This window comes from Chiloscyllium plagiosum, unplaced genomic scaffold (assembly GCF_037043375.1).
Source record: "Chiloscyllium plagiosum isolate Xiang-an unplaced genomic scaffold, Cpla_swu_hap1 HiC_scaffold_16, whole genome shotgun sequence".
Classification (NCBI taxonomy): domain Eukaryota; kingdom Metazoa; phylum Chordata; class Chondrichthyes; order Orectolobiformes; family Hemiscylliidae; genus Chiloscyllium; species Chiloscyllium plagiosum.
Window position 1 is genome coordinate 63,304,203 of NW_028270154.1, and position 72,089 is coordinate 63,376,291.

At 39.7% G+C, this 72,089-nt stretch overlaps 1 protein-coding gene across 3 annotated transcripts; it reads left to right on the forward strand.

Moving 5' to 3' along the window:
- Positions 1-3,356: 3,356 nt before the first annotated feature.
- Positions 3,357-32,906, forward strand: bnip1b (BCL2 interacting protein 1b). 3 transcript variants are annotated; one of them, XM_043703849.2, is made up of 8 exons: positions 3,574-3,769; positions 7,499-7,591; positions 8,917-9,008; positions 18,630-18,734; positions 19,155-19,273; positions 22,277-22,364; positions 23,471-23,508; positions 31,864-32,906. In XM_043703849.2, exons 1-7 carry the CDS (start codon positions 3,602-3,604, stop codon positions 23,493-23,495), a joined length of 690 nt encoding a protein of 229 aa, XP_043559784.2. In that variant the 5' UTR covers positions 3,574-3,601; the 3' UTR covers positions 23,496-23,508; positions 31,864-32,906. The 3 variants fall into 3 exon arrangements, with proteins under 3 accessions (XP_043559787.2, XP_043559784.2, XP_043559786.2); XM_043703852.2 differs by lacking the exons at positions 3,574-3,769; positions 23,471-23,508; positions 31,864-32,906 and adding an exon at positions 3,357-3,471 and having other exon boundaries at positions 22,277-23,306; XM_043703851.2 differs by lacking the exons at positions 23,471-23,508; positions 31,864-32,906 and having other exon boundaries at positions 3,585-3,769; positions 22,277-23,306.
- The last annotated feature ends 39,183 nt before the right edge of the window (positions 32,907-72,089 follow it).

Below are 72,089 nucleotides of genomic sequence, written 5' to 3' on the forward strand. Positions count from 1 at the left end.
GTGGAAATAGGCCACTTGGTCCATCAAGTCCACACTATTCCTCTGAAGAATATCCCACCCATCCCTTACCCTATTCCTGTCACCCTACATTTCCCAAGGCTAATCCACCAAGCCTGCACCTCCCTGGACACAATGTGCAATTTAGCATGGCAAATCCACCTAACCTGCACATCTGTGGACTGTGGGAGGATTCCAGAGCACCTGGAGGAAACCCACACAAACATGGCAAGAATGTGCAAACTCCACACAGATAGTCACTCAAGGGTGGAATCGAACTTGGGTCCCTGGCGCCATGAGTCAACAGTGCTAGCCACTGTTCTACTCCTTGAACACTTGAATAACGTATGAAAGAAATCTGAGCATTTCATAATAACCAGTATTTAAGTATTTTTGTGTACATTTGCTGTACCGTAATTTATTTGCAAATGAGTAACATTTGGACAAAAAAAAGTCCCTTTGTCTCAGTTGGTATTATAAAAATGAAACAATGAAGAACAATCTATGGCTGTCAAGGTCAAATAGACTTAGTTCATTTGTTCTTTGCTTTATTATTATTATACTAATAAAGGTTCACTTCAGAACACAGTGCAGGGACCCTGTTTAAAAAAAAGAGTACAGTATTTAATTGCAACTCAGTATTTTGACAGTATTAAATGTTGAGTTCTGTATTGAACATTATAAAATGTAGGGTTTTTATGTGAAAGTTAACAAATAATGGCATCATTTTTTTTTCAAGTGTTTTCCATACCAAACTTGTTTGCAAGGATTATAGTTAAGACATATCATCAGGTTTCTTTTTTCAAAAACTTTACAATTCATTCCCTTATTTGTGGACAATTAAATAATCAGGCAGAATTAGAGAGTTTTGCTGTGGTGGTTCCATATAGTTTCTTTGGTAAAATAATCCATTTTCAAATGAATTATTAATTACAAACCCCAACCCCATCTCACTGATAATACTAAATAAACACTGTTTGCAAACAGTATTTTAATAATGCTTTTTAAAAAACAGGTCTTGACTTGAAGATATTTTTGGGACAGGTATTTCTCAGGATGTTTATCTTTAGTGTAACATTTGACAATACCATCAATAGTTTATAATACTTCACAGGAGCACCAATTTTTTTTATTTTCTTAGGGGAAAGTGGGTGGAAAATGGAATGTGGTCCCATTCAAACACAGTAAAAATCCCATGTAACTTTTGTATAAAGCAATGATGCTGAAGAGATTAATGTTCATATAACTGTAATGGGGCCTCCATTAGCATGTAGCAGTGGTGTGGAAGGAGAGTTTCAGTGATCGATTGCATCCTTCCTGAAGGATGGAGCATCTTTGTCAGAAAAGAGATTACATGCAGACAGGGAGAGACAGGCAAAGGATTATTTCCATACAAATACCTTGTTTTCCTAGTTTAACTCTAAAATCCCCTTATGTTTGTAAAGACCTGATGCCTGTGGAATAAAGAGTCTGTGCTTCATCCACATGCTTAAATCTTACATTATATTTCTAGCATTGTCAGCAGGATTCCACAGAACAAGCATCAGGCTGATGAGGTTGAAAAGTGCCTGGTCAGGTTGGAGATGATGGCAGAGGATTTGAAAATGGCAACGTTTATGAGGGAAGTCAAAGCTGTTCTGGTATCTGAAATCCAGGCACAGGCTCCTCCTGCTCAAATATTCTACTTGACAATGAATAGAAAAATTGACAGATTTGGAGGAAGACTAGAAACATCTGATAATTCATTGAATGAAGACTGGACTGAGGGAGCACAGCTGATTATGGCAATGCAGGAGCCTCAATAAGAACAAGCAGGTGGTGTTCATGATCAAACATATGGAAAGCCTAGTGGGAAATATTAGGAATATGACCAGGGATTCAAATAAGTCCACAGCAGACCTTTGAGGTACTGAGAATGGTTTTTGGGATAGCACGAGACTGACATAGCTACAGCCATGGTTTTATGAGTGCAAGCAAGCTGAATCAGAAGACACTGTTTCCATATCCCTGGAGCTGAAAATGTTTTTTAGTCACGTCATCCTCCTGAATCTCTTACTCAAATTAATCAGGGACAGGCAGTATAGGACTGCCTATGGGTTGTAGCCAGATTGATATTCCGGTGGCAGTAGAGACATTGAGAACATTCATGGTTTTAAGTTGAATGTGTTCAAAGATATTTGGGTGACTTTGGAAAGATGCTATAAACAGAAAATTAAGGTTGGCAGATGTAGCTCAGCAGTCTTTAAGCATGCTCCATGCACTCAAGGTGTATCAGGCTTTAATAAATGTTAACAGCAGGGAATCGTTTTTTTACCCATCTGTGCAGTGACTGCTTTTGAACTTTCATGCCAGTGTCTCCAACTTGTCAACATGGGGCCTTGCTACAACATGATGGGTCACATGGAAAACTCTCACTTGATATAACATTGGGAGCTTTACTGTGGGAGAAAAGGGTAGTCTACCCATTCCCGTAGCCAACTTCAGTGACTAGGGACACAAACATGCAACTGTCAAGGACAATGGACTGATGGAGGAGATATTTCTCAACTCATTTCAAAGATGGACATTGGTGAGTTGGAGGACACCCAGAGAAGGCAACTTGTTTCTACTCTTGCAGTGTATGGGACAAATTTCAATAAAGGTGATGATGACATAGAGTATTGTAACTAAAGATGATGGTCCAGTGAAGATTCCCTCCCATTGGAACCCATTTCATCATCTGAGACTTCCCGCAGAAGCCTTTGGAGAAAGATCTCATCCAAGAGTTATCAAGACTGTTGGCCATAGGCCCATAAACCATGTGAGAAAGAAAGCTGGAAAACTTCCAGAGCTAAATTGTGGATCCCCTTACATGACTCACTCAGTCACACCCTCCTTCCCTGACTATGGATCAAATTTGATGTAATTAAGCTAAGGGATGTGACTGCCTTTTGAATACAGATATGTCCAAGACAAAAAAAAATGAGGGTTAGTCAAACCACCACCGCAAGGAATCTTCACCCAGTACCACATGCTGGTAGAGGTAGCAAATACAATTAGGTACCAGGACTGGTCATACATCCAAATCTCAGTAACAATAGCCCAAATTTGATTCACTTATTGTGATAGAGCAACAACACTAGAATGCTGTCCAAAGGACATTTCGATGCTAGTTTGACAGTTTTGTGGGTTTCTTTGATTGACAGTGCACCATTCTAAGACACAATAGACTTTTATTAACATTTGCAAATTAATTCACCACATAGATAGGTTTTGAACAGTGGGAGGCAATCTTGGGTGTCTGTTAGGTGGTATAAAATCAGATTTATTAAGGCCTGTTTGTTCTGGTCTGTCCCTCATTACCCACACACAATCCGACCAGGTCTTATTCTTCAAACACTTCCATGAAATCTCACTAAAATATTTTGACTGGACCTCCAAAATTCTATGGGCCGTTGTCTGGGAGAAGAGATGCTAATCACTCAATCTTCACTCGTAAGTACGAGGATGAGTACAACCCCTTTTATATTTAACAATAAATAATAAAAGCGCTACAAGCATTGCTATCAAGCTGCAGAAACAGAGATTGGAAGTGTAACGTTTTAGTGTTTACAGCAGCAGGGTGATGTTGCCTTTTGGCTGCTGGTCTGTTTTGGGAGAAATGCGTTCCGCCCAGGCGGCTCTGGGCCTCCGTAGCCGCTGGGGAAAGATGGTGGTGGTTCCGGATGTTCACGTCAGAATCTGCGCGCAAGAAATCATCAAATATGATCTGGAAATAAAGGCGTTGGTCCAGGTAAAGCTGTCAATGCTTCACTCGTTGTGGCAATACAGAAAAATAGCAGTTAATCCAGAATGATTTGGACCGAACTGTGCGCGTGTGCCGGCAGATTGTGTTCGGACATTGGACCCGGAGTGTGGATTCAAACTGTAAACTATTGTAGATCTGTGTTTTTATAGCAGCTTCCCCATTAAAGGTCCAGTAATTGTGAACAATAAGTATCTGCTTCTGGTTTTTTTTTCATGGGATGTCGGCGACGTGGTCAAAACCAGCATTTGTTGCCCCCCTCCCCCCATCCTCCCGTTCCACCCCACCAACCTCCACATAAACCGCATCATCCCTCAACATTTCCACCACCTACAAATGGACCCCACCACCAGGGTTATATTTCCCTCCCCACCCCTATCCGCTTTCCACAAAGACCGTTCCCTCTGTGACTACCTGATCAGGACCATGCCCCCCAACAACCCACCCTCCTCTCCCCTCCTGGCACCTTCCCCTACCACTGCAAGAAAATGCAAACCCTGCGCCCAAATCTTCCTCCCTCACCTCCATCCAAGGCCCCAAAAGAGCCTTCCACATCAATCAGAGTTTCACCTGCACTTCCACAAATGTCATTTATTGCATCCATTGCTCCCGATGCGGTCTCCTTTACATTGGGGAGACTGGACACCTTCTCGCAGAGCACACCCGCACCAATCAACCCCACCGCCCTGTGGCCCAACATTTCAACTCCCCCTCCCACTCTGCCGAGGACATGCAGGTCCTGGGCCTCCTCCACCGCCGCTCCCTCACCACCCAACGCCTGGAGGAAGAAAGCCTCACTTCTGCCTGGGAACACTTCAACCCCTGGTCATCAATGTGGACTTCACCAGTTTCCTCATTTCCCTTCCCCCAACCTTACTCCAGTTCCAATCTTCCAGCTCAGCGCCATCCTCATGACTTTCCTACCTGCCAATCTTCCTTCCTACCAATCCACTCCACCCTCGTATCCAACCTATCACCCTTATCCCCACCTCCATCCACCTATTGCACTCTTAGCTACCTTCTCCCCAGCCCCACTCCCCTCCCATTTATCTCTCCACCCCTGAGACTCCCAGCCTCATTCCTGATCGAAACGTTGATTTTCCTGCTCCTCGGATGCTGCCTGACCAATGCTTTTCCAGCACCACTCTAATCTTGACTCTGATCTCCAGCATCTGCAGTCCTCACTTTCGCCTGCTGGATTAGTGAACCAGAATACCTTTTACAATAATTGATAACTTCACTGCAACACTGTGAGGTCAACTTTCAATTTTATCAATTGTATTAAATTTCACCAGTTGACCACTGCACCACACTCTCTTGATTGTGTAGGCGTGTGCACTTTTCATCCACATACATCAAGGGGATTTTTTTAATGCCAGCCTCTGAATCACTCTGGGCAGAATGAATGAGTTTTGGTGATGATAACAAAATAACGTAAATCATGTCAGAGTAACATTTACATTTTCATGGCACCTTTTCGTCCTGCATTTTTGTGCAGATGATGTTTTTAAACCATGGTTTGTTTCCAGAACTTCTATGTTGTCTTGCTTTTATCGGCTCTTGTCAATGTTTTTTAACCATGGAATAAATTTTGGTTTAAACCAAATATTGAGTGTGATCACTTATTTGGTCCTTAAGCAGACTTTTGGAAATGAAAATCCTGCAATCATTGAAAAAAAATTGGATGTTACCATTAGTGGACCTTCAGGCTGTTCTAGATGACGAAATAATAAAGAATAACCTGCTCCATCCAGAAGTAACAGAAATGGCTCTTAAGTTATATTTAAAATTTGCTAGTGATTTGCTGTGTGTATAAGTTCACGCAACAGATGAAGTTCAGAAGTGATGATTCAATATTTTAAGGTGTTCACTTTTTAGATTTGTTAGGAAGTTTATCTTTAAACAGATGAGTAGGAATTTCTGAATGTGATGTGCATTTTCTCAGTTTCCTTATAAATGAACAGCATTTTCATTTTACCAGTGAAATGGAGGAGCTCACTCTTCAGTTTTGGATAGAAGCAGGTTATCTGAACCACAATTTCTGTAGAAACAAATGCAAGTATGATTGTAAATGCAGGTAGAAATACAGATCTGTGTCTATCAACCCTCTGACTGACTTGAGAGCTTTCTTGCTGCTGATGGAAATCAGCATTTGGAAGTGCTCGGTGTAAGAACAGAACACACAAAGGACTTATAACTAGAAAAGGTTACCCTAGTCTGTCTTTGGCTATTATGAGACTTTCTGCCATTTTCTGGTCTGTGTGGATAAAACAGTGGCTCCTAAAGCTCCCTTTCATTCAGCTGCCTTGTAAATAAAACATTTGGAAAACAAAGCAGAATTCCATGACTGCTTCTTTCCTCTCTCTCACGTGTATGCCTGTGATTCCCAATGCAGCAATTCATCTGGAGGATGTTCTCCAAATCATTTAAGGCGGTTAACATTCAGGAATATGTTCTTAATGGCAGTAGACTATAATCTGTGGAGAAACAAAAGGGGTTTGGTGTCCATGTACACATTATCAATTATTGGAATGTTCACCTCCATCTCAAGGGGGACTGGAATATAAAAGTGAAGAAGAGATATTTCATTGTATAGAGTATGGGACCAACTCCAACTGAGGTTCTGCAGTCAGTGTTGGGTTCTGCTGTTTTACCTCCGTAAAGCTATATTTATCTAAGATTGCAATAGGTTGCAAATTCACTGAAATTATAGCAGAGCTTAAGGGGTTAAGTTACAAAGATGGATTTCATAAACAAGACGTTTATGAGGTTTGAAGACCGGTGGGTTGAGATCTGTAAAACACTAAAATAAATTGATAGATTAGAAGCTGTTTACTGTGGTGGGGAATTATAAAAGAATGAAGTTAGGAATCATTTTTCATAAAGAATGTGGTGTAAATCTGTAGTTCTTTGACTGCAGCTGCTCTGTAAATTGAAAATCTCAAGATTTGGGTGTACTTTTTTTTATCTTAGGTAAACAGTATGAATCAGCGGTAGGTGAGGAGTTGAAGTTGAGGTTAGTCATGATCTAGCACATTTTCTTATGCTCGTGTCCTAAAGGATAAAAGCAATGGTGAAAAATGATAATACATTGCAAGTGAAACTGCCAGTGGTATTCTCATGATAACATGCAATCTCAGTTCCGTCCTGCCCACTTGCATTACTTAAGTTATTGTGCCACACTTAAATGGAAGTCAAAACAGTTTTTTTTAAATAAAGTAGTGTAACTTTTCATTTTTGTGTTGGCTTTAAACCAAATAATGTTTCTCAGCATTCAGATTTTCTGTCCAAATTAATTTTCAATTTTACCAATCAAAGCATATTTCGAGTTTTAATGCTAAGCTGACTACAGACAGTTGAAAATTCTTCATTCTCTTGTTAAATTGTAACTTAACTCTAAAACCTTTATTGTAATATTGAATGATAAAGCAGATTAGTAATATATTGCATTTGTTAAATTAGAGGTTTCTATTATCATATCTGAATAGTTAAACATCCTTATGTAACAAATGTTGATCAAACTGCTTTGAATTTACAGTATTTTATTAGTTTTGATTTATTTTCCATATGCTTTCAATTACTTCTCAATAGACTGTAAAACAATTATGACTTCATTTTGATCCATCAGTGGTAAAGAATCCCTCATATCTGTGCAATGTTAAACCAGTAAAACAGTTAGAAGATTTGAATAGTGAGTACCTGTTGATTTCCCTTCAGGATATCAGAGAAAGTCCTGGACCCTTGAGCTTACTCACAGAATTAAATGCTAAAGTGAAAGTCATGTTTCAGCAACTCCGGCTTCGAATACAGGTGAGTGAGGACTTGAATGGCTTTCTAGTAGATATTTTTACTTAAACGTTCAATGAGAAATGTTAACAATGTAAAACAAAGAACTGTAGATGTTGGAGATGTGAAACAAAAACAGAAATTGCTGGCAAAACTCAGCAGGTCAGGCAGCATCTTTGGGAAGAAAGCAGAGTTACCGTTGAGTCAAGTGACTCTTCATCACATGCTGCTAAAAACCCACCAAATTCAAAATGATAACTCTGATTTCTTCCCACAGGTACAGCCAGACCTGCTGAGTTTTACCAGCAATTCCTGCATTAATTGAAGAAACATGACTATATCATCATTTGAAACAGGCACATAATTAAACTGAGAAATTGTGCTCAATACCTTTGCTCAACAATCATTGATCACTTTTAGTTCGAAGCACATATTGATTTTTTTGGTAAGATCCTGTACCTGTGCGATTTTGGAATCTTTTTAGTTCTGTGTAAGTGACAATTAGCCTTTCTGATATATATCACTAATTGTCTATTCCTATATCGGTTCTAACAGCTAAAAATGAAAACTACAAAATTCTTGGCTTGTTTCCTCGGATTCTATCCATTAATGTCTTTCAGTCTCTTTTGAAAGTATTGTCTGCAACTTCCTAGGATCTCATCCATGTGGCCATTCCTGAGTGAGTTTCTGCAGGAAGTATTGGCTGACAGTTCAACTCTTAAGAATGTTTAACTTAAACTCAATTCTATTCTTGATGTCTGTAACAACAGCAGCAATTTGAGTTTGGAAAATACCTTTAATTACCTCGGATACATAACCAAAGTACATAATAAACATGAGCGTGAATAGTTGAATTTGAGGGGCAGAATTGAAGGCAGAGACATTGATGAAGTTTTCAAAATTGGAAAGAGGTAATGTTTGCATTGACTATAAATACCTCTTTGGGTTCAGTGGTGTCATTTGCTTTCTTCAGTGACCTGTGTGCCTACCTTTAATGGAAATTGGCACCCACTCTTCTGTATGTATTTGTGCAGTAAGAGGACCCAGGAGTGTGATAATGACATTGCCTGTTGAAATGGATTGAAAATTCATGCTCCATACATGAGTGCACCTTCAATCTCCGAGGATGAACAAAGTTAGCACTAGGTAAGGCATCATTTGGTTTGAAGCTCATTGGGCCTCCCCATTTAGTGTCTGTAAAGTGGATAGTAGAGGAAAGAGTTATAGAGGAAATTATTGCACTCTATTAATGTAGAGTTGGATGTTCTGGCTTCTGATGAGTCATTGTTGGGCTTTAAGTGGGTTCATTCATGTACGAACGCTAACATAATTTCCTGATATTTTTGAAGGACCTAGAACAGATGGCAAAGGAACAAGATAGAGAATCTGATAAACAAGCTCTACTGGCTGAAGTAGAGAATCATCGCAAGCAAATGTTAAGGTAAATGATATTTTTTGGTAAGTCTGAAACTCTTGGGATAATTATAGTTTCAAACTTTACAACAGTTTCTCTTCCACAAAATCCTTTACAATCCCAATGACGATCCATTATAAGCAAAGTAGGAAACTAAAATTATTTGAAACTGTATTGCAACTAAAAAGGAAACAAGTCCGAAAGGATTTATTATTTGGTTTAATTGATCCCTGAAAAGTTCAAGCACATACATTTAAACACGTATCAAAAAAATCTGTCATAGAGTCTTGAGATGTACAGCATGGAAACAGACCCTTCGGTCCAACCCGTCCATGCCGACCAGATATCCCAACCCAATCTAGTCCCACCTGCCAGCACCTGGCCCATATCCCTCCAAACCCTCCCTATTCATATACCCATCCAAATGCCTTTTAAATGTTGCAGTTGTATCAGCCTCCACCACTTCCTCTGGCAGCTCATTCCATACACGTACCACCTTCTGTGTGAAAAGGTTGCCCCGTAGGTCTCTTTTATATCTTTCCCCTCTCACCCTAAGTCTATGCCCTCCAGTTCTGGACTCCCCGTCCCCAGGGAGAAGACTTTGTCCATTTACCCTATCCATGCCCCTCATCATTTTGTGAACCTCTATAAGGTCACCCCTCAGCCTCCGACGCTTCAGGGAAAACAGTCCCAGCCTTTTCAGCCTCTCCCTATAGCTCAAATCCTCCAACCCTGGCAACATCCTTGTAACTCTTTTCTGAACCCTTTCAAGTTTCACAACATTTTTCCGATAGGAAGGAGACCAGAATTGCACGCAATATTCCAACAGTGGCCTAACCAATGTCCTGTACACCGCAACATGACCTCCCAACTCCTGTACTCAATACTTTGACCAATAAAGGAAAGCATACCAAACGTCTTCTTCACTATCCTATCTATCTGCAACTCCACTTTCAAGGAGCTATGAACCTGCACTCCAAGGTCTCTTTGTTCAGCAACACTTCCTAGGACCTTACCATTAAGTTTATAAGTCCTGCTAAGATTTGCTTTCCCAAAATGCAGCACCTCGCATTTATCTGAATTAAACTCCATCTGCCACTTCTCAGTCCATTGGCCCATCTGGTCAAGATCCTGTTGTAATCCGAGGTAACCCTCTTCGCTGTCCACTGTACCTCCAATTCTGGTGTAATCTGCAAACTTACTAACTGTACCTCTTATGCTTGCATCCAAATCATTTATGTAAATGATAAAAAGTAGAGGACCTAATACCGATGCTTGTGGCATTCCACTGGTCACAGGCCTCCAATCTGAAAAGCAACCCTCCACCACCATCCTCTGTCTTCTACCTTTGAGCCTGTTCTGTATCCAAATGGCGAGTTCTCCCTGTATTTCATGTGCTCTAACCTTGCTAATCAGTCTCCCATGGGGAACCTTGTCGAACGCCTTACTGAAGTCCATATAGATCACATCTACAGCTCTGCCCTCATCAATCCTCTTCCTCTAAAAGCTCAATGAAGTTTGTGAGACAACTGTTGTGCAATTCACAAAATGTTCAATATTAAATAACTTTTTTACAAAGTAATATTCCCTTTATAATGAAGAAAGAATATTGGATTGGATCCAAAATGAATTGTATTTTGACACGAAACTACCTAGATTCTGACATAAATTACTTCTAAAGATCAGCAAATAAAGATGGGCATTTTGACAAGCCTGAAACAGATGTGAAGCATAAAGCTAGATGTGTGTTCCTGAATTCTTATTGTTCTGCCTCCTGTAATGTAGTTCTTTCGTATGTTGTATTGCATTGTGTTGGCCTACTTTTTTTTAAAACAAGTACACCCAAGTTATCGTTAGAGTATTTTTTTAAGCAAGTGAGTAGGACATAGAAAGGACAAACCAGAGATAGGTGTTAGGAGAATTCTTAAATAGCCAACACCTCTCTTCATTCAGTACTCCCTCAGTTTCACCACACTGAGGCATTCCATGATAGACCACAATTTATGTTCATATAGTTAATATAAAGCATTACCATTTGGATTTTTATTTGTTACAGCACTTCTAAGAAAGGGATTCTTCTTTTATTACCAATATCTGCCATTCCCAAATCTTAGAAACTCCCTCAAAATTCTTTTTGAAACTGTTTCTTTTTGGGAGAATCATTGTTACAAAATTTGAGCTTTATAAAATTATGTTTTGGAATTACATATTTTAAATTGAGTAAATGATTGGGCTCATGTGACCTGTTTTAAAGTCTGACAAATGGTTAGTCTGGCTGGTTTGATTGTTAGAAATCAATGGAAAGCCCAGATTATTTTGGTTGGAAAAAATGCACAGTATTGAATGCAATAGGAGCTGCCTCTGTGTTAAAAATGAGTAAGGTTTGAGTCTCCCAAAGTCTCAGAAAAATGTTGATGCACTTGGTTGTAAATCGTTGTACCATAAACTGACCATTTACTTCTGAGATGGTAGAGATTTATGTTGTTGAGGATAACTAATTAGGATTTATACGTGGATACAGAATTAACATGTTTCACGTTACAATAGGGAAATGGGGCAACAGAAGCCATCTCTGAAATCAAATTACAAGCTTCCTTACAGATAAATGAATTCCAAACAGCAGTTTTTCCTGTGGTTAGAGAAGTGAAAAGCTGCCTGGCTTTGCAAACTACAGCAGGAGGGAAATGGTTTTCATTCAAATACATTCGCCCTGCAACTTTTTAAAAAGTCTGAAAAATTCTGGCATAACTAGGGAAAAGAATAATCAGAATTGGCTTTATTGCTGGTGGTGGATGTAAGATCATCTATGAAAGCTGCGGAAAATGCCTGGAGATAATTGCGGGAACTGATTTAAAGCTGGGAGCAACTGTGGGATGTTTTGATAGAAATAAGTTGCCTATAAAAATATTATTTAGTTAAAAATGTTTTTTTATCATTTGTTGAAGTAAAAATGTTAAAACTTTAAATTTTGTAATGTCATTCAGTTGGAAACTAGAAGTTTGATCCTCTTTTGAAAGGCAACAATCTTGATGGAGATTGTGACAAAGTTTAGGTTCCAAATTGCTTTAGGTGTGTCTGTTTTTTTTGTGCAAAGTAGTTTAAAAAATATGTTCTTGCTTGCACCAAGCAAAACCTGACTTTAAAGAAAATAAGCTTACATTCCAAGGAATTGAATTAATCTGATTAAAACACAGATAACTGACAGTTCTAATTCATGGCTGTTGTATAATGTTAATCTTAGTGATGCTTGGTGGCTCCAAATATGAGCACTTTTTATGCAAGGCTGTCCAACTGACATGATCACGATCAGATTCTTTCTGTTATTTAAATAATCAAATACATCTTCTTCAAGATATGTGTTGCAAAATCTTAATAATCTATTAAACCATTTTATATAACCATAAAGATTTGAGACAAAGCAAAATAAAATTATTCTGTTCATTAGCATCAGTTACAAATCCACAGAAACAATATATATACACAAAGAAAGGGGATGAAATCTAGTATATTCTGGAACATAAAGTTAGTCAATCATTATTAACCAATATGTAAAGAATGCACTGAGTTTTAAAAGTCTTCATCAAGGATATCCAAATTATGGCTTGAGGTTTAGATCTAGATCATGAGCTTTGACACCCAGTCCAAAAACGTACAGCACTACTGCTTTACACTCCTTTCTCTTGTCGTCAGTGCCTGATTCCAGTTTTCTAGACACCAGACCACACTCCTTACCTGTCTGTGCTCTGCTAGTTTGTACCCCAAATGCTTCTCAGTGTGACTGAACGATAGTAAACTGTGTGCAGGAATTCCTTCCTGTTGTGAGTTATTTGGTGTAGTAATAGAAAATAGAACATTATAGTGCAATACAGGCCCTTTGGCCCTCTATGTTGCACCAACCTGTGAAACCAGTCTGAAGCCCATCTAATCTACACTATTGCATTTTCATCCATACATCTATCCAATGAGCATTTAAATGCCTTTAAAGTTGGCAGGTCTCCTACTGTTCCAAGCAGGCTGTTCTGCGCCCCTACAACTCTGAGTGAAGAAACTACCTCTGACATCTGTCCTATATCTATCACCCCTCAATTTAAAGCTATGTCCCCTCGTGCTAACCATCACCATTCGAGGAAAAAGGCTCTCACTGTCCACCCTATCTAACCCTTTGATTATCTTTTATATGTCTCAATTAAGTCACCTCTCAACCTTCTTCTCTGTAACGAAAACAGCCTCAAATCGCTCAGCCTTTCCTCATAAGACCTTCCCTCCATACTAGGCAACATCTGAGTAAATCTCTTCATGAACCCTTTCCAAATGAATCCTTTCTATAAGGACGAGAACTGGACGCAATACTCCAAGTGTGACTGCACCAGAGTTTTATATAGCTGCAGCATGACCTCATGACTCTGAAACTTAATCCCACTACTAATAAAAGCTAATACACCATATGCCTTCTTAACAACCCTATCAACCTGGGTGGCAATTTTCAGGGATCTATGTACCTGGACACCAATATCTTGCTGTTCATCTACACTACCAAGAATCTTACCATTAGCCCAGTATTCTTTATTCCTGTTGCTCTTTCCAAAGTGAATCATTTCACACTTTTCCACATTAAACTCCATTTGCCACCTCTCAGCCAGCTCTTCTTTCACCTAGCCAATTTCTGATCCAAGCTGCTAAATCACCTTCAATCCCATGCCTCTGTATTTTGTGCAATAGCCTATATGGGGAACCTTATCAAATACCTTACTGAAATCCACTATGCCACATCAACCGCTTTATCCTCATCTACCTGTTTGGTCCCCTTCTCAAAGTATTCTAAGGTTTGTGAGGCACAATCTACCTCTCACAAAACCGTGTTGACTATCCTTAATCAACTTATTCCTCTCTTGATGATTATAAATCCTATCTCTTGTAACCTTTTCCAACATTTTACCCATAACCGAAATAAGGCTCACTGGTCTATAATTACCAGGATTGTCTCTACTCCCCTTCTTGAACAAGGGGACAACATTCGCTATCCTCCAGTCTTCTGGCATTGTTCCTGTAGGCAATGACAACATAGAGATCAAAGCCAAAGGTTTTGCCGTCTCCTCCCTGCCTTCCCGGAGATTCCTAGGATAAATCCCATCTGGCCCTGGGGACTTATCCAATTTCACACTTTCCAGAATTGCTAACACCTCCTCCTTGTGCACCTCACTCCCTTCTAGTCTAGTAGCCTATATCTCACTATTCTCCTCAACAACATTGTCTTTTTTCAGTGTGAATTCTAACTAAAAATATTCATTTAGTGCTTCCCCTATCTCCTCTGACTCCACGCACAACTTCCCACTACTGTCCTTGATTGGCCCTAATCTTACTCTACTCATTCTTTTATTCCTAATATACCTATAGAAAGCCTTAGGGTTTTCCTTGATCATATCTGCCAATGACTTCTCATGTCCCCTTCTAGCTCTTCTTAGCTCACTCTTTAGGTCTTTCCTGGCTAACTTGTAACTTTCAAGCGCCCGAATTGAGCATTTACATCTCATACTAATATAAGCTTTCTTTTTCCTCTTGACAAGAGCTTCAACTTCTTTAGTAAACCACGGCTCCCTCACTCAACAATGTTCTTCTTCCTGACATATACTTAATTGGCAAGGACACGCAGTAGCTGTTCCTTTAATAAGCTCCACATTTAAATTGTGCCACCCCCTGCAGTTTCCTTCCCCATCCTATGCATCCGAAATCATGCCTAATCTCATCCTAATTGCCTTTCCCCCAGCTATAACTCTTGCACTGCAGTATATACCTATCCCTTTCCATCAGTAAAGTAAACATAATCGAATTGTGGTCACTGTCACCAAAGTGCTCACCTACCTCCAAGTCTAACACTTGGCCGAGTTCATTACTCAGTACCAAATCCACTGTGGCCTCGCCCCTTTTTGGCCTGTCTATGTACTGTGCCAGGAAACCCTCTTGTTCACATAGGACAAAAACAGGCCCATCTAAAGTACTCGAACTATAGTATTCCCAGTCAATATATGGAAAGTTAAAGGCCCCCGTAACAACTACTCTGTCACTCTCGCTTCTATCAAGAGTCATCTTTGCTATGCTTACCTCTATATCTCTGGAACTATTCGGAAGCCTATAGAAAACTCCCAACAGGGTGACCTCTCCTTTCCTGTTTCTAATCTCAGCCCATACTACCTCACTAGACGAGTCCTCAAACATCCTTTCTGCCACCATAATACCATAATGGTTGATGATGCCAAGAAGAGGAGAACTCTCAAACGTTGCTTTGGGTATAATTTATCGGATTGAAATTGGAGTAAGTATTAATGTAAAACTGCAAATAAGGCAGAAGAAAATTCAAGCATCAAGTTAAGAGAGAGAGAAAGCAAGAGAACTGCAGTTTGAAGTGACCACGAGAAGAATAGAATCCTGAATGAAAAGGAAGAGGCAAAAAAAATCACCTTTACCTAAGATGAATAAGAAAGAGAGTAGCTACCTGAACTGGAGCAGAGGTAAAAGGTGCCGATGCATAAAAGGTTATGAAGAAGGTAACCCTAAATAGGTTACCGGTTGTGGTAGGAGCATTAATACATAGCAATTAATGGGCAATGAGTGCTATCCTACCCAGTGATGGCAACATTCTAAAAACAACTCAAAGAGAAAAAGTTCATCAGGTATCAACAGCTTTGATTATTTGTTAATAGAACACATTTTCATGTAATCATGTGTTTGGAAAAGCAGACTTTGACATTTAGGAAAAAGGTGTAGACCATTTAGACTTTTGATCCTGACTTGCCATTCAGTGAGATCGTAGCTGACCTGTAACCTAACCTCTTATGGCCTTCTTTGCCCGTACATTCCTTAATGCCATTCGTTAACAAAAAAAAGTCTCAAACTTATAAGCTATTGTCATGGTCCTATGGATAAATGCCACAAATCCCTTTTTTTTTGCTCCATTTAACCCTTATAATGTTCACTGTCTGCTAAGGCAGTTCTCTCACTCTACAATTTTTCCAATCTTTATTGTAGATTATTTGCAGCATGCATGTTTTGCCCAAAGGCAGATCTTTGGTTCATAAAAGTAGAATCCCTACAGTGTGGAAACGGGTAATCAGCCAACTGAGTCCATGTCGATCCTCCAAAGCACATCCCACCCTGCCCTACCCCTGTAACACTGCATTTTCCATGGCTAATCCACCTGGACATTATGGGCAATTTAACTTGGCTAATTCACCTAAACTGTGGAAGGAAACCGGAGCACCCAGAGGAAGCCCACACAGACATAGGGAGAATGTACAAACTCCACACAGTCACCTGAGGGTGGAATCGAACCCGGTCCCTGGCGCTATGAGGCAGCAGTGCTAACCACTGAGTCACCATGCCGCCCCATGTTCCATGTTCTCCGTCATTTGCCATCTTTTAATTTACCAATAGCTTTCCTTAATTTTGAAGGCATTGAACATTGTTATTTTCTTCAATCCTGCTTCTCTCTTTCCTTAAAATATACCATTCATTTCATCTCTTATTAATATTTCCTTCTAAAATGTGCCCTAACAGTTTCTCTGCCTTTTCATAAGTATGTTCAACAATTTCCTTTGTTTATTCTTTCGCCTCAGCACTTCAACAGATCTTTTGCATCCTCTTCCAAATCTGTGTTTCAAAGCTACCTTTCCATAATTGTTGTTATAATTCTCTTCTAACTACCCTCATCTTAACATCAGATTGTGTCTTCAGAGCAATCTTTGATCATGGCTTCTGCATAGTCATTAAAGAGAACTGATGATGAACATCTTGTCAGACACCTCTTCAAATTTCACATAGTTTTGACTCTATATTAGCTGCTATCACTTTTCCTGTTTGTCCTATATACACATTCCTTATGAGTGGTCTATGTTCGCAGTCTACTGCTCTATCCTTCAGCATCTTAATCCAGTCAATCAGATGATATGCCTTTTCAAAAGCTACCATATATATAAATCTTGTCAAACTCTGAACTGTGTTCACCAATTAATCTTATGCCACTTGCTTCTCTTGTTCATCATCCTCCCGAGAAAACCTTAATAGGCTTTACAACCTGTTACATTTAGTTATCACTCCCAACCATCTGAGCCATACCTCAGTAATGACTAATGACTTGCAATCCAAGTTGAATTTGAAATTTGCAAGATCTGTTCCTTCTACTTCATCCTAGTCTATCCTTTCGCTCCAGTGTTGCACTTAGGCATTTCCTACTTCTTGCCTGCTGTAATTAGTTTACACTGCTTAAATTTTTACTGTAAAGTCTGTTTCATTTGTAGAGTTCCTTTCTGTCCCAGTGTTGTTGCCAGTGTTTAATGAAATGAAACTCGTCATCCCACACCTCTTTCAGCCTTGTGTTCGCCTCCCTAATTATTACCAAAGTACTAATTTGCACATGGAGAAAGTGAGGACTGCCAATCAGAGTCAAGAGTATGGTGCTGGAAAAGCACAGCAGGTTGGCAGCATTCGAGGAGCAAGAGAATTGATGTTTCGGGCATAAGCCCTTCGTCAGGAATGAGGTTTGTGGGTCGGGCTGAGAGATAAATGGGAGGGGGCTTGGGTTGGGGGGAGGTAGCTGGGAAAGTGATAGGTGTATGAAGGTGAGGGAGAAGGCGATAAGTCAGAGGGGGGAGTGATGGACGAGTCCGGAGGGCGATACGGAGTTGGAGGCTTGGGACTGGGAGAATGTAGGAGGAGGGGAAATGACGAGACTGTTGAAATCCACACTTATTCAGTGTGGTTGCAGGGTCCCAAGGTCGAATATAAGGCATTCCACCTCCAGGCATTGGGTGCTAACGGTTTGGCGGTGGAGGAGGCCCAGGACCTTCATGTCCTTTCCAGATGGGAGGGGGAGTTGAAGTGTTCAACCACGGGGCAGTGGGGTTGGTGGGTGCGTGTGTCCCAGAGATGTTCTCTGAAATGATCTGCAAGAAGGCGTCCTGTCTCCCCGATGTAGAGGAGAGACTGTTGCAGTAGATGACATTGGTAGAGGCACAGGTGAATTTCTGATGGATGTGGAAGGATCCATTGGGGTCTTGGATGGAGGTGAGGGGATGGGCGCAGGTTTTTGCACATGATTCATAATAATCCAGAACTTAGTAGTCCCTTCCTCTGATTTCTCTTCACAGATGCTTCTAGAATTGCTGAGCTTTACCAACAATTTTGTTTAGGATGTCTTGTTTACTCTTTCCTATTTTGTTTATCCCAACAAGGATCCTAACACTGGATCTCTGCCCCTGAGCTACGGTCTGCAAAACTCCATATACTGCAGTTTAACTCCATATACTGCCAGTTCCTATGCCTGTACCTACACTTTTGCTTGCAAGAGATACTCTTTCTCCCCCCCCCCCCCCCCCAATCAACTTGCACTATAACGCTGGACAAAAAAAGTTAAAACACTTACTGTCTCAAACGTTTTTGAACTATGGGCATTGAAGTACAAAACTAAATGTTCTTTCCTTTCTGCATTTAATTCTCACTCTTATCAAATTCCCAATATTTATACCTTGTATATAATGCATTCTGCTTACAACGTGTGACCATTTTGCACGACATGCCTAACATCAGCTGGAGATATTACTTTGAGAAGAAGGTGCATTACCTTACAACATACTGAAGTTTTGTGTTTCTTTAAAGCAACCAAACAGCTTGGCGAAAAGCAAACCTAGCCTGCAAGCTTGCTATAGACAATCATGAAAAAGATGAATTGCTGCACAGTGGTGATTCTTCAATTCGGCACCGGTAAGTTGTGAGTTTTTTTTAAAGTCCATATTATTATTTTGTCTTACAATAGTCTACATATTCACGCTCAGAATTCCTTGCATTTGTTTGTGAAAGGAATTATCTTGATCTGGCACAGTGATAGCTAAAGAAAATTATTGGTATCTTTTGAACAAAATCAATTTAAAATTGCCAGTGATTTTTATTTTTGTATGGATTTTTGATACATTTGTATCTTTTGGATGTTCTCTGAAACAAGCAGAGACATCCTGTGAGTGTTGCTTTCTGTTCTATGACAGTTTATATAGTCCATGAGAAAGTGTAACCAAGCTATTTTTGTTGAGGATACTTTTGCATTTTCATTGAAATGAAACCAAATAACAAAGTACGACAACAGAAAAAATACTGCTGCTGAAATGGTCTAAGTTATTTTGGTTTTAGAAAGATGACGAAGGAAGGCTTGGTGCAGACTGCAAGCAGCATTACAGAGAGTTTGATGAGTATCAGTAGGATGATGTCACAACAAGTGCAACAGAGTGAAGAATCAGTGCAGACACTAGGTAAGGTTGAAAATATTGTGTGGATATCTGATATTCTCCATGTTAACTTATTATAAGGCACAAATGAGGAGTACTTCCGATAGATTATATAAGGTTCTTGCTAGCATCATTATGTGCAGATATAAAATTAAACTCTTTCTTCAGGATGCATAGAATTTGCATGACTGTCTACTATATTAAGGAGATCACCATATATGTGTGTATATATACACTTTGTTCATATGAGACAAGATAATTAATTATGTTTATCATTTGAAATTCTTAGATCTATTTTGTCCAAAGTGACATCTCTCATGGTGAAGTTACATTGAATTTGTTTCTTTAAAGCCTTCATTTTTTTTTAAACTTATGTTCTGTGTTAAAGGGAAAAAAAATCAAGCATGTAGATGTTGAAGGAATGCACACACAGCAAACCAAAGTTTTAACCTGTGTCTCACTGCAATCCTTTCCAGAGACTCAAGTTCACAGAAATTATACACTTACTTCAAATCTTAAGTTTCTATTCAATTGATGTCTTCCAGTTTCTTTTCTGTGGACTGCAGAAGCTATTTTATGATTAGTTTCTGAGGCAGTAACTTTTCACAATTCTCATTCCCTAAATTGTCTCAGTTCTAATAATAAAATTACTTCTATACAAGCTCTCCTGGCTGGGAAACTGCACAGATGATGAAATACTTGCTGTGGTGACTGGACACCTGAATTGACCAACACTGTTATTTTTTTCTGAGCTGAACTGAAGAAGTTATTCTTTGTTCTGAAGTAAAAACAAAACTAATGACTTTGTTCTGTTTAATTTGTTTGATATAAATTCATTAGTATAAACATCTTACCCATTAATATTGCAAGAGTTATCTCAAGCTCTTGATTGTCATCATGTGTTTTTTTTAAGCAACAATATATTTAGGTCACTAAATACATTGTCCTTGACCTTTTTTAAAAAAAATCTTCATAGAATTAACCAAAATCCCTTTGCCTGTATTTTAAAATCCAGCTTCTGAATATGATGCTATATAACAAGGCTTTCATCAATCTCACTGTGTTCACTTAGATACAGGTTGCAAAAGACAGTTTTGTAGATGATGCAAAATTCACCTACAAAAATGCTCTGTGTTGATACATGAGAAACATGGAAAATAAAATCTTGGTTTTACATCGCATCTTTCACATTCAATGGATGTCCTACTTTTCTTCACAGCCAATTAGTCATAGACTCAGAGATGTACAGCACGGAAACAGACCCTTCTGTCCAACTGGTCCTGCCAACCAGATATCTAACCTAATCTCGTCTCATTTGCCAGCACTTAGCCCATATTCCTCTGAACCCTTCCTATTCATATATCCATTCAGATGCCTTTTAAATGCTATAATTGTACCAGCCTCCACCACTTCCTCTGGCAGCTCATTCCATATACTCACCACCCTCTTTGTGAAAACATTGCCCCTTAGGTTCCTTTTAATATCTTTCCCCCTCACGCTAAACCTATGCCCTCTAATTCTGAACTCTCCCATTCCAGGGAAAATACTTTGTTTATTTCACCTATTCATTACCCTCATGATTTTATAAACCTCTATAAAATCTATTTTATAAACCTCTATAAAGTCCTCCCTCTGTCTCTGATGCTCCAGGGAAAACAGCCCCAGCCTATTCAGCCTATCCCCATAGCTCAATCCTGGCAACATCCTTGTAAATCTTTTCTGAACCCTTTCACGTTTCACAACATCCTTCCAATTGGAAGGAAACCAGAATTGCACACATTATTCCAAAAGTGGCCTAATCAATGTCCTGAACAGCTGCAACATGACCTTCCAACTCCTATACTCCACACTATGACCAATAAAGGCAAGCAGATCGGCCACCTTCTTCACTATCCTATCTCCCGAAGACTCCTTTCAAGGAACTAACTGCACGCAAGTTCTCTTTGTTCAGCAATACTCCCTAGGACCTTACCATTATTAAATCATTTTGAAGTGTAGTGTTATAACAAAGGCAAAATGTGACAGTCAGTCAGTTTGCACACAAAATCCCACAAATAGAAGTTACATGGATGGCGATGGCTTGATGGTACTACTGAGTGTAAAGATCTGAAATGTAACATTTAATTATTGACATCATTTAATTTACTTTTTCCTGAACAATAAATAGTATTTTCGTGAACAAATTAGTTGCATCAATAGAACTAGTGATTCTGTAGCTAATGACAATTTTGTATTGAAATCTATTAGTTCACCATTTCATAGTGTGGCAGTCAAGTGAAGCTTTATTATAGTTGGGACTAAACAATTCCAAGTATTGGATTTCCAATATAAACAATCGGTATGGAATGTTTTATTAAAATTCATTCATTTAAAAGATTACCGTTTGCAATATTGCTAATATAACTAACATTTTGAAGAGTTTAATGTTGTAAATATCAAATTTCATACCAGCAATAAACAATGCAAAACATGCAAAATAAGAATGCAAGTGCTATTAATGCCTCCATCAGTTTTAGAATATTGATCAATATTCTACTACTTCATAGGTTTCTTGAGAAATGTTCATGGAACAACCATAATGGAAAATATGATAAAGACTAAAGGAAACTGTCAAATTTTGAATTGGATCAATAAACATTTAAATTATAGCATCCTGCACCCAATTTGGTTTGGGCATTTGACTACACTTCAAGAGTAATTTATGGAATTTTGCAGAACGTTGGATGTCCTGAGGATGTAATGATACAATATATCTCTTTTTAGTCACTGTTTTTGGGGTTATTCTCCATTCTTAAAAGATAATAAGTGAATGTGCCTCAAGTTAATTCTTGAAAATATAATATGAAATATAATCAAGTCACTATCACTTTATTGGTCACAATATGCAGTTTGATTGACTTGCTTTGATCTGTACTTGCTTCAGGTTTTGATACCATTATTTTTTTAAAAAAGTTTTAATTCTAGGTGCAGCTCTTTGGCTTACATTGTGTTTAATGTAAATCTTTAATAATTTTTCTTTTACTTAAGCAACATCATCAAGGACTGTTCAGGAGACAAATGAAGAATTTAAAAATATGACTGGCACTATTCAGCTGGGACGCAAGTTGATTACAAAGTATAATCGTCGAGAGTTGACTGACAAGCTGCTTATTTTCCTTGCTTTGGCTTTGTTTTTGGCAACTGTCGTATATATTTTAAAGAAACGTCTATTTCCTTTCCTATAGAGCTAGAATAAGAAGCATGCATCAAGGAGGAATTGAAATTAGGAACACTTCTAAATGATCCAGGGCACAACAAAAGCAATTGTATTATATTTATTTATGAATTAAAATGCAAACACATTAAGACAACCATATAAGTAATTTCTTATTTTATGTACATTAATTAGAGCTTAATTGGGATTATAATTGATACTAGGAAGCAAAGCATAAGTATTTGCAACTTGAGATATTTTGTGTTTTTCCCTTTAGCTGTATGCTATTACTAAATTGGTAGGAATATTCGTCTAAGAATTCATATCTGTGACAACCTTAAAGAAGCTAAAATTTGAGAGATGCAGCATTTTTGTTAATAATATGTACCACATCATGCATTATTGAGCCAACTAAAGTTGCTTGGATTCTGAGGAATTCTGCTTAACATTTAAGTATTGAAAAGGACGACTACACCCTGTAGTTGTTTCATGTCTTTAATATTATGGATGTAGTCAAAATAGTTTACCGGATTTTGTTATCTGTAAACAAATCATCTTACTTGACTGAACAGGACCAATTGTTTACGTTGTTGCACAACTCTCTATACTAAGGCTATATAAATTTATTTTGTAACCTGTGTTCATATTTAATGTAAGGAATTTTGGCCTTTTGTTAAAATTGTGGGAATATTTGCATGTTTAAAAATATTAAACAGATCCATTAGAAAATATTTAAATACTAATATGTGGGCAACATAATTAATCTTATTTAACTTGTATGTAAGAGGAGTTTGAATTATGACTACAAATTATGACTAAAACATTTGCATTTCCAATTGTCAAAATAAAGCTTCAGAAAAAGTCTTTTCTACTGTCTGATGTTTTGTTAAAGCTCTGTTTTTAATGAAGCTAATTCAAGGTTTGACTGTCTGCATTTATTATGCAAATAATAGTTTCTATTAATTTTATACCATATTTATACTTTATTTGAAAATCTTGTTCCTTAATTAAACTTGTGTTTTTGAAAGGATCAACAAAGCAGCAAGAAGGTGAAAGATCAGGGGAGGTAAGCATGAGTGTGGAGTAATCAGACCAGCCAAGATCTTATTGAATGGCGGAGCATCCATGAGGCAAATCAGTCTATTCCTGTTCCTAAATTGTATGACAGAATGTAACAACATTCACCCTTAAGATCAATCAAATATAAACATGAGCACAGACTCAAGAAGAGGTAGAGGCCAGTTCTGTTCTGTAATTTTTTCAGAATTGTGCATTCTAAATGTCGAGTTATTAAGCAGTGATTTAATTGGTTTGGTTTAAGATTCAGTTTTATTTTAAATTCCTCTTAAATTTCTGTTAGTATTAAAAATTATCGCCTTACTAAGCAGGAAATAAATTGTTGCAGAGGATAAAACCAAACTGATGGAGGCCATTTAGCCAATCATGATTATACCAACTCCTTGGAGAAAGCTATCCATTTGGTTGAAGTTTCCTGCTCTTTGCCCTAGACATGGGTAATTTTCTCCTTTATTTATCCATTCTCCTTTTGAAAATAGTTATTGATTCTGAATTCACTTCTGTATATAGTGATGCATTCCAGGTCATTGTGATTCTGTTTTTTTTAAAAGAGCCTGAAGGAGGAACTGGTTAGAATTGACTGGGAGAGGAGTCTAGCAGGAAAGACTCTTTGCAGGAACAGCAATGGCAGGAGTTTCAGAAAGTAATTCAGGAGACATTCATCTCGAGAGAAAAAAAGCATGGTACAGGGAGGCTGAGGCAACCATGGTTGACTAGTGAAGTCAGGAATAGCATAAAAGCAAAATAGCATGTAATGTGATGAACGGCAGTAAAACCAGAGAATTGGGAAGCTTACAAAGACTAACAGAAGGCAACAAAAAAAAAAAGAAATAAGGAGGGAGAAGATTAAATATGAATGTAAGCTAGCCAGTAATATAAGGGAAGACTCTTAAGAGTTTCTTTATCTATCTAAAGGGCAAAAGTGGACATTGGGCCCCTGGAAAATGATGCTGGAGAAATGGTAATGGGGAACAAGGAAATGGCTGTGAATACTTCACGGTGAAAGACTGAGTAATAGCCCAAAAATTCAAGAAAGTGAGGGGGTAGAGCTGAGTATGGTGACCATCACCAAGGAGAAGGTGCTAGAAAAACTGAATGGCCTCAAGGTGAATAAATCACCTGGACCAGATTGACTACACCTCAAAGTTCTAAGAGACAAAGCTGAAAAGATAGTGGTGGTCTTTCAAGAATCGCTAGAATCAGAGTGGGTTCCGGAGGACTGAAAAATCACTAACGTTTAAAAAAGGACTAAGGCAAAAGATGGAAAATCGCAGACTGATTAGCCTAACCTCAGTTGTAGTTAAGATCTTGGAATCTGTTGTAAACAATGAGATTTCTGAATACTTGTAAGTGTAAGGTAAAATAGGGCAGCGTCAGCATGATTTCATCAAGGAGAGGTCATGCCTGACAAGTCTGCTAGAATTCTTTGAGGAAGTAATGAGCAGGTTAGACCAAGAAGAGCCAATGTATCTTATCTACCTGGGCTTTAAGAAGGCTTTGACAAGGTTCAGCACAGGAGGCTACTGAGTAAGATAAGGGCTCATGGGTTTAGAGGAAAAGTGCTAGCTTGGCTGCCTGGCAGAAAGCAGAGAGTGGGGATAAAAGGGTCCTTCTCAAGATGGCAGCCAGTGACAATGGATGTTCCGCAAGGCTGGGACCACAACCTCTCACTTTATACACCTTAAAACATCACACTGAGAAAATAAATTAATGATCTAGATGAAGGAACTGAGGACCTTCTGGCTAAGTTTGCAGACGATACAAAGGTTGGTTGAGGGACAGGTAGCATTAAGGAGGCAGGGAGGCTGCCAAAGGATTTGAACAGGTTAAGAGAGTGGGCAAAGAAGTGGCAGATGGAAGTACAACGTGGGAAAGTGTGAGGTCATGCACTTTGGTAGGAAGAATAGAAGCATGGACTATTTGCTAAATGGGGAGAAAATTCAAATGTCTAAAGTGCAAAGAGACTTGGGAGTTCTGCTCTCTGATTCTGTCAACGTAAACTTGCAAGTTGAGTCAATAGTTAGGAAGGCAAATGTAATGATGGCAATTATTTTGGGAGGACTTGAATATAAAAGCAGGGATGTACTTCTGAGGCTGTATAAAGTCTGGCCAGACCACATTGGAGTATTATGTGCAATTTTGGACCCTATATCTCAGGAAGGATGTACTGGCCCTAGAGTGTGATCAGAGGAGGTTCACAAGAATGGTCCCAGGAGTGAAAAGCTTAACATATGAGGAACATTTGAGGACTCTGGATCTATGCTTGACAGTGTTTAGAAGGATGAGGGAGGTGATCTAATTGAATCATACAGAATACTGAATAGCCTATATAGAGTAGATATAGGGAAGGTGTTTCCTTTGGTAGGAGAGACTAGAATCTGAGGGCACAGACTTAAAATAAAGGAAAGACCCTTTAGAATGGAGATAAGGTGAAACTTGTTTAGCCAGAGAGTGGTGAATCTATGAAATTCATTGCCGCAGAAGGCTGTAATGGCCAGATCGTTGAATATAATTAAGACGGAGATAGATAGCTTCTTGAGTATCAAGGGGGTCAAGGGTGACAGGGAGAAAGCGGGAGATCAGGGTTGAGAAACATATCAGCCATGATTGAATGGCAGATCAGACTTAATGGGCTGAATGGCCTAATTTCTGCTCCTCTGTCTTATGGTGTTATAGCTAATCTTTTCTCTAGTTCTTCTGACAATTTCTTGAAGTCTATCCACTGGTTATCTGAAACAAACTCAGAGATTGCAGGAGGAACTCAGCAGTTCCTCTGAGTATTTTAGGGTTAATTAGCCACCCAACAACATTTTAAAATGCAGAGCTTTAATTTTCCACTTCTATTACTTAAGTCTGCATCTTTAAAATAATTCACAGTTAAATGATGCATATTGTTTTTGAAACTATGAAGAACAATATCATTCCAAATTCCATCAAATTATTTTAAAACCAAATCCATTCTGCCCTAAAATGTGGGAATTGTTCTATAAAAAGGGGTAGATAACAACTACCTATGAAACTTGCTGACTTTAATTTTATAATCTTTTAAAGACTTTTGTGTTTGAGAAGATTGATCCAAGACAGAGTTTTAATTTAATAAGTCTTTTTCAGTACAATTGCCAACTTTGTATTCATCTGTGAGAATTTCTTTAAGTGTGTTACGGACAAAAAAACTGCAGATGCTGGAATCCAAGGTAGACAAGCGGGAGGCTGGAAGAACACAGCAAGCCAGGCAGCATCAGGAGGTGGAGAAGCCAATGTTTCATGTGTAACCCTTCTTCAGGACTGGGAAGGGTGTAAGGGAATTTGCAGATAAAGGGAGTGGCAGGGGCAGGGTGGTGAAGTGAAGATAGGTGAAGACAGGTAGAAGGTATGACCTGGTTGGTCAGTGGGAGGAATGAATTCTGTAGGTGGCTGTGAAGGAGTGGAAGGGATGGGTAGAGGCTGGGAAGGAAGTCAGGGGAAGGGAAAGGAGGTTATTTGAATTTGGAGAACTCAATATTGACTCCCTTGGGCTCTAGGCTGCCCAGATGGCAGATGAGGTGTTGTTCCTCCAATTTGCGGTTTGGTTCGTTGTGGCAATGGAGGAGGCCAAGGCCAGTCATATTGGAAAGGGAGTGGGAAGGGGAATTAAAATGGGTGGTGACTGTGAGATCCTGGGTTACCCATACTTGATCACTTTATCTCCAACTGCTGCTGTGACATTGACCACCTCAACCTGTCCACCCCTCTCATCCAGTCCAACCTCACCCTTACAAAGCACAGCCCTCTATTCCCTCTGCTCCATCCCCAATCTCACTCTCAAACCAGCAAACCGGGGAGTGCAGTAGTACAATGGCGCACCGACTTCTACACTACTGAGGCCAGGCGCCAACATACAGACACCTCCTCCTACCGTCCCTTCGACCACAACCTTACCTCCCATCACCAAACCATCCTTTCCCAGACCATCCACAACCTCATCACCTCACGGGATCTCCCATCAACAGTCTCAAACCTTACCGTCCCAGAACCCTACTTCACCCGTTTCTACCTCTAACCCAAAATTCCAAACCTGACTGCCCCTGGTTGACCCATCGTCTCCGCCTGCTCCTGCCCCTCCGAACTTATCTCCTCATATAGATTCATAGAGTCCGAGAGATGTACAGCAAGGAAACAGACCCTTCGGTCCAACTCATCATGCCGACCAGATACCTAAACGTAATCTAGTCCCATTTACCAGCATTTGGCCCATATCCCTCTGAACCATTCCTATTCATATACCCATCCAGATGCCTTTTAAATGTTGCAATTGTACCAGCCTCCACCAATTCCTCTGGCAGCTCATTTCATACACGCACCACTGCATGGAAAAAGTTGCCCCTTAGGTCCCTTTTATATCATTCCCCTCTCACCCTAAACTTATGCTGTCTAGTTCTGGACTCCCCCACCCCAGGGAAAAGACTTTGTCTATTTATCTTATCCATGCCCGTCATAATTTTATAAACCTCTAAGAGGTCACCCCTCAGGCCATCCTGTCTCTCTTGGTCCAGGGCACCATCCAAATCCTCCACCTCCTCCATGACTTTCCTTACCCCGGTCCCCAATACCTCATCTTCACCATAGACATCCAGTCCCTGTACATGTCCATCCACCATGGCCAAGGTCTCCAAGCACTCTGTTTCCTATTCTCCTGTCAACCCAACCAGTACACTTCCACCGACACACTCATTGGATTGGCTGAACTGGTCCTCACCTTCAACAATTTCTCCTTCAAATCATCCCACTTTCTTCAGACTAAAGGGGTAGCCATGGGCACCCGCATGAACCCCAGCTATGCCTGCCTCTTTGTCAGGTACGTGGAACAGTCCATCTTCCACAGTTACACTGGCACCATCCCCCAACTTTTCCTCTGCAATATTGATGACTGTATCAATGCCATTGCGTGCTCCCATGAGAAGGTTGAACATTTCATCAACATCATGAACACCTTCCACCCTGACCTCAAGTTCACCTGAACCATCTTGGACACCTCCCTTCCCTTCCTGGACCTTTCCATCTACATCTCTGGCAACCGACTCAACATCGACTTCAATTTCAAATCCACTGACTCCCACAGCTACCTGGACTACACCTCCTCCCATCATCCTCCTGTAAAAACACTATCCCTTACTCCCAATTCCTCCACCTCTGCTGTATCTGCACCCAGATGGCCTCCTATTTCAAGGACCACAATTTCTCCTCCCACGTGATCAATAATGCCTTCCAGTGCATTTTCTCCACTTCCCGCACCACTGCCCTTGAACCCCACTCCTCCAACTGCAACAACGATAGAACACCCCTGGTCCTCACCTTCCACCCCACTAATCTCCAGATACAGCACATTATCATCAACCATGTCCACCATCCACAGTCAGACCCTACAACCAGAGATATATTTCCCTCCACACCCCTTTCAGCATTCTGCATGGACCATTCCTTCCGCGACTCCCTCATTAGGTACATGCCCCCTCATACCTTCCTTTGTTGCCACAAGAGGTGTAAATTCTGCACCCACACCTTCCTCCTCACCTCCATCCAAGGCCCCAAAGGATCCTTCCGCATCCAGCAGTAATTTTCCTGCACATCCACACATCTCATCTACTGTGTCTGTTGCTCTCAATGTGGTCTCCTCTACATTGGGTAGACAGGATGCCAATTCATGGAATGTTTCAGGGAACATCTCTGGGATGCATGCACCAAACAATCCCACCACCCAGTGGCTGACCACTTCAACTCCCTTCCCACTCAACCAAATGCATGCATGTCCTGGGCCTCCTCCATCGCCAAATCCTAGCCACCCAACAACTAGAGGAAGAATGCCTCATCTTCTGCCTTGAGACCCTCCAACCACATGGCATCTACATTGTCTTCACCACTTTCTTTATCTCCCGTTCCCCCCCCCCCCCCCCTTTATCCCAAGCCCAACCGTCCAACTTGGCATGTCCCATCTTCCTTCCCACTTATCCGCTCCACCCTCCCCTCTGACCTATCACTATCATCCCCCAGCCCCATCTACCTATTGCTTTCCCAGCTACCTTCCCTACAATGCCCTTCTATTTATCTCTCAGCCCCCTTCCCTCGCCACACATTTGAGGTGAAGGGTTTATGCCAGAAACTTTGACTCTCTTGCTCCTTGGATGCTGCCTGACCTGCTGTGCTTTTCCAAGACCACACTTTTTAACTCTGATCTCCAGTACCTGTACTCTTCACTTTCTCTGAAAGAAAACAAATCCAAGCCTATCCAGTCTCTCCTTATAGCTCAATTCTCAATTCCCGGCAACATTCTGGTGAATCTCCTTTGACCCTCCTTGCTCTTGTATGCTATGCCGTGATTGATGAAAACAAGTGTCCCATGTGCTTTCTTAACTATCCTATTCACTTGCCCTGCCGATTCCAAGATCCCTCTGTTCCTGTAAGCTACCACTATCCTGCCATTCATTAAATACTCCCTCATCTGATTTCTTCTTCCAAAGTGCATCACCTCACAATTATTGGGGTTAAATACCATCTGCCACTGGTCTGCCTATCTGACAAACCCATTGATGTCTTCCTGTATCCAACAATAATCTTCTTCACTATTAACCACTCTATCACACTGAGAGTCGTCTACAAATTTGCTTAACATTCCACTGACATTTTCATCTATGCTATTTATGTATATAACAATGTCAAAGGGTCCCAGTACTAATCCTTGTGGTACATTGTTTGAGTGACTGAAGGCCAGTATCAAGCAGTCTTCTGCCTTTGTTTCCTATTACTAAGCCAGTTTCTGATCCATCTTGCCAAGTTTCCCTCAATCCCATGTGCTTCAACCTTCTCAATCAGTCTCCCATGTAGAACCTTGTCAAAGGCTTTGCTCAAACCCATATAAACTACATCAAATGAACTTTCCTTATCCACACACAATCATATTTTCAAAAAATTCTTAACAAATTTGTTAGGCATGACCTCCCTTTGACAAAGCCATGCGGATTTTCTCTAATTAACCCATGCCTTTCCAAGTGAGTGTTAATTTGCTCCTGCAGAATTTTCTCCAATAGTTTCCCTACCACTGACATGAGACTCTCTTTAATTCCTGGTTTATCTCTACCACCCCTTCTTGAAAAGTGGAACCACATTAGCCATCCTCTAGTCCTCTGGACTATCACCCATATCCAGAAAGGAATTAAACATTTGTGCCAAAGTCCCTGCAATTTCCTGGCTTGCCTCTCACAGCAACCTGGGATGCAATTCATCCAGAATGGGGGATTTTTCAATTTTTAAAGCCCAACAGAGCTTCCAATATCTCCCCATTTCCAATGTCAAACTGTGCAAATTCCTCACAGTCCCTTTTCCTGAATTCCTTTTCCAGAGTGAAGACAGAAGAGAAGTAGTCATTAATCATGAGAAGGAATGTCCTTTGGAGGATTGTGCATCTGTGGAATTCTTTACTAGAGTGGACTGTTAAAGGTTTTAAGCTTAGTCAAGGGTCAGTTATAGGGAGAACAAGAAAGTGACGTTCAGGATTATGAGGTCAGGCATGATTGCAGTAATGGCATACTTCTGCTTCTACATCTTTTGGTCCTACGGACTAGTTATTTTGGTGTATAGTGATCGTTAACATAAAATTATTTACAATTAGAGTTCATCTGCCAAAACAACTTTAGTAGCCTCTTTGAAGGACCACTATTGACCACAATTAGAGGAAATTCAGAATGGTGATTATCCACTGTAGGATACTAGTCAGTTTTTTGGGCAGGGTCAGCTTCTAGCAAGTTTTAACTTGTGCAAATATTTACAGAGACTTGATTTTGCTGGGCTTATTTGAGCTTGAAATTCATTGATGTGCTAGTTAATTGATTAAAAGTGAATTGCAAAGAAAAATGCACAGCCATGTGGAATTCTTGCCTGTTAACTCTCTTTTAAATTATGAGCTGCCAGAGGAAGTGGTGGAGGCTGGTACAATTGCAGCATTTAAGAGGTATTTGGATGGGCATATGAATAGGAAGGGTTTGAAGGGATATGGGCCGGGTGCTGGCAGGTGGGATTAGATTGGGTTGGGATATCTGGTCGGCATGGACGGGTTGGACCGAAGGGTCTGTTTCCATGCTGTACACCTCTATGACTCTATGATTGTATTTTATGTGATTCAGTTCATTTGTTGCGCAAATATTGTCAGAATGAAACTTGTGTACAAGATTTTTCTAAACTTCCTCTGTACATATTATTAGGTCTGAATAATATACCAAGAACCCCTAATCTTAACAACCTGTTATATCCAGGATAGAAATATGTGTTTTAATTGAAAATTATTCCATTGATAAATTTCTGTTTCTATCCATAGAAGCCCTACCGTGTGGAAACAGGCCATTTAGCCCAACAAGTTCACACCAACTCTCTGAGCAGCATTCCACCCAGACCGCCCCTACAACCCTGCATTTCCCATGGCTAATCCACTGAATTTACACATCACTGAATACTATGGGCAACTTGGCATGGCTAACCTGCATATCTTTGGACTAAGAAATCGGAGCACCCAGAGAAAACCCATGCAGACACAGGAGAATAAGCGAACTTCACACAGACAGGTTGCCCAAGGCTGGAATTGAATCCGAATCCCTGGCGCTGTGCTAACCACTGAGCCACTATGCCACCCCATACGTAAAGAATAAATATTTTCAGGAAATGTAAATTCTGAAATTAGGTTGATTTAAAATATTTCAGTTTAATACTTACAGAAACAACTTAAAATTTCAATATTTCAGATGAACTATTTCTAAAAGCTAATTGGCTTTCTAGCAGTGGCCTTTTGATATGACTAAATCGAAGGATACTGTAGCAAAAGGGAATATTTTTGAACTTTTAAATACAACTGTTGAGAGTCTTGGCAGATTTGAGCATAATAATAAATTCAGTTGCTGAAAAGCTAAGGAAAATATTTTGGTGCAAGGTTTGGTTTCCATTAAACTGAGATATACCTGATGAAAGTGACATCATTGGTGATAAGGTGGCATGTGCCCCTGTGTTTCTTTGATGATAGCCAGCATTAGTCTTATCAGAAATCCTTTTTTGAGCCTCAACAATCACAGAAGAAGGCAAATATATAACATTATCTACTGTAGTTTTCAACAGCTTTGCATAGTTAAGATTAATGAAGTGCTCCCAAAGTAAGGTCATATTTTAAATATAACACTTTGAGATATATAACTTTTCTTATTACTTTCCTGTTGCTCATCTGCAATAAAGCTGTTGTATTTCTTCCAAGCTCTATTAAGCTTAAGTGTCCATATGAAATTTATGTTATTTATGTAACTTTAAATGTCCTCAGATGTGCAAAACTGTTGTTATTAAAACTGAGATTAAAGCTTTATAGAAATATTCTTAATGAAAATATTCTTTTGAGTATATGTGCTCACTAAGATGTAGCCTAACAATGCCTGCACTCCCAAAACTGACGTTGATCTCTTCCAGAGCAGTAAGTTCTGTTTTGATGTGCTGCACTCATTGGCATCATTCCAACCTCAAGAGCTCCCTCTACTGTGCAGATGAAAATCTCAATTTTCATAGCGCTCATTCTTAGACTGAGATATGATACAGCACAGAAAGAAGAAACTTGGCCCATGATGCTTGTACCAGCTATTTGAAAGAGCTATGCAAATAGTACTACTCACCCTGCCCAAACCTAGTGCCATTCACATTTTTATTCTTCCAAGATTACCAAACAGAAGTAGCTAATTAAGATTGACAAATTGCCAGGCCCGGACCAGGTTTGTCCTCGGCTGCTTTGGGAAACGAGAAATGCAACTGCTTCGCCACTTGCGAAGATCTTTGCATCCTCGCTCTCCACTGGAGTCGTACCTGAGGACTGGAGAGAGGCAAATGTAATTCCTCTCTTCAAGAAAGGAAATAGGGAAATCCCCGGCCAGTAAGTCTCACGTCTGTCGTCTGCAAGGTGTTAGAAAGGATTCTGAGGGATAGGATTTATGACCATCTGGAAGAGCATGGCTTGATTAAATGCAGTCAACACGGCTTTGTGAGGGGCAGGTCATGCGTCACAAACCTTATCGAGTTCTTTGAGGATGTGACTAGAAAGGTTGATGAGGGTCGAGTTGTGGATGTGGTGTACATGGACTTCAGCAAGGCATTTGATAAGGTTCCCCATGGTAGGCTCATTCAGAAGGTCAAGAGGAATGGGATACAGGGGAACCTAGCTGTCTGGATACAGAATTGGCTGGCCAACAGAAGACAGTGAGTGGTAGTAGAAGGAAAATATTCTGCCTGGAAGTCTGTGGTGAGTGGTGTTCCACAGGGCTCTGTCCTGGGGCCTCTACTGTTTGTAATTTTTATTAATGACTTGGATGAGGGGATTGAAGGATGGGTCAGCAAGTTTGCAGGCGACACAAAAGTTGGAGGTGTTGTTGACAGTATAGAGGGCTGTTGTAGGCTGCAGCGGGACATTGACAGGATGCAGAGATGGGCTGAGAGGTGGCAGATGGAGTTCAACCTGGATAAACGCGAGGTGATGCATTTTGGAAGGTCGAATTTGAAAGCTGAGTACAGGATTAAGGATAGGATTCTTGGCAGTGTGGAGGAACAGAGGGATCTTGGTGTGCAGATACATAAATCCCTTAAAATGGCCACCCAAGTGGACAGGATTGTTAAAAAATGCATATCGTGTTTTGGCTTTCATTAACAGGGGGATTGAGTTTAAGAGTCGTGAGATCTTGTTGCAGCTCTATAAAACGTTGGTTAGACTGCACTTGGAATACTGCGTCCAGTTCTGGTCACCCTATTATAGGAAAGATGTGGATGCTTTGGAGAGGGTTCAGAGGAGGTTTACCAGGATGCTGCCTGATTGGAGGGCTTATGAAGAGAGGTTGACCGAGCTCGGACTTTTTTCATTGGAGAAAAGGAGGAGGAGAGGGGACCTAATTGAGGTATACAAGATAATGAGAGGCATTTTTTTTAGATTAGATTACATTACAGTGTGGAAACAGGCCCTTCGGCCCAACAAGTCCACACCGACCCGCCGAAGCGTAACCCACCCATACCCCTAACCTAACACTACGGGCAATTTAGCATGGCCAATTCACCTGACCTGCACATCTTTGGACTGTGGGAGGAAACCGGAGCACTCGGAGGAAACCCACGCAGACACGGGGAGAATGTGCAAACTCCACACAGTCAGTCACCTGAGGCGGGAATTGAACCCGGGTCTCTGGCACTGTGAGGCAGCAGTGCTAACCACTGTGCCACCGTGCCGCCTCATAGATAGAGTCGATAGCCAGAGTTTATTTCCCAGGGCAGAAATGACTAACATGAGGGGTCATAGTTTTAAACTGGTTGGAGGAAAGTATAGAGGGGATGTCAGAGGCGGGTTCTTTACACAGAGTTGTGAGAGCATGGAATGCATTGCCTGTAGCAGTTGTGGAAGCAAGGTCATTGGGGACATTTAAGAGACGACTGGACATGCATATGGTCACAGAAATGAGGGTACATACATGAGGATCAGTAGTCGGCACAACATCGTGGGCTGAAGGGCCTGTTCTATGTTCTATGTTCCATGTTCTAATGGACGAAGCAAAGTGAAATGTTGAATGCAAACCCTGCATCCTTAGTTAATTTCATCCTTCCTTCCCCACTACCACGAAAACCTTCATTTTTTGGCAGCTATTAATTGATTTCCAGTTACAACTATTTTGCATCACACACTGAAATCAGGCAGCCAGCTCTGCATAGCACAACCCTTTGCTATTGTCTGGATCATTTTTATGTTGACAAAATGTAACTAACTGGGTGTCAGAGGGATCAGTGCTGGGGCCTCAACTATACAATCTATACTCATGACTTGAATGAAAATACTGAGTGTATTATAACTAGGTTTGCTGATAATACAAAGATGTACCCAAGTACAGTGAAAAGGTTTGTTTTGTGTGTAGTACAAGCAGATCATATACAAAGATGATAGGGTGATTGAACAGAGTAAGAAATACGAAGTCATGGTTACATAAATCTTGCTTTTTATGCACCTTCTAATTAGATTTGAAATTTGAGAGGTCCATTCAGAAGTCTAATAACATGGACCTGTTGCAAAGCTTTCTAAATAAAGTATCTGAGCAAAAAATTGACAGATGGAGTAGAATGTGGGAAAATGTGAGTTTGTCAAATTTGTTGGAAAGAAAAGGAGAGCAGAAATAATTTAAATATAGATTACAGAATGCTGTAGTACAAAGGAATCTGAATGCCCTCCTACTTAAATCACCAAGTAATTAAGAAGACAAATGGAATGTTGATCTTTCTTGCAGAAGGTATGAAATATAAAAGTAGGGAAGTCTTGTTGCAACTGTATGAAGCATTGGTGAGAGGACACATGGTCTTGGCTGGAGTACAGACGAGATAATCTCATTGAAATATATTCAGAAAAGATACAACAGATCAGGTGATGCCACTTCTGTAGCCTGGAAATCCAGAACACAGATATATTCACAGGATAAGGCATTGATCTTCGAGGACTGGCATGAGATAACTCTTCATTTAATCACCCCAAAGCACAGCGGATGCTCATTGAGTATATTCACGTAGGATTAATAAAATTTTGTTTTTTAAGAAAATCAAGGGCAATGGAGATAGGGCAGGATTGTGAAGTTGAGGTTGAATGCCTTAGTGAATGGTTGGCTAAGTTCAAAGGATCTATTTCTTATGTTCTTATGCCCCAGGAGGGCATAGACATTTTCAGATAATAATGTAGTTAATAACCTAACGAGGCTGCAATGACATTTAATTTGACAGGATTTTAGATTTGATGAACAACCAAATAATTCATGTTCTTTTTCTTTTGTCTAACTTCATGCAACACTTATTTAATCCTCTAGCACAATGAAGCTCAAGAAATTTGTAAACACCAGAAAAACTCTCTTCAGGTTAATTACTGTAAACTTAACAAGTAATTGCTTTCCTCTGCCAAATATTGTCCTTTGGTGTAAGTTTTACAAGCCAACTGCCCAGAACAGAGCTTAATGCAATGAGGAATATACAGTAAAGGGAATTTGAATATGTGAAACAGAGAGTTGCATGCTTATGTATCCCTTACTCTAAGTTCATTGCAAGGCTTGAACCAATAATTGAGACTAACATTTTATACATACTAATGGAAAGCTGTATTGCAGGATGTGTTGTTTTCTAGGTATGACCCTTAACAGGGTTCTTGTCTAATGACTGTATTATGGTACATTACTTTTCCCAACTCCTTGGCCGACATTCATTTCTCAACCTGTTATATCAAAAGCAGATTAACCAGATATTTGTCTATTTCTGTTGTAAGACCTTACAGTGTACAAATTAACTTCTGTGTTTACCTACATGAAAGTAGTCAGTACAATGCAAAAGCAATTTTGAAGTGTATGTGGGGACATCCTGAGTACATAGATAGATGCCATATAAATAAAATTCTTTCTTTTGATACAAGGAGTTGGACTGGTATATAGTTACAAAATGTTATGTTCCTATGACAATGTTTTTCATCCATTGTTGAACAAATTTCTTTGCGGTATTTACACCTGAAAACAATATTTAGTGTTAATAATAGTAGGCTAAATACATCTTTCAGTTTAGTTGATTTTAAGACCGCTCTCTTCACTTGGTCATTATAGACTGGAGCCATCTTATTTACTGATCTTGGACATGACAATTTCAAACATAAAAGATTCATATGAATATAATTATACGACAATTCCCCTCAAGTTCCTCTCTATTTGGTGTCCATTTTTCCAGAGGTTTGTTTTTATTTAGGGAGTCTTATAATCATTAATATCATTATCACTATTTATCATGTTATCCACATCTCATTTCCAACCACAAAGTCCAAAACTTTCATGTTTAGACAATCTGAAGTTCTGGCTGGATGCCCTGAATTGGTTCAATGGAATTCAAAACTCGAGTTATGGTATTGTGCAGAGTATGTAATAGCTTTATCACTCTGAACACTTTCTGGTGTGACTCCCATCTCTTGTGATAATCATATTTGGTCTAATTTCTTGGCTCTGATAAGATCCATACCCATGTCCCTTTGCACATTCTGACTAGACAAGATCTTGGTCAGTGTTTTTTAAAAAGAATCTGTGGAATCTGACTTCTTGTCCCTTATCCAAACTTTCTGCTTTAGCTTTAAAGGCTGACAGATATTTCACCTTGTACTAATATTGGTTTTTGCCATTGGTTTTCTCTATTTGCTTTAGCATCTTGAGAGTTATGTTTAGCTTGAGGTTGTGCTCTAAGGCTGGTCCTTCTATTTGTAATTTCTAGCCTATGAATAATACCGAAGGTGAGTACCCATTATCCTATGATTTTTCACTGTGAGTGAATACAGCTAATTCTCAGTCTTGACTGCTCTTTGTGGCTCAACATTTGATTGAGGATAGAATAGAGAACGTGTAATCTGGCCTTCAAAGGGAACTTGCTGAACTGTTTAGACATGAATTAAGATGAATTCATATTATTTCTTCCAGAAGCTAAAATTCATGAATTCCTTTTCACTTCTATGACAATTGAAGTCTTGGAACTTCAATTCATCTGGAATAGTAATTGAATGGGACTAACTACATTTTCCCTTTGAAGGTGAATAAAACCATTGCTCGGAGAAAGTGAGGACTGCCGATGCTGGAGATCAGAGTCGAGAGTGTGGTGCTGGAAAAGCACAGCAGGTCAGGCAGCATCAGAGGAGCGGGAGGATCAACGTTTTGTGCATCAGCCCTTCATCATTCCTGATGAAGAGCTTATGTCCGAAACATCGATTCTCCTGCTGCTCGGATGCTGCCTGACTGGCTGTGCTTTTCCAGAACTACACTCTCGACGAAAACCATTGCTAGTCTTTTCCATGGCCTTTTCAGAAATCTCTATCAAAGATTTCAATGTAAAGCAGGCTGTGTTTTTGTTTCCCATCAGTTTGTCCATGATTAAAGACTCTTCTTAGTCCTGTAAACAATGTATCCATTGCTACTGTTGTGAATAATTCCAGATTGTAATATGCTAAAACCATTGATAGAGAGTAACTTCTTTTTAAATCTTTTCAAAAGCTGCAGTCTGTTCCTGACTCCAACACCGTTGCAGGCTTTTTCTTCACTCTTACAGTTGAGTGAGACAAGCGAACTTGAGTATAAACTTTCCCATTTAAAGTACCACACCTAAGAAGCATTGTACATTATTTACACATTTGGGTGCCAGAAAATCACTGATGGCTGTTATGTTCCTGTTTTTTCTGGAAATTGTGACCAAGGAATATTAATGCCATTCTGGAGAATTGGCATTTCTCAATTAATGTGAGATCAATGTTTTGTGATGCCTTTAATATGTCACTGACTCTCTGGTTATACTTCTTTATTCTACCATGCTCTAAGGTATCATCTATATGGCAAACGATTCCCAGTTTTCCTTCCAGGATTCTAGACATTGTCATTTGGAAACAAAAATGCTAACACAAATTGCAGACAGTTGAAGCAATATTATCTGAATAATTTAATAAATGTTGCCAGCAATTTTGACCCTTGGTCTACTTTATTAAAATTCACTTTTAGCTTTCAGTTTTCTTGAAACTTGCTTGTTGTCAATTTTGGCAAACTACCATAGACAAAAGAAATAAGAAAGATTTCTCTTCTAACTCCTTTGTTTAACCGGTGCATTCACGCAAACACAATCTTAGTTTTCCATTTGTCCTGGGAACATTTACTAGCATTGTGTCAGTTCTCTAACTGGTGTCATGACACTACTTTCAATTATGCTGTCTAGCAGACTTTTAATTTTCCCATAAAAATTTTTTTTGGAGTATGCAAACAGATGGGTTTTCAATTTCTTTAAACCTTTCAGTAGCTTTTGAATTTTTTGCTGAAATTCTCTGTTCATTCTGAAGTACTGAATCCATTCTGTCCAGGATACCTTGATGAATATATGCATTTCTGCTCAACATTGAGACATTCCGATTCCTTAGTACGTATGATGTTTCATTGATATCTCATCCACTGTGACCAAGCTTCATGATTACTTGCCTGTGCACCTGAACATTTGTCTCTCCTGGAGCTTGGAGTTTTCTTATTGCTGTGCCTAATGCTGACAGATTTTAACATGACAGGCTGCCTGCCAGTATTGCAACAATTACCCATGTGTTGAGTTTAATTTCAGTTTCAAAGCCTTGAACCTTCAAGGTGATGGTTCAGAATCTGTTCTGACTCTTTTTGATCTGACCTTGAAATGTTGTCTTCACGTTTGTTCTTTGGCTTTAATGTTTTGCCTTTTGTCTTAGAACATAGAACTTTGAATGTTACAGTGGAGTACAGGCCCATCAGCTCTTGATATTGTGCCAACCTGTGAAATTAATCTGATACTCATCTAACGTACACCGTTCCATTATTATCCGTGTGTATGTCCAATGCCCATTTAAATGCACTTAACGTCGACGAGTTTACTACTGTTGCAGACAGGGCATTCCACACCTCTACTACTCTGAGTGTAGAAACTACCCCTAATATCTGTCCTAAATCTATCACCCCTCAAATCAAAGCTATGTCCCCACGTGTTAGCCTTCACAATCCGAGGGAAAAGGCTCTCACTGTCCACCCTATCTAACCCTCTGATTATCTTATACGTCTTTCAACCTTCTTCTCTCCAATGAAAACAGCCTCAGTATCCTCAGACCTTCCTTCCATACTAGGCAACATCCTAGTAAATCTCCTCTGAACCCTTTCCAAAGCTTCCACATCCTTCCGATAATGCAGTGACCAGAACTGCATGCAATACTCCAGGTACAGCCTTACCAGTGTCTTGTACAGTTGAAGTGTGATCTTGTGGCTCCAAACCTCAATCCCCCTACCAATAAAGGCCAACCCCCCCTATACCTTATCGACCCCGTCAACCTGGGTGGAAATTTTCAGGGATTTATGCACCTGGATGCCAAAATCTCTATGTTCATTCACACTGCCAAGAATCTTACCATTAGCCCAGGACTCTGCGTTCCTGTTACTTCTTCCAAAGTGAAATACCTCAAACTTTTCCACATTAAACTCCATTTACCATTTCACAGCCCAGCTTTGCATCTTATCTATGTTGCTCTTCGGCAATATTCACAACTCTGCCTACCTTAGCGTCATCTGTAAATTTACTAACCCATTAATCTATGCTCAAATCCAGATCATTTATAGAAATGACAAACAGCAGTGGCTCCAAAACAGATCCTTGTGGCATATCACTGGTAACTGAGCTCCAGGACGAACATTTCTCATCAACTACCACCTCTGTCTTTTTTCAGCTAGCTAATTTCAGATCCAAACCATTAAATCACCCTCAATGCTGAAACTCCGTATTTTGTGCAATAGCTGACCGTGTGGAACCTTATCAAATGCCTTACTGACGCCCATATACATTACATCAACCATTTTGCCTTCATCCACCTGTATGGTCACTTTCTCGAAGTACTCAATAATGTTAGTGAGGCACAAACTACCCTACACAAAACCGTGATAGATTAGAGTGGTGCTGGAAAAGCACAGCAGGTCAGGCAGAATCCGAGGAGCAGGAAAATCGACGTTTCAGGCAAAAGCCCTTCATCAGCCCTTCCAGCTGTGCTTTTGCAACACCACTCTAATCTAGACTGATTTCCAGCATCTACAGTCCTCACTTTTGCCTTCTCAAAACCATGTTGACTATCCTTAATCAACTTATTCCTTTCCAGTTTATCATAAATCCTATCTCTTAAAACCTTTTCTGACATCATACTCATAACTGCAGTAAGGCTCACTGGCCTACAATTACCAGGGCTGTCCCGATTCCCCTTCTTAAACAAAAGAACAACATTTGCTATCCTCCAGTCTTCTGGCACTACTCCTGTCAACAACAATGACATAAAGATCAAAGCTAAAGGCTTTGCAATCTCCTCCCTGGCTTCCCAGAGAATCCAAGGATAAATCCCATCAAGCCCAGGGGTCTTATCTATTTTCAGATCTTCCAAAATTGCTAAAACTTCCTCTTTATCAACCTCAATCCCATATAACCTTAGAGCCTGCATTTCCGTATTCTCACTAACATTGCCCTTTTCCAATGTGAATAATGATGAAAAGTATTCATTAAGTGCTTTCTTTATGTCCTCAGATTCCACACACTACTATCTTTGATTGGCCCTACTCTTATTCTCGTCATTCTTTTATTCCTGATGTATCTATAGAAGGCCTTAGTGTTGTCTTATTATTTTCAGTTGTCTAGAAAGTTTCCTTCTGCGGGACTTTTTATTTGTTTTTGAGCCAAAGGAACTGCTGATAACCTTCAATATCTTCTAACAGTATCCTAACTGACTGCACTTATAGCAGTCTCTCCCCCACCCCCCTTGCACCTTCTCCATCATTGGATATTCATTGCACTTGTGAATCTCTTTGAAGCTACATCTCATTCATCCTAATATAACTGATGATGTTAATCTCCACTGCTTTGGAATTTTGATGAGTTTCAGGAGGATTAAATTGCCACCTAGGGGCCTGTCCATCTGACTACTTCAGAAGAATTTCCAAATGTTCCTCACAGTAGTGACTGATCTTCAACATTGATTTCTGATTGTGTAGCGAGTCGGATTGGATTTGTTCTGATGTTAAATGTGCTTTTGATTGAAAAAGGTCTGATAATTTCTCATCGCTCACTACAACTACTCCATGGTCTCTACTTAATTCATCCTTCAAACGTCTGTAACTGCAACGTCCTGCTAGATAATACAATTTTAAAAATGCTTTTATTGATTCTCTTGAACTCTGATATTGTTTATTAAATCTCGCCTATTCTATCACCAAATTTCTTTTGGTTTAAAGTACATGTCAAATGCTTTAGTCAATGCATCAAATTCTGTAGCACTTTATTCCACACTTGGTTTTACCAAACCATCATCAATTAGGGAGCTTACCACAAATTAAAGTGTACAAATTAAAGTCTGAATTTTACTGTAGCATTGAAATGACAACTTTCAGAGCTTCCACATTTGGTCTTATTATGGGCCTTCTTCATTATCAAATGTTTGAGATAATGGCAAGGCCTCTAACAGAGCTGCTACCCCTCTGAACCTTTGTGCCAGACTAACCTGAGTGAGTACTTGGGTTTCGCCTTCATATCATTGAAGGTTCTGGTTCTGCATTTTTACTCTCCAGTATATTGCTGCTTTGCGACTCGGCTTCAAGGTCTGCCATGGTTCTTTGTTTCCCACCTTTATGAATCTTCCCACTCTGTAGACCTCTAAGTGAAGTCTTCTGGAAGCCTTTTCTTTGCCTTCAGAGTCTTCCTGCTTTTTACTTGATCATACTTTTGATTTCTTCTGCTATCTTTTACTGTCCTTGGGGTCTTCTCTGTTCAGCTATATCTGGACTGTGTTTTTACCTCCAGATCTTGGCTGTGGAGGTTTTCCCCTGGCAGCCATCATGCTTTACTATGTACTTTAAGCCAATACTGCTTGCTGCACATTGATATCGCTGGGCTGTGGGTGTCTGCACATACATTGTCCCCAAGACTGCTTGCTCCTCATTTCTAGGCAAGGCTCTTTAACTTCTTACATGCTGCAACATTCCTTTATATACGTTACCAGGTAGTAGGTTCTCAAACACAGCTCTCTACTGTAGAGAATTTTCCATTAGAACATCAGTGCTTATTTTTGCAGAAAGAAATAGAGTTATTGCTTGTCCTGCTGAGCATTTCCAGTATGTTCAATTTTTATTTCTTTGATATTTTTGTTTTGTTTGTTTAGGAAAGGTGAATACTGCTGGCTGGGTCAGGATTTATCGTCTATTCCTAATTGCACTGGAGAAGGTAGTGATGAGGTGCCTGCTGCAGTCCCTGGGGTATCAGGACACCTATAATGCTGTTAGCGAGGGAGTTCTCGGATCTTGACCAAGTGACACTGAAAGTATGACAACATTGTTCCAGGTCAGGTCAGAGTTACTTATGGGACAACTTTCAGGAGGCGGTGTTCTTATGTAAGTAATGCCATTGTGTTATAGGTGGTACAGATCATAGGTTTGGAAGGTGCTACTGAAGAGGTCTGAGCAGGCTGCTGCTATGCATCTGGTACACATCGCTGCCACTGATGGAAGGAATAAATATTGAAGATGGCAAATAGTGTGGCGATCAAGTGGACAACTTTGGATGGTTGTAAGCTTTTTTCAATCTTTAGGACATGCGCCTGTCCAAGCAAATGGCAAGTATTTATTCACACTCCTGACTAGTAGATGGAATACAGCAGATGAGTTACTCATCACAGATTTCCAAGTCTCTGACCTGCTTTTGTAGCCACATTATGTGTGTGGGTAGTCTAATTCGTTTTCTGGTCAATGGTAATCCCCGCAATTTTGATAGCCATGGCTTAGAATCATAGAATCCCTACAGTGTGGGAACAGGCTCTTTGGCCCAAGATTAGATTAGATTAGATTAGATTCGATTCTCTTCAGTATGGAAACAGACCCTTTGGCCCAACAAGTCTACATCAACCCTCCGAAGAGTAACCCACCCAGACCCATTCCCCTACCCTATATTTACCCCTGACTAATGCACCTATCATTATTGGCAATTTAGAATGGCCAATTCACCTGACCTGCATATCATGGGGTGGCATGGTGGCTCAGTGGTTAGACCCGGGTTCGATTCCTGCCTCGGGTGACTATGGAGTTTGCACATTCTCACCATGTCTGCATGGTTTTCCTCTGGGTGCTCTGCTTTTCCCCCATATTCCAAAATATATGCAGGTCAGGTGAATTGGCCGTGCTAAATTGCCCATAGTGTTAGGTGCATTAGTCAGGGGTAAAAGAAGGCAAATCAGTCTGGGTGGGTTACTCTTCAGAGGGTTGGTGTGGTCTTGTTGGGCCAAAGAGCCTGTTTCTACACTGTAGGGAATCTAATCTAATCTTAATCCAACAAACCCACACTGACCTCCTGAAGAGTAACTCACCCAGACCTATTCCCTACCTGATTACTCTACATTTACCCCTGACTAATGCACCTAACCTACACATCCCAGAACTCTATGGGCAATTTAGCATGGCCAATTCACCTAACCTGCACATCTTTATATTGTGGAAGGAAACCCACGCAGACACAACGAGAATGTGCAAACTGCAGTCACCTGAGGCTGGAATTGAACCTGGGTCCCTGGTGCTGTGAGGAAGCAGTGTTAACCATTGAGCCATTGTGCTGCCCCAATGATTGAGCTGCCCCAACCACTGAGCCACCAGCTTCAGCAATGGTAATGCTACTGAGTATCAAGGGAGGTGGTTAGATTCACTTGTGTTGGAGATGGTCATTGACTATCCTTTGTGTAGCTTGAATATCATTTGTTTACTTAACAGCCAGTACTTAGATGTTGTCCAGGTTTTGTTGCATATAAGCACAACCTTCTCACTATCTGAGGAGTTGTGGATGGTGTTGAATAAGGATATTTGCATTAATCTGTTCTTACAAATTTTAGTCAGCAATAAAATTCAAGATTTTGGACAATACCGTATCTTTTAACATCTTTTTATTGTTTGTTTGAATTTCTTTCTGGAATTTGTTTAATCAAAATTGTTCTTACTACACTTAAAAAGCTGAGAATTAAAACAATGTGACAACTCAATCAAAGATCCACCATAATGTATATATAGTAAGATAACTCAATTATGGAAAGTGCTTAAAAGCTTTGAACTTTTTCACTACAACACATAATATTGAGAATGTTAATCATATGGAGGTTTTCAAAATCTGAAAAGTTTTTTGTGAGGTTAGTAACTGAAATTACTTTCATGGGTTGGCAAATTGGTTATCTGAGTCACATGATTAGCATTATAGAGTCATGGAGATTTACAGCATGGAAACAGACCCGTCAGACCAACTCTTTCATGCCAACCAGATATCCCAAACTAATCTAGTCCCTTTTCTTTTGATTAGATTAGATTAGATTCCCTACAGTGTGGAAACAGGCCCTTTGGCCCAACCAATCCACACTGACTCTCTGAAGAGTAACCCATCCAGACCCTTTTCCCTCTGACTAATGCACCTTAACACTAAGGGCAATTTAGCATGGCCAATTCACCTGACCTGCTCATCTTTGGACTGTGGGAGGAAACGGGAGTACCCGGAGGAAACCCATGCAGACACAGGGAGAATGTGCAAACTCCATGTAGACAGTCCCCCGAGGCTGGACTTGAACCTGGGACCCTGGTGCTGTGAAGTAGTAGTGCTAATCACTGAGCCACCGTGCTGCCCAATTTGCCAGAACTTGTCCCATATCCTCTAAATCCTTCCTATTCATATACACATACAGATGCCTTTTAAATGTTGCAATTGTACCAGCCTTCAACACTTCCCCTGGCAGCTCATTCCATACATGCACCACTGCATGAAAAAGTTGCCCATTAGGTCCCTTTCATATCTTTCCCTTTTCATCCTAAACCTATGCCCTCTAGTTCTGGACTCCCCCGCCCCAGGGAAACGACTTTGTCTATTTATCTTATCTATGCCCCTCATGATTTTATAAACCTCTAAGGGGTCACCCCTCTGCCTCTGAAGCTCTGGGAAAACAGCCCCACCCTACTTAGCCTCTCCCTATAGCTCAAAGCCTCCAACCCTGGCAACATGCTTGTAAATTATTTCTGAACCCTTTCAAATTTCATAACATCCTTCCGATAGGAGGGAGACCAGAATTGCACGCAATATTCCAAAAGTGACCTAATCAAAGTCCTGTACAGCCTCAACTGACCTCTCAACTCCTATACTCAATGCTCTGGCTAATAAAGGAAAGCATACCAAACGCCTTCTTCACTATCCTATCTACCTACGACTCTACTTTCAAGGATCTATGAACCTGTACTCCAAGTTGTCTTTGTTTAGCAACACTCCCTAGGACCTTACCATTAAGATTTGCTTTCCAAAAATGCAACACCTCACATTTACCTAAATTAAACTCCATCTGCCACTCCTCAGCCCATTAGCTCATCTGATCATGATCACATTGTAATCTAACCTTCTTCGCTGTCGACTACACCTCCAATTTTGGTGTCATCTGCAAACTTACTAACTATACCTCTATGTTCATATCCAAGTCATTTATTCAAATGATGAAAAGTAGAGAACCCAGCACCAGCCTGTGGCACTTCACTGGTAACAGGCCTCCAGTCTGAAAAACAACCCCCCCCCCCCCCCCCCCACCGCCACCCTCTGTCTTGTATATTTAAGCCAGTTCTGTATCCAAATGGCCAATACTCCCTGTATACCATGAGATCTAACCTTGCTAACCAGTATCCCATGGGGAACCTTGTTGAATGCCTTACTGAAGTCCATATAGATCACGTCCACCACTCTGCCCTCATCAACCCTCTGTTACTTTTTCAAAAAATTCCAGCAAGTTTGTAAGACATGATTTCCCATGCTAAAGCCATGTTGACTGTCCCTAATCTGTCCATCCCTTTTCAAATACATGTAAATCCTGTCCCTCAGGATTCCCTCCAACAACTTGCACACCGCCGATGTCAGACTTGCTGGTCTGTACATCCCTGCCTTACCACCTTTCTTAAACAGTGGCACAACGTTAGCCGACCTCCTGTCTTCTGGCACCTCATCTGTGACTATCGATGATAAAAATATCTCAGCAATGGGCCCAACAATCACTTCCCTACCTTCCCACAGAGTTCTTAGGTACACCTGACCAGGTCCTGGGCATTTATCCACCTCTATGCATTTCAAGACATCCAGCACTTCCTCCTCTCTAATATTTCATTTTTCAAGATATCACCATCTATTTCCCCACATTCTATGTAGTCATAGATTATAATCATAGAGATGTATAGCATGGAAACAGACCCTTCAGTCCAACTCGTTCATGCCGACCCGATACCCCAACCCAATCTAGTCCCACCTGCCAGCACCTGGCCCATATCCCTCCAACTCCTTTCTATTCATATACCCATCCAGATGCCTTTTAAATATTGCAATTGTACTAGCCTCCACAACTTCGTCTGGCAGTTCCAACAGGTTTATTTGAAATCAGATGCTTTCAGAGCACTGCTCCTTTTTCAGGTGGAGCTCCATTGCAAGATCCTCCCAATTATTAATGTTAATGCTTCTGTGCTTCAAGGCTAGCTTTTGAGTGTCTTTGTAGTATTTTCTTTGTTCTTCTCTAGAAAGTTGGCCATTTGAGAGTAGAGAAAACAAGACTTATTGATCTTCCATGTGCTTCTCTACAGTAAACTGTTGCAAAATACTCGTTTAGTATCTCCCCCATCTCCTGTGACACCACACAAAGGCCGCCTTGCTGATCTTTGAGGGACTCTATTCTCTCCCTAGTTACCCTTTTGTCCTTAACGTATTTGTATAATCCTTTGGATTCTCCTTAATTCTATTTGCCAAAGCTATCTCATGTCCCCTTTTTGCCCTCCTGATCTTCCTCTTAAGTATATTCCTATTGCCTTTACACTCTTCTAAGGATTCATTCGATCTATCCTGTCTATCCTTGACCTATGCTTCCTTCTTTTTCTTAACCAAACCCTCAATTTCTTTAGTCATCCAGCATTCCCTATACCTACCAGCCTTTCCTTTCATCCTAACAGGAATATACTGTCTCTGGACTCTCATTATCTAATTTCTGAAGGCTTCCCATTTTCCAGCTGTCCCTTTACCTGTGAACATCTGCACCCAATCAGCTTTCGAAAGTTCTTGCCTAATACCATCAAAATAGCCTTCCTCCAATTTAGAACTTCAACTGTTAGATCTGATCTATCCTTTTCCATCACTATTTTAAAATTAATAGAATTATGGTCACTGGCCCCGAAGTGCTCCCCCTCTGACACCTCAGTCACCTGCCCTGTCTGATTTCCCAAGAGTAGGTCAAGTTTCAACCTTCTCTAGTAGGTACATCCACAGACTGATACAGAAAGTGTTAACAAGTTCCTCTCCATCTAAATCCTTAACATTATGGCAGTCCAAAAATGAAAGGAGTTTTACCTAGACAAGTTTAATAGAAAACAGAATGCTTAAAATTCAGCAAGTACTGAGATTTTGGTCATAAATGGAGTTTAAATACCGTACACGTTTGGACTAACAGTGGCATATTATGATTTGTAATTTCAGTATTGTCTAATTCAAAAGTATCAAAAATGAAGAATGACCAATAGTAAGATTTCAGTAGATAGTTCTAACAGAGGAGTCAACTGTTCAGCCTTGTCCTGCTGCAATTTTTGTCACTCCATGAATGACCATCCTGCTTGCACAACAGCAACCATTTTCTTTTTTGATACAAATTTATCTTCATTAAAGAAAGATTAAAATGTTACCATGTAGCTGTCGGATTGTAAGTTAAAAACTCATCGTTCTTACCTGGTATGGTCTACATGGCAATAGCCTACAATTCTCTGACATGATCTCATAAGTCATTCAGTAAAGGGAAACTTAGAAACATAAAAGAAATGAGCAGGAGGAAATCATTCAGGTCCTTTGAGCCTGCTCAGCCATTCATCACAATCATGGTTGGTCGTCCGACTCAATATCTAATCCTGCTTTCTCCCCATAACCTTTCATCCCATTTGTCCCAAGTGAATGTATCCAAACATTGGATACATTCAATGTTTTGGCATCAATTACTTCCTCTGGTAATGAAGAATGTGGAACAAATGTTAGTCTTGTCAGAAACGGCTACATCGTATCAATGGATTTAGTAAGTGACCAAAACCTGAATGTCAAAGTGCTCTGGAGAGTAAACATCATGAAGAGTGCAGCAGGCTGGGATACACTTGTCATCCGTTTTTTGGGTAGTAAACTCAGCAGCTACGGCAAAATCTTCAGCAAAAGAAAATGAAGAGCAGTGATCAAATTCAACCAGCAGGTGATCCTGTTGAGTTCTATTGTAAACCTTCAGCTCTGTAACTATTGTAATGACAAAGATCTGGCTTCATAAATTATATGGCATGTGACATAAAACCTGGGGTAAGTTTTAAAGGGAGGAGTAGAAAATATGATGGCTGAAACCCGTACAACTTGAATGATTTGTGTATTATATATAAACAATATAAATGTTGCAGAATTATTGAAAACACACTCATTTGGCAACCTTGTATAGTTTAGAAATAAAAGATACTACAACTCAGTTGACAACAATACTCCAGGATTTACCCAATATTTTTCTGCTCAGTTCCTTGGGACTATCAGTTAGGTAAAGCTGTAACAAGTATAGGATTAATCTTTAACTGCCTCATTATTGTGTGGCAGTTGTGGAAAGTTTCAGTTATTCACATAACTTTGTTTTAAAGTTATTGCTTTAGAAAGTGTGGCCTAAAGTTTGAAGAGCATACAAGTTTTGGATGTGCTCTTTCACATTAACCTATCTTTACATTTCTATAAAACTTTCTATGGCATCTCCTGATGTTGGCTTAGAGTACAGCCCCAGAAGAGGAACAGGGAAGTCCAGAAACAGGCGTCACAGTTTAAGAATACGGCATAGGCCATTTGGAATGGAGATGAGGAGGCATTTCTTCATCTAGAGAGTGGTGAGCCTGTGAAATTCACTGCCACAGAAAGTGAAGGAGGCCAAAACATTGAAAGCTTTCAAGACAATCTTAGATATAGTACCTGGGGCTAAAGGAATCAAAGCGTATGGGGAAAAGTGGGATATTGAGTTAGATGAGCAGCCGTAATCATTTTGAATGGAACAGTGGGCTTAAAGTGCTGAATGGTTTATTCCTGCTCCTAGTTTCTATGTTTCAAAAAGAAGTCTTTGTAAGCTGAGTTTTTTGTATTTAGCAAATTAATATATTTTCTTTTATTTATCTTGAGGTCTCTAAGAATTCTACACTTTTTTGGCTGAGAGTGAGTAAATAGCCTGCTTTCTTGTCTTTACTTGATGTAATGCATTGCCTTTAACTGATGTAATTCATTGTCTGGGACTGCAGCTTTTTACAATATATGTTAATGATATAGAAGATGGTATCAGCAATAACATTAGCAAATTTACTGATGATACTAAGCTGGGTGGCAGGGTGAAATGTGAGGAGGATGTTAGGAGATTACAGGGTGACCTGGACAGGTTAGGAGAGTGGTCAGATGCAAGGCAGATGCAGTTTAACGTGGATAAATGTATGGTTATCCACTTTGGTGGCAAGAACAGGAAGGCAGATCACTACCTAAATGGAATCAATTTAGGTAAAGGGGCAGTACAAAGAGATCTGGGCGTTCTTGTACACCAGTCAATGAAGGTAAGCATGCAGGTACAGCAGGTAGTGAAGAAGGCTAATAGCATGCTGGCCTTCATAACAAGAGGGATTGAGTATAGAAGCAAAGAGGTTCTTCTGCGGCTGTACTCCAGGTGAGACCACACCTGGAGTACTGTGTGCAGTTCTGGTCTCCAAATTTGAGGAAAGACATTCTGGCTATTGAGGGAGTGCAGCGTAGGTTCACGAGGTCAATTCCTGGAATGGCGGGACTACCTTACGCTGAAAGACTGGAGCGACTGGGCTTAAATACCCTTGATTTTAGAAGACTGAGAGGGGATTTGATTGAGACATAAGATTATTAAAGGATTGGACACTCTGGAGGCAGGAAACATGTTTCCGCTGATGGGTGAGTGCTGAATCAGAGGACACAGCTTAAAAATACGGGGTAGACCATTTCGGACAGAAATGAGGAAAAACTTCTTCACCCAGAGAGTGGTGGCTGTGTGGAATGCTCTGCCCCGGGGGCAATGGAAGCACAGTCTCTAGATTCATTTAAGAAAGAGTTGGATAGAGCTCTCAAGAATAGTGGAATCAAGGGTTATGGAGATAAGGCAGGAACAGGATACTGATTTAGGATGATCAGCCATGATCATATTGAAAGGTGGTGCAGACTCGAAGGGCAGAATGGCCTACTCCTGCACCTATTGTCTACTGGTGTAGTTCATTGCCTGGCTGCCAGCCATGGTACATTTCTGTTTGAGCTTCTACTTGTCAATTTCCAACTGTGAACACAAACAAGATTGTGTTCTAGCTTTGTGAGAAATTTAGTTTGAGTAAGAATACACAAATCCTTGCCACCCTGTCCCACAGAACATTTATAAAAAGGCATGACTCATTAGGAAAGGAATTATTCACTTAAGTAGGATATTCCTTAGCTTAGTCCCGCTTTGATTATCTTCATTGCACACCAAGGATATAAATTAATAAAACACTCCCTCATCTTAACCAGTGAAAACTCTCCAACTCGGTTGCTGAGAAAAAGGAAGTACCTTGTATTTCCAAAGTGTGTTTCATGTCATTAGAATATCCCAAAGTACTGTACTGTACAACTAATTAATCACTTTAGAATGTTGTTAAACAATAAAATCATAGAATTATTATAATAACAAAGGAGGCCATTTGGCAATCATGTCCATGCTGGCTCTGTGCAAGAACATCTTAACTTGTTCTTTCCCTGTGACCCTCCAACCTTTTTCTCTTCAGATTTAATCCAATTACCAATTGAAGACTCCAATTCGATCAGGAAACACATTCTGGATTCTAATCAATCACTTGTTAAAGAAAAAAAGTTTTTTCATGCTGCCATTGGCTCCCCTGGAATGGCCTGGTTCTTGAAACTTCCAATGGGAGTAAATTTTTTTCAATCCATTATATATGGGCCCCTCACGAGTTTGAACAATTCTATGGAAACGTCTTTTAATGTTCTCTAAATTGAACAAACCCAGCTTATCCAATGTAACTGAGGTGCCTGTAACCATTTTTGTAGATTTCTTTTCTGCAACCTGCCTCAAGCCTTCATATCCAGATTTGATACAGTGCTGCAGCTGAGACCATGCCAGTACTAATTAATGTTCATCAAAATTTACTTGTTTTTGTAATGTCTGCTTTATTTAAAGGTCAGCATCCTGTATGCCTCACTAACCACTTTCTCAACCTGCCTTGCCAACTTAGACAATATGTACACATATCCCCCACATCAGTCCATTACTGCAACCCCTTTAGAATTATGTCCACTATTTTATATAGTCTCTTCTTTCTCCTACCAGATTATACCACTTCATAATTATCTGTATTAAATATCATGTAGTTATGATTTTACTCATTCTACCATGGGTGAGAGTTTTAGTGAAAGATCAGCTGTGGTCAAGAATATAGAATTGAGGCGATAATCAGATCGACCATAATCTTATTGACTGGGAGCGCAGTCGAAAGGCGAAATGGTCTACTTGTGCTCCTAATTTGTGTGTATCTATTTATGCAGAGAAACTAAAGCAGGCTCTGAGCCCAGTAATGTGACAAAGATGGAAGAAGGCAGTCTTGATGATTAGGCAGTTGTCTGGCCAGAAGTTCATCTCAGGTTCACGCAATACCAATGTTGAGAACTGTCTGGATCAGCTTATACTCAGGGATGGAAACACCGTGGTCAAAAACCAGAATTTGTGGTTTGGACCAAAGACAACAGCTTTAGTCTTCCTAATATTTAATCTGAGGTAATTTATGTCCATCCAATAGTATGACATGTTAGAGACAGCAGATGGAAGAAAAATGGTGGGAAGATGGAAATGAGTATCCATGTAAATCATTATATGAGAAATTATATAATTAGAAGATAGACATATTCATATCCTCAGAGATTTCAGAAGTTTTTGTGTTGGGAGGTGGAAAGAAAAGCTAATTCAGGGGATTCTCTGGGTACATAATACATACATATTAGATAATATCTATTCAAGCTTTGACAATCTAAAGAGCCAGTGAAGTGGTTTTGTAAAAGTATCAAACTCTCAAAGTCTATTTTAGTCATTCTAGCAAATATTTTGTTGCTGATAATAATGGCATTTTCTGGTTAATTTACTTCTCTATAATCTGTAGCATTTCTTTTCTTCAATAGAGAGTATGTTTCTATAAAGCAGTAACAGTCTATGCTATTTGTGACTGAAAAATATTTTGTTTGTCCTATGTTAAAGTAAAAGAATGACTGTCTATATATCAGAGTTTCAGAGTCCACCCGCAAAGATCTTACCAAGTTTTCTCTACTTACAGATGTTGGAGGGTCACTTTTGTACATGGAACTGTTGACTGATAGTGTCCCTTGTGTAATGCAATGTGTGAATTAATCAGAACAATGTTCAATTTGGTTTCTTCAACAGTTTTGCCATTTCAGCTGCAGTTTAACTAATTAGCCTTAATTAGTTGGTCTTGTTAATTCTATTAATCCTTAAAGCTGGAGGCATTGTCTAAATAAGCATTTTCTTAAAAAATAGAAGTAGATGAGAACAAATTGATAAACTTAATTGTTTTCCATTGTGAATGTGGCTAAGTCTCTCCTTGCAATTTTTTCATGCTCCTACTTTCATGTGTTTCTGTGGACTTCTTTCTTTGATTTGCAATATGAACTTAAGTGTCCAACTTTCTCTTCTAATTATCTTCCTCTGTAAAACTCTGAAGAATGCTTTGTGAAGGTCTATTGTGATGGATAAATTTTAAAAGAAAATCACTCCATATGACTGAAAACAGTTACTCAGGCCAGCACTCTAATGAAAGAGTGGCAGGGTTGAATTAATTGAATTACTTTTTCAAAAAGCAGCACAAATACATTGGGCCAAATGATCTGTCTTATGTGCTTTAATATTCCATTAAAATATTCAGTTAGTCACTAGGTTAGACTAAATAACCAAATAAAATTTGCAGCATTAGGCCTTCCTTCAGATTTAAATAAGCTAAATGAAAAGGAATTGATATATAGACACAGTTTTATATGCACAAACATGGTGCATCCCCTAGATTTTTTTTAGATGCTTCTGTAGTTTCAACCTTCAAAGTTTATCCATTTAAAACTGGATCCTCCTTTCATCACATTAGCCTCTGGGAAAAGTCTGTGTATGCAACAGCACCTGCTCATCTGTGTCCATCCGTTAATCTGTTACCACTGAAGAGATGGGTGACTAGATGGCACTTTTGTAGGGCTCTAGGAAACAGTTAGTTTCCTGAGGGATTCCACAAACTGAGGTAACACACCTTACATCGTTTAAATAAGAGAGAAGTATCCTCTAGTTATCATAAACAGTTGCTATTTGGAATTTCATCTTATTATTTATTAGCAAATGAAGTCAATTTATGTTCATCAATAAAATCTGTCTTGAATACTGAGAAAGCAGGAGAATTCCATTTGTTCTTTACTCTCATTGTTGGAATTCAGTGTTTTTCTAGTGTAATGATATTAAAGCAGACTATTGCCATTTTTTGCAAGTATTTTAAATTGATTTCAAAAGCATTATTGACAGACTGATTAAAACTATAAATGATATACTGTATAAGAATTAGAACACTGGAAAACTATTCAAATCAATTGATAGGATATTATACTGCTTTACTTATTGAAACTTATGCATTTGAGTTAAGGTTTCCAGTGTAGGATCCCTTTTACCTCATCCTTGCCTTTTCCCAAAATTCAAACAACAAAATTCAAACAACAGAAGTAAAAGTAGGTTTGAGAAGGTTTACAGTCTTTGCATGCAAGTGAACAGAGGGATTTTCTTCAAGGGTTGATTCTGAATTCCCTTCCTCCTAGATTTCTGCACTTGCAGCTTTATTCCCATGGTGACCATTGACCTCACAATACATAATGTAACCCTGAACATTGGATCAGTAAAACAGAAAACACCTGAAGATCAATGTAAACTTGACTCCTGTCACTCTACTCCATCAACATGTTGCATTGAAGTGAAGATGAAAGGAAGAGACTGAGAAAATGAATGCCTTGTCTTAGGAAAATTTAGAAAATGTGGTGGAAGCAGCTGGAGATAATTCAAGCTACCTGTTTTGTCAAAAGGCCCACGCTGTCAACTTTAACTGAAATCACATATATTCCCAACAAATTAAGCCTTTAGGTATCTGCTTTGAATATTTGTTTGATGCTCTGATGCTTTGCACTGCAACAGCTGACACACTGGCAATAACAATTGAAGAATTTGAATGTACTGGCAGACATGCAATCTCTACAGGTTCATCTTAATGATCAAAAAACATCTATTACAGTGCTGTCAACACAGCACAGCTATGAACTTTAACTAGATGAAACAATAAGCTTGCTTTAAAGGCAAAATCTTTTATATTACTTATAAGCCTTTAAAACATATTTAATATTATTTTTTTAAATGTCAGGCACAAATTATTTCCCAAATTAAATCAATGAGACAGTGTAACTTCTGAGTTGTGACTTACTTGTCTGATGTCAACCTAAGGCTTGGTTTTAGCTGATAAATTGAATTACACTGTGAAACCTACTTGTCTCAAATATCGGAATTTATTTGCTCAAAATGTTAATGAAGTCATTTTACTACTTACATTTGTTGAACTGTTCCATTTGAAAAAGAACCTGCATTTATCTTGTGCCTTTTCAAGTACTGCATTTCCTTTGCCATTCTCAGTTGGAATGGTTAGGTGCAGTGACATGACCAGTCAGATGGTATTTGTGTATACTGTCTGGCTCTGATCAAGTCAGTGGTCCGAATATGGTTTCCTGCATGTACAGAGCTGTCCGCCATACAATTAAACTTCAAATGGACACATGCATATATACCAATTTTTCATGTACTGTGCTGACATGTGCATTTTCATGAGCCACATCCACAAGTTAGCCGTTCTGATTACAGTCAGTGTGGACTAAGTTCCTCTCATCTGACCTCAGTTCTGCTTGCACTAAGGTACAATTACTAATGGAAATGATCTGGCTGCAGCTTAGATGGAATTCCGTGAAATGAAGACCAGTTGATTCATAAAACTGTAAGACATAGGAGCAGCGACTCTGCTCCATCCACCAATGAGACCATGACTGATCTGTTAATCCTCAACTCCTCCTTCCTGCCTTTCATCTTCAACCTTGAGATTCCTTTGCTGATTAAAAATCTGTCATTCTCAACTTTGAATATACTTACTTACCCAACGTCAACAGGACCTTTGGTAAAGAATTCACCAGGTTCACTACACTCTCCATGAAAAAATTCCTCCTCATCTCTTTCTTAACTGTGTAACCCCTGATTCTGAGATTATGCCCTATGCTCCTAGAGTCTCCCACACCTCTCAGCATCTAACCTGTCAAGTCCCCTAAGAGGCTTGTATGTTGCAATAAGGTCACTTCTCATTCTTCTGATCTCCAGTGAGTACAAGTCCAATCTACTCAACCTCTCTTTATAAGAGGACAAAGGGCCTCTTTTGTACAGCATGATTCTATGATTCTGGATTGATGCATGATCACAGTGAGATAGGGGGCAGAAAGTAAGATTGGCATTTTAGTGGGGGGCGAGGGGAATAACACTTTGGAAGAAGAGTTTATGTACGAAGAAGAGTGAGTGGGGTAGGAAAGTTAGTTTGAAAACAGGATTAGCTACTGAAAGAGCACAACTAAGGCATCCTTTAAAGCTCATTCCTTTTAGTTTTCCATTCTATCATTTTTTTTGGTTAGCATTGATTTTTGTCAGATTGTCCCACTGCAAAGCGCCTTTTGATGTTTTCCTGTAATAAAACACAATATCAACGGAAGTTGAGGAACCATTGATCTAGATTATTTGCTGGACTGGGATCTGCATCCATAATTTTGTATAAGAGCTATCAACTTAGTTAAACCGACAGAATCAGAAGTTTTTTTTGAGATTCTGTGCACAGAACTTGACATTGTTTCACAGAAAAAACAAAATCTTTATGGTGCATATAATTCTTTCAGTTTCTTCATCCTTTTTATGTGGACAAATATGAACAAGACTCCTCAAACTACATACTCCATTACTTTCAATCAGCAGAATCTCTTATCACCAGTTCCCTTTGCTATTTTTATTCAGTAGTAGCTAACAAGACGATGTCTGGCTGAGCTGAGGCCAGATTTGAGACTAAGAGCGTAGCTGTCTGTGATATGTACAAGGTCTGATGATGATGCAGAACAAAGTGGTGAAGCAAATGAGTATAAAATATAAACTACAAGAGCAAGGCCTCAGCCATACATCAATTCAGGTTTATACCAGTAGCTGAACATCATGACGCACAGCTGGAAAAATTCAAATCTCTACTGGAAGCTCTTTTTAATGTTTAAGATAAATACTGCAGCACCCACATTCTAACAGCATTATGAAAACATGATACTAAGCTGATAAAGAACCCAGGGATTTCCAATGGGTCACAAAACCATGCTTCAGGTGTTTGGTTTCAGAATGAAAGTCTCCTGATTTACACTACCGTATTGATACACAACTGAGCCAGCTTGGCATCATCATTATTGTGATGGTATAACAGGACCTCTCTGCACCTGCCAGGAGGGAAGAGGGAGGGGGAAGAAAAAGAATCATAAAGAAAACTCTTCAGAGGCAATTGCAACATAATATACAATTTCCTGCATTTGCTGAAGAAAAGTTTCTGTCACTGGGTGATCATATAAAATTGCTCATTTGAGGACATAGGAATCACTAAGATTTGCCACTAGAATAGAATCTGAACAACCCTAAGGCAGCAAAGACATATTCTTTCCTCTGTCAGTCTGCACAGCTGTGCGATGTAGTTTGTCCTCAAATAAATCTAAACTTCAGATAAGTGAATGCACCTGTGACCCAGCCTCCTGCTGACTTAACACTTTAAACAATTTACTTACACTTTCATCCCAGAGTTAATCACTTTGCTCCTAACATTATTAACATTTCATCCAGTTTGTTATTATCTCTTTAAAACTTAAATGAGATGACAGAATCTTTAAATATTTCAGATTTATCCTTTGTTACTGTTCAGTGGAAAATATTGTTGCCTTATATTCATTAAACAGCAAGTCTGTACAGATTTACTGATGGCAATGTGATTGCCATTTGCAAAATACTTCACTTGTGGACTTTGGATCAAGAACCAAAGAGCAGGAGTGCAGGGAAGAAATTCAATGCATTGACTTCCCCTGCTTTTGGAATAAGTTTGAATTTGCTGGCACAAACTTCATTGATCACAGTTATTGACTTGAACAACTTGTAGTAGTCTAGGGCAACTACCATGCCCACTGCATACTCCACAGCTGATCATCTATTCAGGGTCCTTGCAATGATTGTACTGAATGATCTCACAGAGTTCTGGCCTTGGAGGGTCTGGCTGCAGACTATAATATTTCAGTCGTGACTCTTAGCAATCTGGCACCAGCATGGACTGTGGCTGAGGGGCTGCCAGGCAACAATTAAGACATCTTGAGAGAGTAGTGTTATATGCATCTCTGACTTATATGCCACTTACATGTTGCTTCTTATCAGCACTTGCTTTGTTCTGAGCAAGAACGAGTGTGTTGGAAACAATATGAGGATTTGGAACAGCAAGCACACGCTTTTCAGGCTAGAAGAAATGTTGGAACCCACTGAGTCTTCTAGAGCAGCTACCAAGGGCTGAGTAACTGAGGGACACTTCACAAATGTGAGTATAGAAAGTATTACATTAGATTGATTGAATAGCTTTGATGTCCTGCATATGACTCTCTCCCCACAATCCCCCGCCACACCTGACACACACACACACACTCACAAGTGCAGAGGCAGGCAGGCGAAAGTGAGGACTGCAGATGCTGGAGATTACAGTCAAGATTAGAGTGGTGCTGGAAAAGCACAGCAGGTCAGGCAGCGTCTGAGGAGCAGGAAAATCGATGTTTCGGGCAGGAGCCCTTCATTCGGAATGAGGAATCTGACGCACTGAGAATTAGTGGTTCACAATCATTGATTTTTAAGAGATGTAGGCTGCCCTCACATGGCATCTGTGCTGCATGATTTCCTTTACCGGATATCCTAATTGGAGAGATGCCTATAAACTCTATAGCTAACCCCTACAGCATCCAAAGCCAAAAGCAGCGAACTCCTTTTAAGTTAACTCAATGTGATGTCACTTCTGCTTTCGGAAGGTGGCCTTTGATACTGCTCTTTCAATGTAAGTTATTTGTTATGGAATTATTTTCTAACCAGGATTGCACATTGAGAGCAAATACACAATGCTATCAAAATATATTGAACTTCATATCAATTGTGTGGAACAATTTGTGCCTGTGCCTTAATTATTTTGCTGTAATTAATACATATATCGACATAATGTATCTTCCATTGTCACGGGACAATATGCTTATCGGTAAATTGACTTAGACTAACAAAAGATTTGACTGAGACTGCTCCAAAAGCAATTGCCTCTTACTAATTAGCTCGCTACCCCAGAAATGTAGGAATAGAGGAGCAGAAAGAGGCGATTTGCCTCTGATCCAGCTTGACAACTCTAGATAGTGGTGCATCATTTACTTCAACTATATTTTCCTGTACTATCTTATATTCCATAATAACTAGAAATTTATTAACCTCTATCTTGAACTTACTTAGTGATTGGGCTTCCATAGCCCTTTGAGGTAAAAAAATTCCAAAGATTCACCCACCTCAGTCTTATACGACCTGCCTTTTATTCAGAGACTGTGTCCTGTAGATCTAGATCCCACAGCTGGAGAAACACACCTTTTGTATCTATTCTGCTTATTCCCTTTAAGAATTTTATAACTTGTATGAGACCACTGCTTATTTTTCTAATCTCTAGCAAACAGACTCCTCAGTTTTTCCCACCATTCCAAAAGTTCGAGAAGTGAGCCTCCTAATGTAGGATATCCTTCCTGAATCAAGGGGACAAGAACTGTGCACAATACTCAAAACATAGTTTCACTAGTTTCCATGCAATTGAAGCTTTTTTGCTCCTGGACTTAAATCCTCCTGAAATAAAAGTTAATTGATAGCGTTCTAGCTTGCTTTCTGCACCTGCGTGCTTAATTTCAGTGATTTATGAACAAGGACACATGTCCTTTTGACATCAACACTTTCTGATCTCTCACCATTTAAGACATTCTCTGTATCTTTACATCTCCTATCAAAGTCAATAACCTCACATTTATCCTCATTATATTCCATCTGCAATGCTCCTGCTCATTCACTCAACCTATGTAAATCCCCTTGAAGCATCTTTGCATCATTCTCCCCCAACTCACATTACTAGCAAGCTGTGAATCATCCGAAAACATGGAAATATCACAATTGCCACCGCCACCCACCCCCCACCCCCATCCCCATATCATGGTTATTGATACAGATTGTGAATAGATTAGGACTGAGAACTGAACCATGCAGTGCTCCACTTGTCAAGGCCAGTCAACCTGAGAATGGCCTATTTATTGATACTTTCTGTTTTCTGCCTGCTAACAAATCCTCAATCAAAGCTAGCATGTTATCCACAATCCCATACACTTTAATTTTGTTCACTAACCTCCTGTGTGGAACTTTATCAAAAACTTTCTGAAAATTCAAATAAGCACCATCCATTGACTCCCTTTCATTGACTCTGGAGCAATATCCTCAAAAAAAAACTGTCAGGTTTGTAAAAGTGTTTTCCCCTTCATAAATCCATTTTAATTCTGTCTAGTCAGACATTCACTTTCTAAATATTGAGTGATTATGCCCTTTATATAGATAATAGATTCTATTAATGTTCCTACTCCTGACATCAAGCTAAGAGGTTTGTAGTTCCCCATTTTCTCTCTGACCCCTTCCTTAAACAGTATAGTTACATTTACAACTTTCCAATCTGCAGGCACCATTGCAGAATCAATAGAATTTTGGAAAGATGATCCATTATCTCTATAACCATCCCTTTTAACATTTTAGGTTGTTAACACTAAAACACAATAGTCCAACTTTCAAATCATTACTTTCTCCAATAATACTTCTTTTGTAATAATTTCTTTCAGTTCCACAGTGTAACTCAACTCTTGGATTTTAATTAATTTAAGGAGATTTCTTGTTTCTGTGGGCACAGATGAAAAATATTTAATTAGATTTGTGCCATTTCATTATTTTCTATTATAATGAAATGGATCCTGTAATGGATCCATATTTGTTTCTGCTACTTTTTTTTTCAATTTTACCGACCATGGAAGCTTTTGCAGTCTGTTTTTATGTTTATACTTATCTGCAATCAAACCTTTTAATGTAGCTTTCCAATTCACCACAACCAACTTCTTCCTCATACCTTCATACTTTGTTCAGATGTCATATGCTATAATTTTACCCTTTCAATTGGAAATGGATTAAAGACATACTATTGTTAAGAAAGCTTTAAATTGACCCTAACAGGCAATTTATTTGCTAATGACCAGTTGCTAAAGTTGTCCATTGTACACAGATCCACAGAAACATTTGGATTGAAACAATGGTCTGATTCTGATGTGAGTGTCAAATTATAAAGTGGAATTAAAGCTCTCTTTTATGGGTGGGGATCCTGCCACCTTCCAACAAATAATGCCCACTTAAGGGCCTCCTGCTGCCAGCTTTGACAAAGGGTCAGTTAGACTCAAAACGTCAGCTCTTTTCTCTCCTTTCGATGCTGCCAGACCTGCTGAGATTTTCCAGCATTTTCTCTTTTGGTTTCAGATTCCAGCATCTGCAGTAATTTGCTTTGACCTCTCTTCTATGATGTGTTTTATGGTGGCATGGAAGCTTAATTAGTAAGAGGTAGTGGGTGGGGATCCTGCCACCTTCCAACAAATAATGCCCACTTAAGGGCCTCCTGCTGCCACTGGTATCAACTCAGTTGCTGGTGGGTGGCTGCCTATGCTGGGCATATGATAACTCTGAGGTGACATGCACCTTAGCCTCTGCCTCCACTGATGTGTGCAGTTTCAATGAACTATGAGTATCTGTGTTGGTATAAGATGTACTGCTAACATGAGGTGGTGCAACCCTTGAGTAGCCTTTCTTTTTGGAGTCTGAAAGGTTTCGTATACCGATGGCAAATGCTGGACCTCCACACGTGAACTATTTAGTAAGGAGAGAACAACAAAAGAGAGGACAAGTAACACGGACTGAAAATACAAGAATTCTGGAAGGTTTTTTTTTCTCCGTCTCTGAATCTCCTGTAAACTTAAAAATTAACCAATGGAAAAGTAAATAGAAACAACGAACAATCACTGAGAGCCACTGCTGAATAAAAAAGGTTATAGCTAAACAGTTAGGAATAGTGTTATTCTCACAGGTCTCTAAGAACTTTAGAACTGCAATTGCCTTTACCTTTCTGTTGAGACAAGACACCCCACCCCCCCTTTGTTTAGTACTCATGTTTATGGATGTCTTTAATGTTGCATCTTATTATTTTTTCTCTTCCTTTTACTTAAGTAAACTTTGGGCTGGATTTCACCTGAAATCAGCTGAAGTGTCATTTTGGCAAATTTCATGAAGAGTGTCTCCTGATGTGACCTAATAGATTTTATCGCATTCCCTACCCAAACTCACCTCATTATTTATGTATGTACTCCAATGGAGAACCAATTTTCCTTTTCTCCCCCTTGCCAAAAGCAGAAGTACTGGCCATTATCAGGACCTCCCACCAGTCTTGGTGCCAGCACTGTCTTTAAAACACAGCATGTCAATAAGGTGACAGGACATAATAACGAGGATGTTGATGTGTGCAAATAGGCCTTGTGCCGTTCATGAGCAAAATGTCATCATGCTAGTCAGCATGTGGTTGAAAAATGGGACATTTTGTTCTCAACAGTGGGAAGCTCCTTGCTGGCCATCTCATGTGATTTTTACCAAGTGTTTTATCAATTTCAATGGCATTTAGGAACTGGAAAGATTCTGCCCAAGTAACTAATCAGCTCATTCACTTTGATCTAGTTAAATATGATGTAATCGAGGTGTGGTAGCAGCATGTTCAAAGAAAAGCCGTTGTGATTGACCAAGTGTGGGTTTAAATAGAGGGGAGAAAACTCTTGTGTTAATGTCCTTAACTCTGAACCTGGAGACCCTTGTTAAAGACTTGCCTGTACCAGAGAGCCATAATGGTATCACTGAACAGATTGATTGTAAAACATTAAAAAGGGAGGGAGAGGGCTGATATGCTGCAGTGATAGTTTCCTTACCTCTGAACTGGAGGATCCAGGTTCAAGTCCCATCTGGTCCAAACGTGTGTAATAATATGGCCAGAAGTTGGTTAATAATATCATAAAAAGAGGGGAGCTCATCACTCCTCTTCACCTGGTTGAAACAGGGGACCCACCATGCTGTACCTTGTGTCTCCATGGATGGGCACTCTAGCCATTTTCAGTGCTTGCTCCACAATGCAAGTAAGGACTGCAAGCTGTACCTGTCCTCCCAGACATGTCCTCTTCATCTTGGTAGCAATTACTTTGCAGTTTGTCTGAAAGCTTAAGATCAACACAACTGGCACACGGCTGCCCTCTCCTTTCGTACTCTTACACTCACTGACATGATTACACTGCACGCCAGCCTCCTGACTAGCAGCATACAGATTCTAGCCTGTGTCAGTAGGTTTTTTTAAAGCCTCACTGCACATTCTTATTCCATGGTGATTGGCCCTCTCAATGCCCAAAGTTATCTTTCCTCCAGCACACTGGTGATTGTTGAGAAGAAACCAAACCTTCCATGTTTCTCTTATCATTACTTTTCCAGATCTGGAGAAGTCATTGATGTGTAACAGAACTTCACCGTGCTCATCCGCATCACTTGTCTGCAGCTGACCTTATTGACAAATACAATCTATGCTCTCTTGTTCTGCAGTAAATGCCTCATGTGACTGCCAGCAGGAACAGACTGTCCCTGTGGCTCTTACGTTCTCCAGCAATACCTGAAGGGACTCATTAGAATGGGGGGGGCAGTGTGGTTGGAATATGGAGGCCATTCTTCAGCCTCTATAACTTTCACCAGCAGTCTCTTTCACTCTTTGAATCAAGCTGCTCCAAACTTGACGTGCCTCCCTCTACATCTGCTGCAATTCTTTCGGTGGCAAATTGGCTCTTAATCCCCTGACCATTTTTGCTTTTGAGTATTGTGACAAATTATATTTTGTAATCTTCATGCCAATGGAGCCCTGATGCGGAATTGAAAATCACAGCTAGAGTCATTTATGGTACAGAAGGAGAGAATTAGGCCCATTGAGTCTATGCCTGTTCTTCATGGACCAATCCAGTCAGTACAATGTTCTGAATACAAAGTGCATGACTGTAGCTATTGTAAGAAAGTTGAAAAATGTGGTGCAGGAAAAACACAGCAGGCCAAGCAGCATCCGAGGAGCAGGAGAATCGACGTTTCAGACATAAGCCTTCAACCGCCTCTATTGTAAAAAAGTTTGGAATGAAGGAAACATAATGAATAAAAGAAAAATATAATTTGATCTACAACAAAAAGTATATTTAATCAGGCCACAAGAATTGAGTTAGGTCTGAAAGTCAAGTTGATCCAAAGATTTGCAATTGGAGAGGAGGGTTCAGAATCATAACCAATGCCAAAAACCACATTATGGGCAAGGGAACAACATGTTTACTGAAGATTGTGTCCTTGATTACATTTGTACACGGGAAGTATTTTCGTTTCTTTATGAAGGCAGCCTAATTTCCAAGTTGTCATGGAAACTACTTTGACAGTAGTTATATTATGAAATATACTAACTCAAAGCAGAGCACAACCACCTGATGAAGGAGCAGTGCTCTGAAAACTAGTGCTTCCAAATAAACCTGTTGGACTGTAACCTGGTGTTGTGTGATTTTTAACTTTGTCCACCCCAGTCCAACACCGGCTCCTCCAAATCATAAAGCAGAGGATTTTGGCTTAAACTCCTCACTCCATAGACATACCCATAGAATCCAGAGAAAGCATATTCCTGTTAGGGTGAAAGGAAAGGCTGGTAGGTATAGGGAACGGTGGATGACTAAAGAAATTGAGGGTTTGGTTAAGAAAAAGAAGGAAACATATGTAAGGTATAGACAGGATAGATCGGGTGAATCCTTAGAGTATAAAGGAATTAGGCGTATACTTAAGAGTGAAATCAGGAGGGCAAAAAGGGGACATGAGATAACTTTGGCAAATAGAATTAAGGAGAATCCAAAGAGTTTTTACAAATACATAAAGGACAAAAGGGTAACTAGGGAGATAATAGGGCCCCTCAAAGATCAGCAAGGCAGCCTTTGTCTGGAGCCTCAGAAAATGGGGGAGATACTAAATGAGTATTTTGCATCAGTATATACTGTGGAAAAGGATATGGAAGATATAGACTGTAGGGAAATAGATAGTGACATCTTGCAAAATGTCCAGATTACAGAGGAGGAAGTGCTGGATGTCTTGAAATGGGTAAGGGTAGATAAATCCCCAGGACCTGATCAGGTGTACCTAGAACTCTGTGGGAAGCTAGAGAAGTGATTGCTGGGCCTCTTGTTGAGATATTTGTATCATCGATAGTCACAAGGAGGTGCCAGAAGACTGGAGGTTGGCTAACGTGGTGCCATTGTTTAAGGAGGGTGGTAAGGACAAGCCAGGGAACTATAGACCAGTGAGCCTGACATTGGTGAATGAGCTGCCAGAGGAAGTGGTGGAGGCTGGTACAATTGCAACATTTAAGAGGCATTTGGATGGGTATATGAATAGGAAGGGTTTGGAGGGTTATGGGCCAGGTGCTGGCAGGTGGGACTAGATTGGGTTGGGATATCTGATCGGCATGGACGGGTTGGACCGAAGGATCTGTTTCCATGCTGTACATCTCTATGATTCTATGACCTTTACACAATACTTATGTGAGGTACTGATGTTAGAATGCAGGAGCAGTCCCGTGTTGACAGGATGCTTCTGAGGCTTGAGTGTCTATTTACAGGGAAATGAACAGAGCAAATGAGGCAGATTTTAGGAACTAAGAAATGTCAAAGTGTGCCTTGCTAGTGATAGTTGGGATTTCAAACCTCAAAACAAGTTGAAAGATTGTCAAAGGACACTGGATGTTTGAATCTGGTGAAGTGAGGAGAATTGAAATGCAGGAGAATTAGAAATAATTAAAGGTCTGTCCCTGTAATGTTACGTAATTGTGAGTAGTGCAATGCCCAGTGTAAGAGATTCATATGACTTTTTTCACTTGTTTTACTTAGTTAATGTGAAAGTACATGTTCAATAGTTCAATGTGATAATTATCGATTAAATAATGTTATTCAATTTGAGTTTTAGCCATTATGTTGCAGTAAAACCCTTAAAACATGAAGTTTTGATACTGATGGTTGCTGGGAAGTCTTTAGAAATCTTTTTAAAAGTTACTGGTCTCTAAGGAGATCATAGCTGCAGTCCTCACTTTCTCCTCTATGGAGATCATAACAATATGAACTGTATAACAATGTTAAAGACTCAGACATATGGAGACAATCAAATTGTTTGTATTTTGTTTGTCTTCTCTACATGTAAACAGAGTGATCATCGATGATTTTGTTCAGCTGTTTCTCAACTTTATAGCATGGTGTAATATGCTGAACATTGAGAAAATATATTTCTGTTTAAGGTCTATGTGATCTGACAGTTACTCATGATTAATTAAGTGCTTAAATTAAGGTGAGAAATTAAGAGTTAATTGCTTTGAATGGGTGACATTGTTATTTAGAATACTACTTATTCATCTCTGGGACCTAGTTTCAAATTTAGCTAGGGCAGATAAAAATGAAATTTTACTGTCTTTGAAGATATTTGTGTTTTGGCAGATATGAGGTAATTCATGTACTCTAAATGTTCATAAAACCAAATTATCCATAATTTAGCACAAATTGGCCATCTTCTTTAGACAGTGCACAGGCATAGCAAAAAAAAAAGAAACGGAATGATGTTAGCAATCTATGGTTGAAGTTTCTACATGGAATTCAAATTAAATCTTAGTTCTGGAATACAGCAGAGGCAGATTTGCTCTCTCTCTATATTGTACCATGCAGACATAAACTGAACATTTTAAAGAACATTGAATCTGTGATGTAAGTTTTGATAGTTTATGAAAATATTTTCACTAGCCGAAGAGTAGGTGATCGGAGAATGGCACAGTAGGTCAGTGGTTAGCATTGCTGCCTCATCTCAGACTTAATTCCAGCCTTTGGTGACTGCCTGTGTGGAGTTTGGACATTCTTCGAATTTCTGATCAGTGTCCTAGTTTCCTTTCATATTCTGAAGATGTGTAGGTTGGGTAGATTGGCCATACTAAATTTTCCAGGGATGTGTAGACTAGGTGGATTAGCCATGGTAATGCGGGGCTTGGGTCTGGGTGGGTTGCACTTTGGAAGATCAGTGCAGAAGTGTTGGGCCGAGTGGTCTCTTTCTGCACTGTATGAATTCTATGACCCATTTTTAAGACAATTGAATTGGGATGAGTTTTTTTTGTAATCAATAAGTTATGATCTGGACTGCTCTGACTGAAAGGGTAGAGGAACCAGATTTAATTAAAACTTTCAAAAGAGAATTGGATATACACTTGGAAAGGAAATAATTGTTAAGTTATGGGGGAGCAGCAAGCATAATTGGATAACTCTAGCAAAGAGCAAGAATAGACATTATGGGTTGAATAGTCTCCTTCTCTGCTACATGATTTTATAACTTTGATATTTCTTATCTTTAAAATTGATTTGGAATAAAACTGAGTTCACAGAGGGTGGAAAAGAAGAACGTCAAGTAGTTCATGTGATATATAGTAAAATAAATTTTCCTCCTCCCAAATTTTCTTCCCCTCCCTTCTTACCTCAAGCTCACATTGATGCTGAATATCAGGCAATTATCAAAGTACGTGCTTGAACAAGCAAGAATGGTGCAGGTCTTTTGGTTCAGTCAAATATTCTAAAATAGGATCCACATCAATTCGGATCTGAGTCCTTGCATAGACCAAAACTTCAAACTGTCGACTGTGTGAGTGATGAGTTATATATGTCATCAGCTGGAATACTGTTGAAAAATGTCGAACACAAGGCAAACTTATACATATCACCAAATTAGAAAGTCTGTTTGCTTGCAGATGTCTATTAGTTAATTTTCAAAGTAATATATGTGTCAAAACTTTGGACGAAACAAGAAAAAGAATGAAAAATACAAAACAACAATATAGGCAGGCTGATTTAGACTAGAATAAAGACTAGAGTTCTTCATAGAGTCATAGAGTTGGTCCAACACCTCCATGCCAACCAGATATCCTAAATTAATCTAGTCCCATTTGTCAGCATTTAGCCCATATCCCTTTAAACCTTTCCTATTCATGTACCCACCCAGATAATTTTTAAATGTTGTAATTGTAGCAACTTCCTCTTGCAGCTCAGTCCAGACACTCACCACCCTCTATGTGAAAAAATTGCCCCTTAAGTATCTTTTATATTTTTCTCCTCTCACCTTAAACCTGTGCCCTCTTGCACTTTTGGACTCCCCTACCCTAGGGAAAAGAGTTAGGCTGTTCATTCTATCCAAGCCTCTCGTGATTTTATAAACTTCGAAAAGGTCACCCTCAGCCTCCAACGTTTTAGGAAAAATATCTCCAGCCTTTTAAGCCTCTCCCAATAGCTCAAACCCTCCAACTCAGGCAACATCTTTGTACACCTTTTCTGACTTGCTTCAAGTTTCGCAACATCTTTCCTATCACTGGGAGACCAGAATTGAATGCAGTATTCCAAAAGTGACCCAACCAAAGAACTGTACACCCACAATATGACATCCCAATACCTATACTCAATACACTGACCAATAAAGGCACGTGTACCAAATGCCTTCTTCAGTCCTCTGTCCACCTGTGACTTCACCTTCAAGGAACTATGAATCTGTTCCCCAATATGTCTTTGTTCGGCAATACTCCCCAGGATCCTACCATTAAGTGTATAAGTCCTGCCCATGAACATGCAACACCTCATATTGATCTAAATTAAACTCCAATGCCACTTCTTGGCCCATCAACCCATCTGATCAAGGTCCTGTTGTACTTTGAGATAACCTTCTTCACTGTCCAGTATACTACCAATTTTGGGGTCATCTATAAAACTTACTAACAATTCCTCCTATATTCACATCTAAATCATTGATATAAATGATGAAAAGCAGTGGACCCAGCACCGATCCTTATGGCACACTGTTGGTCACAGACCTCCAGTCCAAAAAATAACCCTCCTCCATCACCATCTGTCTCCTACCTTCGAGCCAATTTTGTATCAGAATTGCTTGCTATCCCTGGATTCCATGTGATCTAACCTTACTCACCAGTCTACCATGTGGAATCTTGTCAAATGCCTTGCTGAAGGCCATATAGATAGTGTCTACTGCTTTGCCTTCATTAATCGTCTTTGTCACTTCTTCAAAAAACTCAGTGAGGTTTGAAGTCAGATGACACCAGGTTATTGTCCAACAGGTTTATTTGAAATCACAAGCTTTTGGAGTGTTGTCCTTTCTTCCTTCACCTGATGAAGGGACAACACTCTGAAAACTGTAATTTCAAATAAACCTGCTGGACTATAAACTGGTGTCATCTGACTTCTGACCTTGTCCACCCCAGATCAACACTGGTACCTCCATATCAATGAAGGTAGTGAGACACAATTTCCCTGAAAAGAAGCCCTGCTGCCTATTCCCAATCTGCCCCTGCCTTTCCAAATACATGTAAATCTTGTGTCTCAGAACCCCACTCCAAAAACTTACCCATCACTGATGTCAGGCTCACGGGTCTACAGTTCCCTGGCTTTTCCTTACCATTTTTCCTAAATAATGGCATTACCTTAGATACCCTCCAGTCTTCTAGCACCTCACCCTGTGGCTATTGATGATGTAAAAATCTCAGCAAAGGACCCAACAATCACTTCTCTAGCTTCCCACAAAGTTCTGGGATACACCTGATCAGGTCCTGGGGATTTGTCTACCGTTATGAGTTTTAAGATGTCCAACATCTTCTCCTTTCATTAATCCATTACTCTATGCTAATCAAACTAAGTGCAAGTTACACATGCATTACTGAAAACAAATTGACACAGATGAGTAATTATACTTGGACCAAAAAAAAGAAATAATTTAAGTGAATCAGATGAGATCATAGTGCTTTGTTTTAAATGGCTTAGAGTTTCTTTTTGAACTTTACTCATCCCATTGCTGTCATGTAACAGCTGCCATTTTGTACTTCTAATTAATTCATTTTATTGAAATCCAGGGGATAGGAGCAGGAGTGGCTCAGTGGGTAGCTCCCTTTTCCCGCTAAGCTAAAAGACTTAGGCTTCAAGTACCATGCCAGTTTGTGAGTGACAAAAGAACCTAGTCAGTGTTACAGGTCAGCAACCTGGATAAATGGGTACTGAGTGTCAGAATGAGCATTTGGCTGGAAAACCAAAGACCAAATCCAAAACTTGCAGTAAACCTTTTGAAGATGGGAAACATTCATGGGCAAACCAACTAATCTTAAACACATTGGATCATTCTTACAAAATGTGGACTTAAGCCTCTTTTGTTTACTAAACGTTTGTGCATTTAATTAGAAGAATTAGGTCAATATAAAAAGATGAGTTGACTTTCTTATATAATCCAGAAATTGTTGGCTCTGTTTCATGAAAATAATGTTCACAAAATCATAGAATTCCTACAGTGCACTAAGAGGCCATTTGGCCCATCGAGTCTGCACTGAGCCTCTGAAGAGATATCACCCAGACACTATTTTCCCCCACTATAACGCCCCCATTTACCCTGGCTAATCTACCTAGCCTAACACATAATTGGACTGAGGGAGCAAACCCATGCAGACACAAGGAGAACATGCAATGTCCACACAGACCGTCACCCAAGGCTTGAATTGAAGCCAGGTACCCGGCACTGTGAGGCAGCAGTGCTAATCACTGAGCCACTGTGCCATCCAAATTGTCTACTTACTTTGAATAGTTTAATATGTTGGTTGAATGTAATTTTGTAAGTGTAGTATTGTGGAGGTAGTGAGATCTGCAGATGCTGGGGAAGTCAGAGGCGATAAAGTGTGGCGCTGGAAAAAGCCCAGCAGGTCAGGCAGCACCTGAGGAGCAAGAGACTCAACATTTTGGGCTTAACCTTTCACCAGGACACATATTGTACCATATTAGACCATATCTAAAATAAAGAATGGACTAGATGGCTTATATGATACAAAATAAGATAAGGAAACAGTCAGACACTGAGATAATAGGCTTGGTCCTGGTGTGTTGAGGTATTTGGGCATGATATGTAGTGTCATTCAATCAAAGAAATTGATAAAGGAAAGAACCCTGATCTTAGGATTGTTGACAGTCTGATTATATGCATCATAATATTCAGTAACAAACCCCATCAAAAGGAATTCATGCAGAATGAGACAATCTTAGCAAAGAATTGTATTAAGTCAAGTTCAATGATGCATTTAAAGGTTTCACCATGGTAGAAGTGATATTTATTTGGCTGCAGCTGTCCAGTGGCTACATGTCAGCTCAGACGTATCAAAAAATCCAAAGAAAAGGCAATGAGAAAGCTTTCGAGTTAGTGGTCACTTCAATGTTAAGGATATTCTACCTTTATATAATCAATAAATGATTTCTGTAAATTTTCAATGATTAATGTTTGATCATTAAATTTCTGAAAAACACAAGTTCTCAAATTCTTCAAGTTAATGTACAAAACATCAAAAACTACTTGACCTTCCAAATATCTCTGGTTCAACATTGTGTGACTTGTGAAGATCAAATAATTCCACTTGTTTGCTATCTTTTAATGAGCACTTTTAAGAAATTGCTACTAACACATGTATGTGTCTGTCATTAAGCTAAAAT

Bases quoted from the DNA above. Each gene is read 5' to 3' on its own strand.
- bnip1b (XM_043703851.2), top strand. From the start codon at position 3,602: ATGTTGCCTTTTGGCTGCTGGTCTGTTTTGGGAGAAATGCGTTCCGCC. The intron at 3,770-7,498 runs GTAAAGCTGTCA...ATTTCCCTTCAG, and splicing joins AAATAAAGGCGTTGGTCCAG to GATATCAGAGAAAGTCCTGG. The intron at 19,274-22,276 runs GTAAGGTTGAAA...CTTTTACTTAAG, and splicing joins AGAATCAGTGCAGACACTAG to CAACATCATCAAGGACTGTT.